General features: G+C 43.0%; 1 protein-coding gene across 1 annotated transcript; it reads right to left on the bottom strand.

The window, feature by feature from the left end:
* Positions 1–669: 669 nt before the first annotated feature.
* On the bottom strand, positions 670–33,582 carry GCHFR (GTP cyclohydrolase I feedback regulator). Its single transcript, XM_030215203.1, has 3 exons — positions 33,381–33,582; positions 25,193–25,287; positions 670–1,719 (listed from the first exon to the last, which is right to left on the bottom strand). The coding sequence occupies exons 1-3, from the start codon at positions 33,414–33,416 to the stop codon at positions 1,596–1,598; spliced, it is 255 nt and encodes an 84-aa protein (XP_030071063.1). The 5' UTR covers positions 33,417–33,582; the 3' UTR covers positions 670–1,595.
* Between the last annotated feature and the right edge of the window lie 38,507 nt (positions 33,583–72,089).

Here is a 72,089-nt window from a genome sequence, read left to right on the forward strand (position 1 = left end):
GTGTGGCTTACAATACATTGTAAATAATGGAAGTACAATCGGTTGCAGTGCAATAATGGGTTACAACGTGAAGAGTTATATAAGACAGAGTAAATGCAGGATATTATTAGGGGATGGAACAGTGGAATATAACAGTGGTGAGTTGAGAGGGGGGACAGAGCAGTATCGAGGGAACAGGGAGATCTGACAATTTTATCTGTGGGTAGGCCCCTCTATGTAACCTATGATCTAGTCAGCAAGGCTTTCTTGTTTGACCATCATTACAGCTGGTCCATTTCACCAGTACACAGTCTTCACATTACTGGGAGATCTTAGAAAAGAGGAAGATTCTGGACAGGGAGGAAATTGAAGACATTTTGGTTTACTTTACAGTTTGATATATAATCAGAGTGGTTTTAGAGTAATTTTTGGAGGCAAGTCTTGGGCACGCTTAGAAGCTTTTCCGGGGAAAACTCAGTTGTTCCTCTGAAGAAGACCATTTCACATGTGTATGAATCTACTGTGCTGCTGTTATCAGCAAGTAAATATTAGAAATAAAATTTCAAAACTGAAAGAAACCTGTATGAGTTTGTGTCTGCATGCACAGTTCTTTAGTGGATCCCACACTAGAGGCTGAACATGGAGGGTTAAGAGCATTAAAATCTCTAGGTACAAAGTAATACACCAGACTGGTTTTGAAAAGTATTTTATTCCTTTTCTTCATTTCCAGCATTATACAGTAAAAAGTCATTATTACACATGCAGCCCAAAGGCTGCAGAGGAGAACCTTTAAAAACGAACACTGCAAGATTCAGTGTTAAGAGATGGCCACTTATTCTAGTCAATTACAGATCTCATCTTAACATAAAATCATAGTGCGAGTACATTGTATTGCAACAGCAGTGCCAGAGGATGAGCCAAAATACGCTAGCAGGGATCAGTTAGTATCTTCCTGTCCTTAGGGTCTGCTCCTGAACAGCAATGCTAGGGAGGATGAACCTTTGTTAGCAGGGTACATGCTCAGAGCTACAAATGAAATAAAATTCTCTAGAAAGGAAGATGATCAACCCTAACAAGCTAATCCAGGTACACTTTGGCCTGATTTCATCATATGGACATGCTGTTCTGTCATACTCGGAGAAGCAAAAACAAAGACTGAAATCAGCCTGCCAAGGTTGATTTGCATCAAACATCCTTACTTAAGAGATTACTGCAGGCTGGGCTTGTCATGAGAAAGAAGCTGCACTATTTTACCTACTAAAATTTACACAATAATATATGTGCAAAGTGGGATAAGATACCGCTATCAAGATGGGACCATCAATATTGGGATGGGAACATGCCACTAAGAATCCCAGTTTCTTCAGAGTAGAATGTCATTACAATTACCACAGTCCCCAGCTCCCCACTGTTTATTTTAAACAGGCCAGACACAGAGCTATGGTTTCTAATGATGTGTTAAACCAATTTTTCAATCTGTAATTCCTTCTCCAGCCACTCCCCTGACACTGGCTGGAAACTGCAACAGATCAAGAATACCCAAAGCACCAAACCTGGATTTCAATCCTGGGATACGGTAAAAACTGTAATTCATCTGTGTCCTGGTAGGGGCGCCTCTACTCTTTGTGAAGGCACCAAACCAGAGTCTGTCCAACCCCAGTCATAGTAAGCACCCGATACCCCAGCTTCTCAAGTCTGTCCAAGACACAACGTGGTGGTTCATTGGTGTAGTATTCAGAACTGAGGGAAAGAAAAAAAAAAGTTAGTGTAAGACTCAAAAATATTTAAAATGCTAATCGTCTAGAGCAGAGCTTCTCAATCCAGTCCTCAGGGCACACCCAGCCAGTCAGATTTTCAGGATATCCACAATGAATATGCATGAGAGAGAGAGTTGCATACCAAACAGGCGTTGCATGCAAATCTCTCTCATGCATATTCAGTGTGGATATCCTGAAAACCCAACTTGCTGGGTGTGTCCTGAAGACTGAATTGAGAAGCTCTTGCCCATAAACCAGTGTTGCAACTATAATGTAAAAAAAAACAAAAAAGTACCAACAGTCTTCAAAAACGGGACAAGTCCTTTTATTCCACAGTGTAGATCAATCTTGTACATCAACAACTCGACATAGGCCATATTTCGGCAACAGCGCCTGCGGTCCTTTGATATCAACATATAAAACATGCCCAGCTCTCTTAACCCCACTCTGGCCCTGCTTTTTATCGCTCCTGGTTTTGGCCTCCCCTCCCCCCCCACCGTCTCACTTCCTGGGCAGGGCTAAGGGTTTTAAGGTGGCCCACAGTATCTGAGGGATCATTCTTAAGGGTGAAGGGCAGTGTTCTATATACCCCCTTCACAAGCAGTAAAAACATCCACTAGATTTAGCTTAGTCACAGATCCTGGTTTACGTGTGTCAGTTTCCGGGACAGTCTAAAGTTAGATTCCCAGTTCCTCTCCTTCTTCACCAAAATGCTTAGTACATAAGATTGTACTGGTTACAGAAATACTGAAGAAAAAGACATATAAACAGAAGGAACTAAAGAGGTCTGTTTTTACTAATGAAGCTCATCTTCAGCCACTATACCAAACCAGAAATAGACACAGATTAAACATATTTCAGATTCATACTAATTTCACAGCTCTTAACACAAAAGCCATGACAGAACTTTTTCTTCCTGATTAAGTTTAGTCCTGTCAGAATAAATGTGTTCTTTTATAAGTCTCTTATTTAAACAAAACTAGGTTGTGAACACACAAAGGTACCACAAATGGGTCTTTGAAAAGCTGCTACATCTGATGAACAATTATGGAGAGGTCAGAGAGCCTCTGAAGCAAAACTTATATTGCCTCATAAGTAAATGATCTACAAAATCTAAATGACCATAAAACGTTATATCCTCTATATGGCATCTGCATAACCCCCCCCACCCCCCCCCCCCCCCACACACACACACAACTTGACAGCTGGCCAATGGATGCCCACATACTGAGTCCTAGGGGCATCATGGTTCATTATCCTGCTCAGGAACGTTTCTTCTGCAATGTATGGAATGCCAAAACCTTGGAAACTAATAAGTGATCGATAAACCCAGTAAACAAATGCAAAACAGAACACAAGTTGCTTTAGCTCTTCCACCATCAACATGATAGTGTACAGATCTACAGCAGGTTCCCACTGGCTCCAAAAACAGAAAAATAGTACACCCCCAATCCTCCGTACCCCTAAAGAAAAGCCAAACATTGTTCTAATGAAATATAACTGACCCTGGTTGTTTTTTCCCCCCACTGTCAAACACCTAAGTGCTAGAGCAGCCCTGGAGAGGAGTCCTCTCCAGGGCAGCCCTAGCACTCTCAGAGGACCTGGTTTAGATCTTCTGGGGATGCTGCAAGAAGGGAAATAGTCAGCCATTTTGCAATGCTACTACTACTTAACATTTATAAAGCGCTACTAGGGTTACGCAGCGCTGTACAATTTAACATAGAAGGACAGTCCCTGCTCAAAGAGCTTACAATCTAAAAGACAAATGTACAGTTAATCTGATAGGTCAGACAGATTGGGGCAACCTATATGTTCGAAAGGTTAGGTTCCGAATGCAGCATTGAAGAGGTGAGCTTTAAGCAAGGATTTGAAGATGGGTAGGGAGGGGGCTTGGCGTAGGGATTGGGGAAGGTTGTTCCAGGCATAGGGTGAGGCAAGGCAAAATGAGCGGAGCCTGGAGTTGGCAGTGGTGGAGAAGGGTACTGAGAGGAGGGATTTGTCATGTGAGCGGAGGTTACGGGCAGGAACGTAGGGGGAGATGAGGGTAGAGAGGTAGTGAGGGGCAGCAGATTGAGTGCACTTGTAAGTAAGGAGGATAAGCTTGAATTGTATGCGGTATCTGACACCTAGTGGCCATATTTAGGCTAAGTTTAAAATATTTTTATTAGTTTTCATATCCACAAACTTAACAGATATCAAATTCAATGCAATTCAATAATACCCTCCCCTCCCCAACCCAAACCACCCCTAACCCTTCAGAACCCCCCCCCCCCACACACACACACACACACACTATAAATCTATCATCACCGTCAGCCTGGTTTCTTATAGCTTCCGGTGATTACGGTAGAAAAACAAAAAGTAATGAAATAGATAAGGATTAGGCCCAAATCAGATTAGAAAATATTTAAAACTGTCACATTTTGACTATAACTATTCGAAACCATCAGAAAATGTTTTTCTATGTTTGGGAAAACCACGCTCCTTCCAAACAAGGAGTTGATGCACTTGATTCCTCCATTTCCACTAAGTGTGTATGTGTGTGTGTGTGTGTGGGGGGGGGGGGGGGGGGGGGGTCTCAGTGACCATCTATGACTGCAAAATACATTTCCTGGCTACCAGACACATTTTACTAATTAGAAGTGTATCCCCCTTAGATTTCCCCCAGAAGCCTCTATTCCATCTACTACTAGATGTCCCTGTGAAATAGTGATAGTTTGGTGGAGCTGAGGAAGACAGAGAGGTACATAGACGAGACCTACAGGGATGTTGTAGAGAAGTCCCACCTCCAGTCTGGTAGCCCCTGTGCTACCGGAGGAGGGAGGTTTCCTAGAAGGAGAGCATTACTCTGGTGAAGTAGGAAGTACTCCTGTAGCCAGGACCTGCCCACCAGGGGATGTATTATCCTCTCGCACCGAGGATATGTCTCCAAGTGCTGACCAGGAGGGAAAAGTTAGGACAGCTGTTGTAGTTGGTGATTCAATCATTAGGCATATAGATAGCTGGGTGGCTGGTGGACGTGAGGATCGCCTGGTGACTTGCCTGCCTGGTGCAAAGGTGGCAGACCTCACGCGTCACCTAGATAGGATTTTAGATAGTGCTGGGGAGGAGTTGGCTGTCTTGGTACATGTGGGTACCAATGACATAGGAAAATGTGGGAGAGAGGTTCTGGAAGCCAAATTTAGGCTCTTAGGTAGAAAGCTCAAATTGAGATCTTCTAGGGTAGCATTTTCATCTCAGAGGCCTTCATCAATTATGATTTTATATTTAAATCTTTTTATTAAAGTATAAACAGGAACAATATTATGTGTAACTTGTTTATAAATCACAAAATAGAAAACAATAACAATGAGTAACTATGATAACCCCCCCCACACACACACACCACCCTTCCAACCCCAACAATAGCTGACTTTTATTGCCCCAAGGAACCCTAATCCAGCCCTGTTAAAATGTTTAGGGGTACAAAATACAACCTGCTCTGTATGCCCTACAGGGGGAGAAATATATCTTACGAAGCACCATTATGATTTTTTAATCTGTGGATAAATACTAAGTCATCAGCAAACTCAGGATTCAGTCTAGCTCTTCTGTTTTCCACAGTCCTTCCTGCAAAAGAAAATGTCTTCTCAGAATATGTGCTATTAAGCAGGAATGCACAGGATCGTCAAGCTCCATCTCTGGCCGTCTTCAAATCTAAGCTAAAAGCCCACCTTTTTTATGCTGCTTTTAACTCCTAACTCTTGTTCACTTGTTCAGAACCCTTATTTTATCATTCTCACTTTAATATTCCCTTATCTCTTGTTTGTCCTGTTTGTCCTAATTAGATTGTAAGCTCTGTCGAGCAGGGACTGTCTCTTCATGTTCAAGTGTACAGCGCTGCGTACGTCTAGTAGCGCTATAGAAATGATAAGTAGTAGTAGTAGTAGTAGTTCCACGCGCAGGGCCCAAGAGACAGGCAGAGCTCCGGAGTCTCAATGTGTGGATGAGATAATGGTGCAGGGAGGAGGGTTTTAGATTTGTTAGGAACTGGGCAACATTCTGGGGAATGGGGAGCCTATTCCGAAAGGATGGGCTCCACCCAAACCAGGGTGGGACCAGGCTGCTGGCATCGGTATTTAAAAAGGAGATAGAGCAGAGGTCACGTGATGTCGTGCTAGAGAAGCAGACGTCGGTGAGTGAGGCTCCCGGTCCCAGCCGCCAACCCCGCCTTGTATAACGATTGAAAACAAGTGCCCCACGCATAAAAAGCGAAGGGAACGATAGAGGAACACCCAGTGCGCCGGAGGGAGATCGGATCAGCGCTGATGACCACACGTGCGACTCGTAGAGATAAAGACAAGCTATCTAAGAGCGGACCCAAGATGGCGGCGGGCAATGGCGAAGGCCCGACTTCGGTTAGCTCCGCGTGGGTGGCGGAGATTGTTGCGGAGGTCACCCATGCCATAGATGCTACGCTGGATATAGAAACTGCAAACCTTGTCCGCCAAGCTTGATAATGTAGACGGCAACGTAGAGGCGCTCAAAGGAGAGTTTACGGCGTGCACGCAGCGGGTTTCAGACTTAGAAGACAAAATGAAACAGCTGGAGACGCTGACGGAGAAACTGCAAAGTAAAATGCGAGACTTAGAAGACAAAGCAGATGATATGGAAAATCGATCCCGAAGGGGAAATCTGAGACTTGTAGGTTTGCCCGAATCTCTCCCAGAAGCGGATCTGGGTAAGTTTTTGGAAGAATGGCTGACGAATACTTTAAGGCTATCTCAGAATGTGGGGCCTCTTCGAATTGAACGAGCACACAGGCTGGGGCCTCGTAGGGCACCAGAAGACAGACCCAGGGTGGTCATTTGTAAAATCTTAAACTATGCTCACAAAGTGGATATCTTGCGGGCTATCAGAACGAAGGGGCCTCTAAAATATGAAAACAAAACTATACTATGTTTTCAGGACTTTTCAACGCGAGTGTCAGGTATGCGGAAAGCATATGCGCCTATATGCACAGAGCTGCATAAGCGCCATATTCAATTTGCGTTAATGTACCCTGCCCGATTAAAGGTGTTCCAGGAGGGTAAAGCGCAGTTCCACGACACCCCAGAATCCGCCAGGTTGTTCCTTCAGGGGCTGCCGGAGAATGCTGCCAGTACAAGCCGCTTGCCATAATGCACCCAATTAAAACTGAAAGATAATAGATGGAACTTTAACTTGAGAACTGAGGATGCTGACAAGGAAGTAGAAACAAGACAGTGATGGTGTACTAGTTTTGGGAAACCATAATAATGTGCGTGGATTTTGGACTAGGAATATAGAACATGGAAGAACAGATGCCTTTTTCGGGTGGAGTATAAAGGGTTACAAAAAGCTGCAAAACAGACTCTATATATAATCCTTGGATACTCACACAAGCATGCATGGAGATACAGACTGTGGAAATACAAGTTTGCACAGAGCATCATGAAAACAGTGGTAGGAGGACTTAATTGGAGAGAGAAGGAAAAAAGAGCTATTAGGCGTGTTTTCGGGGCGCTTGGCCTCCGGGGCTCCATGGGAATCTGTGGAGCTTTGGGGGGCTGGGTGCTTTGGAGATATGCCCTTGTGTTAAAGAAAGAAATGTAATATACTGGTGATACCTGAAAAAGATAAGAAACAGGGGTGGGAGGTTCTACATAACAGACATGCATAATTCAGCTGACATGGTTTATGGTGGGAAGCACTGATATTTGGATATAAATCTGTATAGAGGGCACTCACAGATGAATCCTGCTTGCCCTTGGTGGGCGGACCGGGACTAGATAGGCAGGGTGGGGGGGGGGGGGGGGGGGAGATGGGGCTGGGAGATCATTCACACGGGCCTTGTCCATTATACACAATGGATAGATATGGGAGGGAGGGGAAGGATATAGGGGGGATCCAGGGAAGGGGAATGAGAGGGAGGGTAAAAATTGAACATGCCTCGCCTGACAGTGGAAGGGCTGGGAGGGGGAGGAGGGGAGGGAAGGAGGGGGGAGAAATAAGTCGTCCGTTTTTTTGTAATGAGGTGTTGTATGTTGTAATGTTTTGTATCTCTTGCTGCTGTGGGGGGATGGGGGGGGAGAACTTGCGGAGGAGGAAGGGGTCGGGGGCTGATGGCTGGGACAGCCCTAGACCAACCCTAATAATATGGGATGGAGACAAGCTCACAATGGATGAGATAACATGAAGCTGTTAAAGTTTGTTTCCTGGAATATTAGTGGAGTGTCCTCACCAATTAAAAGGAAAAAAATAATGCGGGATTTGAATAGACATGGGGCAGATATTGCATTTTTGCAAGAGACCCACCTATCGACGGTGGAACATCTCAAATTTGGCTGTTGGTGGGTGGGTCAGGTAGCAGAGGTGCCAGCAATAGGAAAGAAGGCGGGACTGCTGATACTAATTCGGAGGGGTGTAGATGTAGTTATACAACAGACGTGGAAAGATCCACAAGGCAGATATTTGATACTGCAAGTATTACTCAATAAATTGCCTGTATTGCTCTGCAATATATATGGACCCAATACATACAGCCAAAAATGGGTGAGAGGATTAACTGGTAAGATTACAAGTTTAGGGGAAATGCCACTGATAATGGGAGGAGATTTCAACATGGTGCACGATCCCACTCAGGATAAATCCAGGGAACCCCTAAAGGTCAGTAATAATCCAGACAAAGGTATTGCACTGTTCTGCACTAGACTAGAACTGATAGATGTATGGAGGATTTTACATCCAACTGAACGGGATTACACACATTTATCTAGAGCACATGGTACACAGTCTAGAATAGACTATTGGTTGATATCTAGAGAGATGTTCTCACGGGTAGGGGAGGCGGGGATTGGGCCATATAGCATATCGGACCATGCATTTGTATGGTATACATTAGAATTTGGAGAGAGCAAAGATCAGCAATATGTATGGCGCTTTCCGCTGAAATTATATCGAGACCCCCATTTTAGAGAGCATATTTTAAAAAAATGGGAAGAATATCAATACCACAACGAAGAACATAAACAACAACCGATACTATATTGGGAAGCAGCAAAAGCGGTATTAAGAGGGGAGACAATAGCGTACTGCTCTTTCCAAAAGAAACTGCGAGATAGGGAAATCATACGTCTAGAAAAACAGGTGAGGGCCACTAGAATTCAATATGGGAGATATCCTACCTCCGGGAATCGTGCTCTACTATTGACGCTCCAGACTAGCTTAAATGAGCTCCTTCATGAAAGGACAATGAAATCCATCAAATATTATCAATATCAGCTCTTTTTGCATAGTAATAAGGCGGGTAAACTTATGTCGAGGTTGATAAGGCAGGCAGGAGGCTCCAGGATTATTACTCACATAGAGAAAGCAAAAGGGGAACTGGTGAGAACTGACAAGGAAATAGCTGAAGTGTTCAGTAGATATTACCAACAATTGTATGGCAGGACCCTTGAGGAACCCATGGATGGAAACATGTATTTGGATAATTTAACTCTGCCAGAGTTAGGAGAGAGGGAGGCTAGCAAACTGAATGGAGAGATCACAATAGAAGAGGTAGAATTAGCCGTTAAGCAAAGTGCGCTCTACAAGGCGCCAGGGCCAGACGGTTTTAGAGCAGAATTTTATAAATTGCTATCTCCCTTGATTTTGCAGACACTACAAGCATATTTCAAGCAATTTGTGATAGACGGCAATATACCGCAATCACTTCAGTTGGCCCAGATAGTGTTGCTATTAAAATCAGGGAGAGACCCCAAAAGGCCATCATCATATAGGCCAATTTCGTTGTTAAACGTTGAAATGAAATTATATGCGAAGATTTTGGCCAACAGACTGGCTAAGGTGCTGCCTCAGCTGATCTTGGAGCAGCAAGTGGGTTTTGTGGCAGGCCGCACTGTAGCACATAATATGAGACAAATAATGCTGTCCATGGAATATGTGGAAACAGCGAAAACGCCATCTTTATTGGTCAGCTTTGACGCTGAGAAAGCGTTTGACCGTGTACATTGGGGATTTATGTTCACGGTTCTTACGAGATATGGCTTTTCGGGATTCTTTTTGGACGCCCTGAAAGTGCTATATAGATCTCCCAAAGCTAGGATTCAGGTGAATGGAATACTGTCGCCCGAATTTAATATATACCGTGGGACTAGACAGGGGTGTCCCTTGTCACCTATGCTTTTTATACTAACGATGGACCCTCTGCTTAGAGAAATTATGAGCAATGCAGAAATTAAGGGAGTGGAGATAGGGAAGCAGGTGTTCAAAATCTCTGCATTTGCTGATGACTTATTAGTGCATGTGGTGGATCCCCGGGTATCCTTTCCGGCGTTGATGGAGTGTTTCGAGGAATATGGCGAATACTCTGGATTCAAATTGAATTTAGATAAATCTATTGCCATGCCTACGGAACACGCCATGAGAGCGGGTTGGCTAGGATCTTTTCCAGTGAAGTGGGAATATAACTCGTTTAGATATCTGGGAATTCAACTATCGAGGTGCACTTGGAATTTATATAGAATAAATATAGATACCCTATTGGAACACTGCAGACGGACTTTAGCATCTTGGCAGCAGCTACCTATTTCATTATATGGCAGAGTTCAGTTGTTCAATATGGTGCTGTTTCCGAAATGGCTATACATTATACAATTGCTACCTTTTAAAATACTGAAGAAGGATCTGAAAAAATTCCAGAGGCTGATCTCGCAGTTCTGTTGGGCGGGGAAAAAACCACGCATGCAGTTTAAATATTTGATAGGAGCGTGGAAGTATGGTGGAGCAGGTATTCCAGATCTATCCTTATATAACTATGCATGCTTATTCCGACATCTAGGGGATTGGATCTTGGGAGAGGAAAAGTACACGCCTAGGGAGTTTGAGGCTGCATACTATTCCCCATGGCACTTCAACTCATTATTACACTGCCCGCAAGCATCCTTGCCGAATAGGCTAAGACAGAGTAGACTACTCAGAGCAATGAGAGAGACGTGGAAATTTCTGACAAAGTTGCTGGGGGGACGAGGAGACATATCAGACCAACTCCCGATAAGGGGAAATGTTAATTTCATACCGGGAAATGATAACGTCAGCTTTGCTCGATGGGCAGGCAAAGGACTTACCCTAGTACAACATGTGATAGATGAGGAAGGGGTGCTATGCTGGAGGCTGGAAAAGTAGAGCATAAAGATTTGATGGCATATCTGCAATTAAGACATTATATCAGGACTTTGGAGAGAGGGGCCCTGGTCCCGTCCTTGGGAACCAAAATACGGGGGTTCTTTGACAAATTTCAAGAAGGGGAACTTTCGATATCAGGGTTACATAAGGCAATACAGAGGGAGTCTAAGGAGAGGGCATTTGGGGACCTTGTCGTCAGATGGACTCCAGAAATAGCAGGGAGACTGAGCCCTTTGAAGCTAATAAAGAGAATTCCAGAGATTTCGATTAATGCAACCTTGAGGGAATGTCAATTTCGTATTATTCATAGGGCATATTTCACACAGGAGAGATTATTCAAAATAGGGGCAGTAGATTCACCCATATGCCAAAAATGTAAACAGGGGACTAATTCTTTTTTTCACTCTTTCTGGGAATGCTCTCAAACTAAGATCTTTTGGAAGGAGATATTTGGATACTTAGCAAAGTTAACTGGGTGTGTGGCTGTGCTTTCCCCAAGGGCCATATTGTTAGATTGCTATGAAGATTATCATCTCGAGAACAGAACATACACGCTACTGCTGCGGAAGGCAGGGGTTCTGGGGAAGAAAGTGATTTTAGGAGTGTGGGTGGGAGATGAACCACCGTCTTTTTGGGTGTGGAGAAATAAATTTCATGCCCTAATGGCTTTTGAACATAGATATGCTAAACGCACGCCCAAGAGGCTGAAGCAATTCCATGAAGTATGGGGAGTATATGTGGACTCCCTACCACACAGAGCGAGAAGTCTGCTGCTAAATGCGGGTTGAGGACTGTAGGATTTAAAGAGAGGACACTCCAGGGAGATCAGTGATTTATATAGGTTGGGGGGATGGGGCCCCCCATTGTTTTAGGATCGCTGTCTTCCTCTTCTCCCCCCCCCCCCCCCCCCCCCACTATGATGGATATCTGTATATATAAATACCCCCATTAATAATAAATTTTTTTTTTTTTTTTTTCTCTTTCTCGTCTGTGTGTCTTGGACTTGTATCTGTCTGTGGTTGAAGATTGTTGTTGAAAGATGGCGACTGGATGGGAGTGGGAGGGAGGGAAAGGGAATAATAGAGAATGCAAAGGAGGTTAAGTGAAAACTTCATCGGATATACCATAAAGTAGAGATGTATTGCTGGGAGCTGTAGGTACATCTCTATATGGACTAATGGTTCCTTGGAGCCCACACTATGCTCACTAATTGTTCAGCTTTTGGACGACTGATAAGGTGGGATGGGAGCTGGGAGATTGAAGATAGGACTGAGTTGAGTGCACGTGTTCTTGTATAGTTATGATTGTTGATATGGTTTGATTGATTGAATCGTTCAAAACACATTGTTTCAATGGGGAAAGGGGGAGGGTGGGGGGGGAGGAGACGGGGAGGAAAAGTTTGATGAATACAAGTAATAAGAGGTTTATTTGGATACGAATTCAAGCCTAAAGTAATGTATATTCGAAACTTGCAATATGTGATTTCTTTGGTTAGGTCATCAATCAAAGGGGGATAAGGGGGGAGGGGAAAGGGTGTAATAAATAGTTGGAAGGGGGAGGGATTTTAATATATAAATTTGATGACCATTACTGTGGATGTATACCGGTGATGTTTTTGATACAGCTGTTTTGTATGTGCCTTTGTGAAGTTGTATTTTTGAATTTTGTCATCAATAAAAACCGTTGAAATCTAAAAAGGAGATAGAGCAGCTTTTAAATTAGAAATGGGGGAAGGCCGACAATCGCTCAAAAGCGCATGGTTCGGGTTAAGTTATCAGATGTTACTCTTTCAAAGATATCACCAAAACAGGGACGATAGGGTATCCTGATAGTGAGCTTGCAAAAGAGACCGTAGAAGATCAGGTGTCCTTAAATAAAAATCAGACAAAAGATTGCAAATTAATACTGTCAAGTACTAAGCATCATGTAAACAGGAACAACAAACATACTTTGCCTTTTACTTCAGCTAGCGGGGGATCCAACCCCCGCCAGCCCAGCCGAGGTCTTGTTTAAGTTTTCTTCCTCGTGCTGTGCTGTTAAAAGCTGCATCCCTTCCCTTCCAGTTTCGGACGGAGTCTGACGTCGCAGCACATTGTACTTGCAGGACATCAACGTGCTGCGACGTCAGACTCCATCCGAAACTGGAAGGGAAGGAATGCAGCTTTTAACAGCACAGCACGAGGAAGAAAACTTAAACAAGACCTCGGCTGGGCTGGCGGGAGTTGGGGTCCCCCGCCATCTGAAGTAAAAGGCACCGGCAGGCAGGAGGAAGCGGACCCTCGGCAGGGGTAGGTGATGGCGGGGGAGGGTTGACGGCGGTAGGGGGGGGTCCAGAGCGAAATCTGCGGGGGCCCAGGCCCCTGTGGCCCCACGCAGATACGCCCCTGTCCTACCCTAGCTGAGATAGTATTTAACCATCTCTCTGACCTCACATGCAACTTTCTTCAAATCAATCACCTTACTTTCTAATTCATCTCTATGTTACAGCTTTGCCTTACCCCTCACTACCAATTATTTATTTATTTGTTATATTTGTATCCCACATTTTCCCACCTATTTGCAGGCTCAATGTGGCTTACAATAATCCGCTCTGGCATTGCCATAACAGAGTTAAGATACAATTAATAATGGGGAAATGAGCACAAGCACTCCTTAACCCAAAGGGAAGTACATATGCAGGATGTCACATTTATTCTAACTTCCTCTAAGCAATCTGTTTCCTAGGATTGAACTGTATATAACAAATGGTTCATGCATAGTGAGTGTTTAATCTATTTTACATGCAGTCTGGGTAAGAACTTAGTATCTTTACTACATTGTAATAATTAGAAGGGGTTATATGCTTGAAATATACATGCTTTACATTGTACCTAGAATTGACCTGTCAATATTGAGTGAGATTCAGCCTGACTCAGCTGTATGTACATACACTATATAAAGAAACAGAACATTTAATGTGCTATGATGGTTCCTCAGTGACATTACCGCATATTCCTTTTGGGATATAATGGTTGGAATGGGTATGAACTGAGCACATTAATATTTAAAATGTACAATATAACTTTGATTTGTTAATCTGTGTATAGAGATAATAGAAAAGGTTTATTTTTGATTCTGAGATTTAGTAGTGATAGTTAAAATTTAATGCCAAGAAGTGTAGAGTGATGCACTTGGGGTGCAGAAACCCAAAAGAGAGATACCAGATAGAAGGGGAGAGATTAGTAAGCTCGACTCAGGAGATAGACCTTAGGGTGTTGGTGTCGGAGGATCTGAAGGTGAAGAAACAATGCGAAAAGGCGACAGCCGTGGCCAGAAGGATGCTAGGCTGCATAGAGAGGGGCATAACCAGCAGAAAAAAAGTCGTTGGTGAGGCCCCACTTGGAGTATTGTGTTCAGTTTTGGAGGCCGTATCTTGCTAAAGATGTAAAAAGACTGGAAGCAGTACAAAGAAAAGCTACGAAAATGGTATGGGATTTGCGTTGCAAACTGTACGAGGAGAGACTTGCTGACCTGAACATGTATACCTTGGAGGAAAGGAGAAACAGGGGTGATATGATACAGACGTTCAAATACTTGAAAGGTATTAATCCGCAAATGAACCTTTTCCGGAGATGCGAAGGCGGTAGAACTAGAGGACATGAATTGAGGTTGAAAGGGGGCAGACTCAGGACTAATGTCAGGAAGTATATTTTCATGGAGAGGGTGGTGGATATGTGGAATGCCCTCCCGCGGGAGGTGGTGGAGATGAAAACGGTAATAGAATTCAAACATGCGTGGGATAAACACAAAGGAATCCTGTTCAGAAGGAATGGTTCCGTGGAATCTTAGTGGAGATTGGGTGGCGACGCCGGTAATTGGAAACAAAACGGGAGCTGGGCAGACTTCTATGGTCTACGCCCTGATCGTGACTAAATAGATAGGGATGGGCTGGAGTGTGAATTTTAAGGGGCTTCAATGTTAGCTTCAGAACTTAGTAAAAACAGTACTAGGCAGACTTCTACGGTCTGTGCCCTGAGAAAGGCAAGGACAAATCAAACTCGGGTATACATATAAAGTATCACAAACCATGTAAAATGAGTTTATTTTGTTGGGCAGACTGGATGGACCATACAGGTCTTTATCTGTCGTCATTTACTATGCTACTATGTAGAATAATAAGCCATTTCCAAGTCTAATGAAGTCTATCATGGACTTTGAAAGAGCCAATCCCTAATATGCCTCAACAAACATGCATTACTATATAAATGCAAATTAGGGAGATCTATTCCACCCTGCATCCAGTTGCTTAAAAGGAATGAAAATTTCAGTTTAGGTTTCTGTTTCGCCCGTCAAAATTTAAATAACAGAGTTAATGCATCTCAGATCTTTTTGATTAATCTCAGTGGCAATGTTTGCAGCATATAAAACCACTTGAGAAAGATTATCATACAATTAAGACTTATTCTGTCAATAATAGTGGCAAGCCCCCCCACCTAGTCAGTTGTCGCTCCGTAGTAGCTAATAAGTTAACAAAATTTAGACAATAGAGTTCAGTGGTGGAAGTAGTTAATTGAATGCCCAGATATTAGAACAAATGGGGTGACCATTGTAAAGGAAACATCCCGCCCCAATTTCTTTTCACCAAATCGGACGGCAAGGTTTCCAACTTCATTAAATTCAGCCCAAAACCTGCATAGTCTCCATATTCTTTAATACTTTCCAAAGGAATGTCTAGGGATCGTTGTGGGTTGGTCAAGAGCACTAGGATATCATCAGCAAAGGCTGTTATTTTAAAAATCTGGGTTCCTATATGGAAATCTTAAATTTCTGGGTTAGACTGGATCTCCTGTATTAAAGGATCCAAAGTGAGAACAAATGGGTGACAAAGGGCATCCTTGTCATGTCCCACGGCACATGGGGATAATAGCCAATCTCAGGACATTTATCATTATAATAGCCTGTGGTGAAGTGTACAGAGCTTTGACCATAGATATAACGTGATTGGTAATGCCATATTTGTCTAGAGTGGCAAACAAGTTCCCAGTGCAGCTGATTAAACGCGTAGAAGCTGATTAACAATGATGTTTGTTGAGATCAATCCCTATATTCCAGTGATGTCAGAATTGTCCTCATATTTTTACCTATTGTCCTATCCTTTACAAAACCTACTTGTAAGTCATGGACAACAGAGAGCAACACCGTGCCAATCGAATGGCTATGACTTTCACCATGAGCTTTACCTCATAATTCAAGAGGGATATTGGGCAATATGATTCTGGAATATTAGGGCCACGGACTGGCTTTGGTAGGACTATGATTTTGTGACAGATTAAGATTTTCAGACAAAGATTCCCTATCCACTACTGCATTAAATTTATTAGCAAGGGTGCCAACCTCCTCTTTGCTTAATAACTTGTAAAATTCGGCACGAAAATCATCTGGTCCAGGTGTCTTCAACAAAGAACTTTGCTGAATTGCCCATTCTACCTCCTCCGGTTTAATTGGGGAACTTAACATGGCACTATCTTCGACTGTAATAAGTGAGAGTTCTAAGCTATCTAAATAAATATGGCCTTGTAACCCTTCTTCTGTTGGGGGGGGGGGGGCATATAACTTTTTGTAATAATCACAGAAAATATTACATATCCCTTGTCCCATCTGGAGCTTTTAATGTTAAGATCTTTTTTGGCCCTGTTTTACTAGCTACCAGAAGGGCAAGAAGTTTACCCTCTTTATTTCCATGTTGTATAGGTAGAATTTATAAAAGCCTTGGGACTTAAGTGTCCTTTGGTGGATCAATTCATTTAATATGGTTTGTGTTTCTATAAGCATGATCAACAGTGTCAATCGAACCCAAGAGTTGGCACATATTAGGTAAACCTTTAGCATTCCAAGTTCCACCTCTTTCTGAAGGGAATGACTTATCCATTTCTGGGTCCCAAGCCATATTTAAACCCCCTCCCATTAAAATTGGCATATTTCCCCTATGAATAAAAAGGGATGTCAAGTTTCTGTAAAATTTGTTGTCCAATTGGTTAGGAGCATAGACACTAAACAGCAACATATCTTTACGATCTATCTGTGCTTGACACAAAACATGCCAGCCTCCTGGATCTGGGGCTAATATTTTGAGCCCACCATATTTAGGTTAACCACTGCAGGGTTACTGAAGTATGACCCCTGGCTGAAGACTGGTGTTTGCAGTGACTAGACTACATTTTGTTTTTATGTAAAAAGGGGAAAAATACCCTGGTACTTGTGAATAAGGGCTTATGGCAGCAGATTTCCATCCTGTTTCTAAAAGAGCCAAGCAACCCATATGACAACCAACTTTGGAGCATTGTGTAGGCAAATTCTCTTTGTAATCCATTAGCATTAATCTTGGGCAGGCACCTAGTATATGGCTCCGTAGATTGAGCATGCTTCCAATTAATGAAATTAGAATTTAAGCTAGCTTGGATTGCTTTTCAGAGTTTTGCACAATGACAGAGATAGAGTTTCTTTCTAATCATCAGTGAAATGGAACAGCTGCTATATTGTACTTGGTTACTTAATAGCCCAATAATGCAATAAACTTTCATTAAGAAGTCCAAGCTAGGACTGGCTCATTATTTCGGATTTCCTTTATAAAATTAGGAAATCAAACATTCAGGAAATATTAACCAAACCCGAGGCAATTGTGTAGTTTTGTTAAACATATTAAAGAGGTACGCACCTCAGATTTGTCCAGGGGCTGTTTTTTTTTTTTTGGGGGGGGGGGGGATTGGAAGGGAAACTTTGATGCAACCTTCTGGAAAGTTTGATGACGAATTTGTTTCATAATTTTCTTGCTCATTCGGTGACCGTTGATTTGTACTGTTTGTAAATTTATTATGCTTCTGTGGTTGTATGTGATATGTCATCAATAAAAACTGTTGAAACATAAAAAACATATTGAAGAGGTATAAGTGGAGGTTAGAGAAGATGCGTTCTGTGCCAACTGCACCAAGGCCTGTGGAATGAAGCAGTTTGAAATCATCATGACTGTACCCACATGCTGACATGGACATCATCCATGTGTGCCCTAGGAGCTTCATAAATCAGGGACAGCCTTGGGACGCAGCCCTGACGTGCAACCAAAGGGGCATGACCAAAGGGAAGTGTAGCTCCTTTGGAACCTGGAGGAACCACAAATCCTTTTTGAAGGAATATTTCCTGTTTGCTACTACTTTAGTCTACCTTAAAAGTTGTGACTATGTTGAGCTAGATGAAATTCTTCAGGCTATACGAGCTCTGGCACCGGCAAAGGCGCTAGGGCTGGATGGCTTCACTAACAAGTTTTATAAGGTCTTTGGTAGGTTGTTGGCCCCCGTGCTTTTGCGGGTCTTTCGTTCCTTTACTGAGGGTCAGGATATTCCTCCATCCTGGAATTTAACGACCATTACAGTTGTACTAAAACCTGGCAAAGATTCACAGTTATGTAGTTCCAATCGCCCAATCTCCCTTTTAGAGGTGGATTATAAAATTTTTACAAAGATCATAGACACTCGCTTGCAGCACTACTTACCTATGTTGATTCATGAGGATCAGGCGGGTTTTATTCATGGACGTCAAACCTTTGACAACATACGCTGAGCCTTACATCTTATGTACCATGCTGAGTCTGCACAGGTGCCTTTATGTATTTTATCATTAGATGCGGAAAAGGCGTTTGATCGCGTGCATTGGCCTTACATGTTTGCGGTGTCACAGCGGGCTAGAATAGATGGCTCCTTCTCATTTACAGACCCCCGTGTGCTTCAGTTCGTGTCACTGGTGGAAGATCGTCCTCATTCCTCTGTTTCGTGGCACGAGGCAGGGTTGTGCTCTCTCGCCCCTTCTTTTTGCCTTAGTGGTTGAGCCGTTGGCAGAGTACATTCGCACTCACTCAGACATTCAGGGTATCAGGAGCGGAGAGCTTGAAACAAAATTGCTTTTGTTTGCGGATGATCTCTTGTTAACTTTATCGGATCCGACGATCTCCTTCCCTGCTTTGACTGTAGTTCTTAGTGAATATGGCAAACTATCAGGTTTTAAAATTAATCTGAATAAGTCAGAGGCTCTGAATGTGTCGATACCAGAGGACCAGGTGGTTAACTTAAAGAGGGATTATCCATTCAAGTGGGCAACCTCAGGTATTAAATATCTTGGGGTAACTTTAACGAAAAAAACCTGTGGATCTTTATGCCACAAATTTCCCAAGGAAGCTCAGGGAGCTCTTTCTAGAACTTGAACGCTGGGAGGGCCTGACGGTTTCATGGCTGGGCCGTACTGCAGCGGTCAAAATGATTTTGCTTCCCAAGCTGTTGTACTTATTTATGGCGCTCCCGATCTTGATGCCAGCTAAGTTCTTTAGAGGATTGAGGCGGAGAGTTTTTTCCCTTTTTCTGGAAGAGGAGACCCCCGCTGGTCCGTAGAGAGGTGATGTACCAATCGCGTGCGATGGGCGGGATGGGTGTTCCCTGGTTTTGGGCTTATCATCAGGCTTCCCACCTTCGCATTTTAGTGGAATGGATGCAACAAACAGGCAAACTATGGGAACAGGTGGAACAAACTTGGTTGGATCCCCTTCCACTAGCTGCGGTTCTGTGGCTACCAGATAAACACTTGGGAACGATACTTAAAGATATGCCCCCATTGTTGCAACGGCCCTTGTCGGTTTGGAGAGATGTAAGGCGTAGGTTTTTCCCGAACCGTAAATATTTTTCGAATATGTTTATTCGCTTTGCACCGCAGTTTACACCTGGAAAGGAGTCAGGGAGGTTTAAGAGGTGGGAAAACCTGGGATTATGCGAATTGGGACAGATTTGGGAAGAGGGGGAGGTGGTTTCTTTCCAGCATATACAGGAGGAGTATGGGATTCCTGTCTCCCATTCTTTTCAGTATCACCAAATACGGGATTTTATCTTGAGAAAGGCTAGGGTGGACCTGAGTTTAAATGAAACTCTTTTAGAACAAGCCATGGCGAGTGGGGGAGGAAGAGGTGGAATATCTAGGCTATATAGAGCTCTACTCTCACACAGTAGGCCAGTTTTGTACTATTTAACTAAGTGGGAGCAAGCTATGGGAGTGTCCTATGAGTTCCCGCAATGGGAAGGGGTTTTCAAATTATTGCTTAAAGTTTCTGTTTCCAGTGCTTTAATGGAAAATGGATATAAAATCTTGTATAATTGGTATTACACCCCTCACAGGTTGCATAAAATGTTCCCTTCAGTGTCGGCTTTGTGCTGGCGCCAGTGTGAAGAAGTAGGGGATATGTATCATATCTGGTGGACATGCCCCAAGGCTCAGAAATTTTGGACTGATGTTCTGCGATTGGTACACAGTATCACCAAGCTTTCATATCCTATGAAAATGGAACATTGCCTTCTTCATGTTAAACCGAGAGGAGTCAAGCCACACACTCATCACTTGGCTACATTTGTTTTTGTGGCCAGTAAGCTGGTTCTAGCTGCGGCTTGGCGGCAGAGTACATTGCCAGGCCTTGCAGTGGTAGTCTGCAAATTAGATCACATTCATTTGATGTCTAAACTGACAGCCAAACAAACTGGTCATATCCTAGCGTATCAGCAAATATGGGACACTTATGTGACATGGTCCTCCTGTCCAGATCCCTCTCTTGGTCTGTTATAAAGGGAGGGGGGGGGATTTGGTTAGGGGGTTGAAGTTGAGGTTCGTTGTAGTATGTTTAAATTGCTCTATGGCTGTGTAGATTTGATATGTGATATCAGGCTTTCATATGTGGAAATTTTTGTTATGGTATATTTTCTAATAAAAGCTAATAAAGAAAAAAAAGTTGTGACGGTTTCTGTTTGGAATGGATAAACAGAAGATTAAAACCCCAAAACCCCATTACTGCAGTTTCTTCATAGGAGGTGGGGGGGGGGGGGGGGAAGGAATGAACAATTTTATTGTTAGCTACTCCCTCATCTTTACCATCTCTGGCTGGCTCTGGACATTCTGTTCCACCCAGTTCTGGGTCTGTCAGTATCCTTACCGCCTGAAGGGACTCTGACATTCTGTCCACCTGCAATACCTTCAAAGTAGTGGTGCCGACAGTGGAAGGTAGTCAGAACTCGTCACATTCTCCAGACTTTTGATATGTGGGGGAAGACAGGAAAATTCTGAAATTGACTCAATTACTCCTACTGAAGTTAGTATGACAATTGGGGTTGATGTTGACTGGATGGGATTCTCCTCTGGTTTTACCTGTGAAACCAATTAATTTTACTGGCTTTAGAGGGCAAAGAGATTTGCCTATTTCTCCTTCAAAGATTTCTAATTGGAACGATGGACAATGATGACCCAGATGGAGTCTACAATCATAAGATCACCAGGTATACTTTCTGGAGAGGCAGCGTACAAGAACCTCCCAGGAAAAACAGATCACTGAAATGATGAAGGAGATTGATAAGTTAGAAGTTAATTTAGTATTAATAAAAGATAATTCATCACTGTTTGCTAAAACTTTAAAATCGTAAAATATCTTCCATTTCTCTTCCAGACCTAAGGTGTATTTTTATTAATTTATTTTTTCAAATTAGTTACATCAAATTGAGGGGTCCTTTTAACAAACTGCAATAAAAAGTGGCCTTAGCATGTGCTTAAATGTATCATTCCCATATGGGTAAAAATAGCTGCACTTTCTTTTTCTTAAATTAATAGCCCCGCGGTAAGGCATTTTAAGCTGCGGTAAGTATGTGTTGGTGCTTACTGCAGCTTAAAGGATCCCTCATTTTGAAATGAAACAAACCTTATGTGATGAAATATCCAAGAAACAATCCAATAAGTATTAAAAAAGGTTGAGAAATATTCAGACCATAAACCAGAGGGGGATCTCCTCATAAACACACAAGCAAGGATGGGCAGCAAAGAGGTAGGTTTTGATATTCTATCATCCACAGGGCATTTAAATGTGATAGGTTTATTAAAGAATCCTCTGTGGAGGAAGCTCAAAGCAACTGTGTCAGTATCTTTATCACTGTTCAAGTTTAGACAGATTACTTTCTATGAGCATAAAATAAATGATTTTCCCAATGTCTTTTTCAAAGGAGGAAATTTCTAGTATTAAAAGTCCCAGGGTACTGGTGTTACATTTCCGTTTCTTTTTTAAATTTCCATGGAAATGTATTAAGAGCAGGTCAGGTCATGGTTTGGTTTTTATTACCTGCCCATCTGGAGTCATTTTTACAGAATACAGAAGATAATACTATATGAAAGAACTTCTATCCATGCCCCGAGGTTGGATTAAATAATGCTGTGGGTTTGTATGATCTTTTTGATCTACTTTCCTTAACACTGAGTTACAGTTTCTTCCACTTCTTCCAAGCTGTGGTCTGAATTAGATGGAAAAAAAAAAAAAAAAAAAAGATTCTTTTTCCTTGTATTTTCATTATTTTAATTTTATGGATCTTGGAAGACTTTTTTTTTTCATTGAATGTTTCTCATACTGAGGTTTTCTCTGACAATATGGAGAATTTTACTCTCATGTTTTACTATGCTATAATTTTGTATAGTACTTGAATCCATGAGGTATACTGAATGGTACCCTTTCATATGACAGGGGTTTTCTGTGTCTTAGATATCAAGACTAAAAGCTGTATGGTCTATGAGGAATACATGTAAGACCACACATTAACACAAAAACATTTTGGTACAATAAATGGAATATTTCCATCTAGCCCATTTAATCATGCTATATCATTATGCACTGGAATGGTCCCTCAATGAGGATATTTCTTTAAAAAAAAAAACAGGCTTAAAATAGAAAAACTTTTTAATGTGCTTTGTTTCACGTCACATTCCAACCCCCCAGCTCAAACAGCCCATTAATGGATATAATTTGATGCAGTGTTCTTCAATGCAAGGTCTGGGGGGGGGGGGGGGGGGGCTAATGGTAGCCCCTGGAGACTTCTAGGACAGCCCTCCTCATTCTGATTTTTTTCCCTACTACTCTGTCTCTCTACCCAAGTTCACAACTCAGTGGGGGAAGTGGATGAGGGGAAGAGCTGCATGCTTAAAAGGACATGGCATTTCTCAACAGATGAAGAGAATGCATTTGGAAATGAGCACTTCCTTGAGGATACACCCAATATATAGTTTAAGGAGGGGTGATAGGGAGGGTGGATGTCATTTGACACAAACTAGTCAGCAGTGTTGTAGTCTTGCATGGGAAGACATTTGGTGGCTCTCCTTCAGCTCATATGCATCCAAAGTGGCCCCAACTTAAAAATTAGAGAAGACCACTAATGTGGAGGCTCATTTTCAAAACACATAGACTTACAAGGTACATAGGTTACTATGAGGCATATTTTCAAAGCACTTAGCCTTCCAAAGTTCCACAGGTTTCTATGGCACTTTGGAAGGCTAAGTGTTTTGAAAATATGCCTCTATGGGGCTCATTTTCAAAGCACTTAGACTTACACAGTTACATAGGGCTCCTTTTACTAAGCGGCAGTAAGCCCAATGCAGGCTTACTGCTCGCTATGCAGGAAGTACCGCTGGGTTACCACAGCAGCCCGGCGGTACTTCCCACCCCTAGAACGCCGTCATTTCCGGCGCTACAAAAATGTATTTATTTTTGTAGCGCTAGCGTGTACCCAGTGGTAATCGGGCAGCGCCATGTGCTGCCCAGTTACTACCGGGTAAACGCAGGAACCCTTACTGCCACCTCAATGGGTAGCGGTAAGGGCTCGCCCCCCCCCCCCCCTGAAATGGCCGCGTGGCAGGTGCTTTACTTGCCACCTGGCCATTTTCTGTAGGAAAACAAGAGTTCCCTTTTACCAGCCAGCACCGGCCCCCTTTTGCCGCAGCTTCGTAAAAGGGGCCCATAGTAACCTATGGAACTTTGTTAAGTCTAAGTGCTTTGAAATTACGCTTCTATGTAACTTTGTAAGTCTATATGCTTTGAAAATGAGCACCTTAATGGACTAGCATAAAACAGTGTTCAGAACTAATGATTATTCAGAAAGAGAAAGCCTTCATGAATAATCTCCTAGACAGCTAAGGGTGCCTCTTGTTAAAATGGGGTGAAATTTTGCGATTACACATTAGATGCAAAAAAATGTAGGGATCATTTTACCAAGATGTGGAAGAGTAGCCAAGTGGTTAGTGCAGCAGACTTTGATCCTGGGGAACTGGGTTCGATTCCCACTGCAGCTCCTTGTGAGTCTGGGCAAGTCACTTAACCCTCCATTGCCCCAGGTGCAAAATAAGTACCTGTATATATGTAAACCGCTTTGAATGTAGTTGATATACCACCTTTCTGTGGTATTTTGCAAGTCCCATTTCCCTTCCCCCTCCCCCCTAACAGATTTAGAACACGCTAACAAACTAGTGTCCATTAAGAGCCATGCAGCCCACAGGTATACAATGAGCTGGATGACATTTAACACACGCTAATCGTTAGCACGCACTAAATCCGTAAGGTACTCCAAGTGCGGTAAGCGCAAAGGCTCTGTGAGAATTATTGAGGGCATTCCCAGCATGTTCTCAAAGAAAAAAAAAGAAGTTCTTTACTATCTGGTAAACATATTCCCGGCACAGATATCAGCTCCTACTTAGGAGGTGGTAAGGATAATTGCATCTGTGCAGTTAAGGCATGGTCACTCCATGCACATTCCCTTCCCCATTACATGCTATGATGTCAATGCAGGAATTAGCGCATGCAGTCATGCCAGCACATTAACTGTTACATGAATCAATTCACATACTTACCCCCAAATTCTATATATGGCGCCTGCAGAACTTAAACAAGCCAATCAGCATCCATAATTGGTACTTAACCAATTAATGGCACTAATGGGCTTTAATTAGAATTTACTCGCACAACTTTCTAGGCATAGTCTTTTAACATGGTGCGCATAAATTCTAATGCGCACAGTCAAAAATGGGGGGACAGAATGGGCAGGTTGTGGGAGTTTCACAAAACTATGAGCACTACTATTATAGAAAACACCTGATCTATGCCAAACTTAGGTGCAGGTATTTAGGCCTGTGTGGTCTAAATGGATGCACCCAAATTTTAGGTGCAAGAAAGACACGTGAGCATATTCTATAAAACTACACCTAAATTTTGGTGTAGTTTATAGAATCTTGTTAACCGCATGGTTTTACCGTGCTGATTTTTAAGGCACAATATATAGAATTTCCCCCGTAGTGCACGTTAGTAAAGCAGACCCCTCAGAAAGGACGAAAGAGCATAGCACTCACGTATTGCTAAGAACAGACACACACACACATAGTATACAGGTACAGGACAGCACCAGTGTACTTACAAATTGTTCCCCAGAACTTGCCTCTTCGAGGCTCCCAGTTCACACATCAACGTAGGGTCTGAGAACTCATCCCCCACCACTGTGGGCCCAGTCTCCTTAGGAAGGAAATTTGCAAGTTAGGAAATGATAAAACAGAGCTCCTGCTGTTGTTTCCTGACTCCTCACTTTTGCAAAGTCAATAAAAATATCAAGCGGTTTATGCTTCAGTACAGTATCAGGTTAAGAGACTGAAATAAAAAAATAAAAAAATAAAAAAAAAAAAGACTAGAAGAACACAAATGGTAGAAGTTATAAAAATCATTTTAATAACCTGTGCAAATTACACTAAATTAAAGGAGGGAAGGGAAACATAAAAGAAGGATGTGAAATCACAGAATAGTGGAGAGCCAGACTGCTATAAAACTAAAGAAGTCTGTCTGAACTTCTTAGTTACACTAAGCTAAATGACACTTTGTGAGAGCTCTTAACATACAGACACTTAAGTGTTGATTATACAGCACACACATCTACACACAGCTTGGATTTTGACTGAAGAGTTTTTGGGGGGAGGGGGTTTGTTAAATTTATTTCTTCTTACATTTGTATCCCACATTTTCCCACCTTTTTGCAGGCTCAATGTGGCTTACATTTTACTGTTAACCGATTCCGGTCTGAACAAATACATGGTATGAATGAATATAAAGTGATATTGTGGTATAATGAGGTACATGTATGGTAGGTAATTGGGGGGAACTTAGAGAGGAAGAGGAGAGGATGAGTCAGGTAATGTCAGTTACGGCAGGGGCGTAGCTATGGGTGGGCCTTTCACCTCAGGCCCGCCCACCCAAGCGCACACACACTGCACCAGCTTAGCGACCATGGGTCCAGGGCAGAAACAGCACCCACTCTGGCTCAGCTGATGATGAGCTCTCCAGACTCGCAGCAGCGAACTGGCGGGCGGCGGCAATAAAAGTATAAAGCAGCCAGGCTCCTCGACTCCGTCCCGTCCTTCGCTTTCACTTCCCTGCGCTCTCAGCGTCCCACCTTCCTCTGATGTCATTTCCTTTCGGGCGGGACGCTGGGAGGGCAGGGAAGTGAAAGCGAAGGACGGGACAGAGTCGAGGAGCCTGGCTGCTTTATACTTTTATTGCCGCTGCCCACCAGTTTGCCGCTGCGAGTAGAGAAGGAAGAAAGCCATTTAGAAAATCTTTTTTTCTACTCCCCCGCGCAGCCGTCGCCGTTTACTCAAAACACAGCAAGCAACCCGAGCTGCTGCCTGCATCCACGTTGTCGTTCTCTATTGTTGGTAAGCAGAGGGAAGGATGGGACTGGGAGGGGTGGTGAGTACAGAGTATGGGGGACTAATGAAGTGGGTGAAAGATGGGGGAGGAATTTAGGAGACTGGGTAAGGGAGAGACAGAGGGGGGAATGGGAGTGCTGGAGAGGGAATGAGAGGGAGATGGTCAAAGGGGAGAGAGGAGAAATTGCTGGATAGATGGATGGAGGGAGGGCAGGGGAGAGGAGAGTTGCTGGACATAGGTGGATGGAGGAGAGAGGAGAGTTGCTGGACATGGATGGAGGGGAGGGCAGTGGAGAGAGGAGGGTTCCTGGACATGGGTGGATGGAGGGTAGGGCAGGGAGATAATTGTTGGACATGGATGGAGGTGAAGGAAGGGAAGACAGGAAGGAGATGCACATGGATGGAGGGGAGAAAGAAGAAATTCTGAACATGGATGGAGGGGAGGGAAGACAGAGGAAGGAGATGCACATGGATGGAGGGGAGAAAGAAGAAATTCTGAACATGGATGGAGGGGAGGGAAGACAGAGGAAGGAGATGCACATGGATGGAGGGGAGAAAGAAGAAATTCTGAACATGGATGGAGGGGAGGGAAGACAGAGGAAGGAGATGCACATGGATGGAGGGGAGAAAGAAGAAATTCTGAACATGGATGGAGGGGAGAAAGACAGAGGAAGGAGATGCACATGGATGGAGGGGAAGGGAGAGAGAAGAAATGCTGACATGGATGGAGGGGAGGGAAGAGAGAGGAAGGAGATGCACATGGATGGAGGGGAAGGGAGAGAGAAGAAATGCTGACATGGATGGAGGGGAGGGAAGAGAGAGGAAGGAGATGATATGAGGGAAAAGGAAGATAAGAGAAAAACTGCACATGGATTGAGAAAATAGGCAGAAGCTGGATCCACTGGACAGTCAAGTCTGCGGAGGACCCAGCTTTTACTTACGGATGTAGAGCAAGAAATGAAGAAGAAAGGAGGAAAGTAAAGAAATAAGTGGAAAGGAAGCCCTGGAAACGGAGTTAAGAGGACAGATAGCAGCAGAATCAGATACTGGGCCAGCATGATCAGAAAAACAAAGTCACCAGACAACAAAGGTAGAAAAAAATCATTTTATTTTCATTATAGTGTTTGGAATATGTCCACTTTGAGAATCAAGTGCTCAACATTAAAAGTTTATATTTATTTACTTATTTATGGCATTTTATCCCACATTAAACATGAATTAGATTGGAACCTGGGATCATTTAATTTTATTTTTCCTGGAGAGAGTAATGCATTGCCTCCCCCCACCCCAGGCTCTCTCCCCGGCCATAGCCAGCTCTGCAATTTTGAGGGGGTGGGGGGCGCAGAGGTGGACCGGGCAGAGAGCCTGTTGTTAAACATTTACCAGCAAACCACTGTCTAGTGCCCACCCATCCAACCTGTTGGCCCACCCAAAAATTGACTTCTGGCTACGCCACTGCGTTACGGTCTTTGGTTATATTGTGTCACAAGTGTTCAGGTATTTTATGTTGAGTCGTTGGGGTATGCTCTTCTGAACAGGTCTGTCTTTAGTGCTTTCCAGAAATTTAGGTGGTCAGGCGTAGTTTTTACTGCTTTTGGTAGTGCGTTCCATAGCTGTGCTCTTAAGTAGGAAAAGCTGGATGCATAGGTGGATTTGTATTTGAGTCCTTTGCTGCTTGGGTAGTGGAGGTTTAGGTATGATCGTGCAGATTTTGTGGTGTTTCTGGTTGGTAGGTCGATGAGGTCTGTCATGTACAGTTTGCTCACACCTTTTTCACTAGTATTTTCAAAGTGAGTTAGTTACATGCAGATATACTAGATATTTCCCTGTCCCTGGAGGGCTCACAATCTAATTTTGGGCTATGTTTACTAAATGGGCATTAGGATTTAGAATTAGCATGGTTTTCAGCACGTTTATGCTTTTCTTTTTGAGGGCATGTTTTATGCAGATCATACGTTAACGTACTCATTAGCACGCAGTAACTGCTAGGATCCAGTGCAACTGCCTTGTTTCTTCACTGGTGAACAATAGAAATCAAACAAAATAAAACATGGAAAAGAAAATAAGATGATACCTTTTTTATTGGACATAACTTAATACATTTCTTGATTAGCTTTTGAAGGTTGCCCTTCTTCGTCAGATCGGAAATAAGCAAATGTTGTTAGATGACAGTATATATAAGTGAAACATCAAAGCATTTCACTAACAGTCTAACAGGATGGGGGTGGATAGGTAAGAGACAGGAAGAATCGGGTGGATGAGGGACAGGGAGATATGCATGGAGACAGGAGGGTGACAAAGCACTGGTGAAGACAGAATAACTCTCTGAACCATGTCAGACACATTAATGGCTCTGTTTACTAAGCCGCAATACAGGCGCGTTGACATTTTTGGCACACGCTGAGCATTGGCGCTCACTGTGTAGATGCCCATAATATTCTGCTTACAGCGATTCAGTGTTTGGGCCTGCATAGATACATATTTTTCTGCTCATCCTTTGGTTCATATTCCTTTATATGGAAAATATGTACTCTTCTTATTCCCTTTAAATTGTTTGACCTCTTGAATCTCCTACATTGAGGACTGGAGTAGTAGTTCAGATTTTTTAAATTTCTTTCTTTATGTATTTCTTGCATAAATTTGTTCTGACAACTTGATTTGTTTACTCAAGTATATATCTTGGAAGTATGTTTATTGTTAAAATTAATAAATACGAAAAAATGTTTCAATTCTGCTGTACACAGAGGACAGTGTTTTTTTTTTTACAGCAGCAACTCTGGCATATATGAAGACCACCAAATCCTAAAGAGACACTCATGTAAGACATGAATGATTAGTTTTCATAGGCATCACCCTGGGAGGATGAGGGAGAGTGGGGTAGGTTATACTTTTCCTTGGCAGGTTCTACACAGAGAGGAACAGCTCTTATTTAAGAAATATCTCTCACTAATTGTAGAAGACAAGGGCGGAGACAATCAGGGTAGGGGGTCTAAGTAAAGGGGCGTATCCACAAATGGCGGTTTACGCTGGTCAACCTGTATGCTCCTACAGGTCCCAAAGGGAATTTTTAGCAGAAGGCATTGAAAGCAATTAGTGGGAAAGCGGAGGGGGATCTTATAGTGGGCCAGGATATGAATTGCACCTTGGGTAAAGGGGATAGGTCTTCCAGAGGGGGGGGAAGGGAAGAGAGCAAGGAGGGTAAAAACTTAGGTTCCATCCTAAAAAAAAACAAAAACCACTGCCTGGACTATCTTTGGTGAGTGTTTCATCCAGTAGATAAGGAATTTACATATTACTCTGGAAAATAATCACTCATACTCAAGAATAGATTAACTGTTTACAGATTTAACAAAATAAATAAATCACTGGGTAGATGGAGCGGGATCACTCTCCTATCCATAGTGATCTCAAATTTGAATTTGCAGACTAATCCAAAGGTGCAGGCTCAGCTCAGGGAGAAATGGCTAGAATATCTTTCTTCCAATGATAACAGTATGGTGAATGATGGAATTTTGTGGGAAGTGGGGAAAGCCTTTAAGAGAAGCATTCTTATTCAGCTAGTGGCAAAAGGTAAAAGGGAAAGGGCTAAATCCCGCCAATGCCTCTTGGAGCAAATTGCTCAGAGATTACACGAGGAACAACCAACCAAAGATAAGACAAGTTAAAAAGATCTTAAACATAAATTAGACTTGCTGGATGTGGGTAAAATAGAATTTTTGATTAAAACAACTAGAAGGGAGTTTTTAAGAATTTGGGAATAGGATGGGGAAGCTGTTAGCTTGGCAATTAAGACAACAGCAGAATGAGAGGTGGATTGGTAAGGTTGTGGGGGCGGATGGGAGTATTAAGACTTTCCATGCAGTCACTGCAAAAGAGTTTTGTTCATTTTACAAACAATTATATTCATCAGAATGTCACTTCCCACTGTGAATTTAGCGGACCAGCAACATTTAAACTCCCATCAGGAAGTAGAACAAGTACTACAACACCTCCCCAGGGGAAGATGGGTTGCCATGTGAATATTGTATTATTTTAGGAAGTGAGGTTTCTGACGTACTGGCGAAGATGTTTAATGTAGTGTCACATGGCTCTCCCCTTCTATGAACAAGGCAAATGTAGCAGCTGTCCTTCACAAGCCAGGGACAAACCCCTTCAAATGCGCCAGTTGCCCTGCTCAATAATGACATGAAAATGTTTGTGAAGATTTTAACTAACAGATTACAAAACATTTTACCACAGACAATTCATCATGATCAAACAGGTTTTGAGAAGGGACATCATCTCGGAGATAACATTTATAGTAGTAAGAATCCTGCTGTTATATGTAAACCATCGACATGGAGAAGGCATTTGATAGAGCTGAGTGAAATTTTTATTTGAGGTTCTAAATCAGGTGGTGTTGGGGAGGAGACAATTTTGGGACTTGAGTCAAAGCACTTTATGTTCATCCCTCCAGCTCTATAGTGGTTAATGGGATTAAATCAGAATAATTTGTGTTGGGATGAAGAACAAGGCAGGGGTGTCCCATGTTTCCCCTACTCTTTGCACTGGCCATAGAACCATTTGCGGATAGGGTTAGAGGCTATTTCCCTGATAGAGGTGTGTGTGTGTGTGTGTGGGGGGGGGGGGGGGTGATGATGATCATAAAGTGTTATTATACGCAGACAATACTTTAATATTTATGAGGGATCCCACTAGCTCTGCTCCTGCACTACTACTGGAGATGGATAAGTATGGAAAGGTTTCAAGATTCAAGGTGAATATAGATAAAAACAAAACGCTAGGTTTTAATGCCTCCTTGGGAGTACTTCAACACCTGCCCATAAGGGATTCTGATACCTAAGTATACACATTACAGCTCAGTTAAAAGATCTTTTTTAGTTGAACTATAGTAAACTCACAGAACAAATAAGAGGGGACCTGGCGAGGTGGCTCTCTGCCTCTGTCCTGATGGGGAAAGGTGGCAGTCCTTCAAATGATGGTTCTCCCTAAATTTTTATTCCTTTTCTCCCAGCTTCCTATTCAGTTACCTAAGGGGCAATTTTGAATTTGGGAGGGAATGTTTAGAGACTTTATTTGGCAAAGAGAAAAAGGGCAAAGATAAGGCTGGCTTCTTTACAAAGACCTAAAGGGGACTGGGAATCCTGAATTTGTATCAACATTACCAGGTGGCAGGTCTTAAAGGCTATGAGAGAACATTATGGAGAGGATCCATTGATTCACTGGGTTCGCTTGAAAAAGGCCTGGTTGAATCCCTATTCAATCTCTGAAAAAGTGTGGGGGGGGGGGGGGGGACTGGAGAGAGTTCCCTTATCAACTTAGGTTCAAGGCACATATGTCTGGTTCCACTGAAGGCTATCTGGAACTCAGTATTTAATATGCAGGGGTTATCAGGAGTCAAATTCCCACTTTTCTTGCTTAGGCATTACCATCCCTGCTCCACCTTCTACTTTAAAGACCTGCAAAAGGATTTACAAATTATAGAATTTGTTTACCGTAAAGATCTTTTTACAGGTAACATACTACTATCACAGGGGATATTACAAGAGCTTCTGGGTAGGAAAATCCCCTTTTTTGTTTTTTTCAACTTAAGAGGTCTTTTATTGGGTTCCGATACAAAAAATAACTTGTATTGCAAGCCTTCCAAATTAGAAGGGATCCTATTCAAATCAAACTCATGGGTCCAGAGGTAAGGGCCCAAACCATATACCAGTCACTCTGGAAATTAAATACACTGTCAACCAGCTGACACACAGTGGAGGCATGATTTTTATAGATTCCATGAAAGCACTCCAAGTTCTTCCTTAGACCTACATTCAAGGCTTCTGTCATAACTTCTAGAATATTCAAGTGGCTACAAATGCCCATGGAGCCTCTTGCAGATGCTTTAGATGGATGCCTTACATCAGAGAAATCAAATAGATGATAATTAAGGAAATAATTAATTCAAGAGAAGTGGGATGACAGTCTCCTTGGGACCTAGGGCAAGTTATTTCACCCTCCGATACCCCATGTTAATTATCTAAAATATTAGATGCCAGCTCTGTGGCTGCTCAGGGTGCTTACACATCCCCAAAACCTCAATGGTCAATCTATATTGAACCCATGTAAACTGTGGATACTTCAAGCATAGAAAATACCTACTCTCTCCAAGTGTAATTTGCCTCAAACTACAACTAAGAAGGCATACATTGTCATTTCTCATATCAAATTCGAGCATGAAGGGGATAATGTGGGGTATAAATGTTAAAATTAATACATACAATTAAATAACAAACTCCCCAAAACTATAAATTACTATGCCTACTCCTGTGCATTACGGTTTCTTCCACGAACAAGATACTAGAAATGTGGTTTGCTTTGAAAGAACTGGCAAGCAAGACGTCTACATAACCTAACACAAAATCTAAGGCTTTCCTTCCTTACCACCAGTTAGAGGCTTTTTATCACCTACTCTTATTCCAGAGAAAAACTGAAAGCAATACACTTCTCTTCTCTATTATAAGCCTTTCAAATTCAGCATGACTTCATAAGTTGTGTACAGCTAACAATACAGCTCCTGAATTTCTGCATTCCAATGGGCAATGTAATGCAGTATGGCAATTTTCTTGAATAGCAAAACAAGAATAACATTAAGTAACAGATGTTTAATTGATTTTTTTTCTCATGTGTGTATGAGAAATTATTAGAGAAACTGTATTCACATTTGGCTTATTTTTAGCATTTCTATACAATGCTTTTTCAATCCATCCTACACCCAATCATGCGAAGCGCAGTCAATATAACCAGAAAATAAATTTAAAAAAACCCTGGAGACAGCATGCACAAAAACATGAGACAGTCACAGACAGCATCACGCATCAGAGACATATAACCTGACTTCACAGCAAAAAGAAATGTCCCACTCACCATACGGATCTGCGTGCTTATCAGGAGATAGGGCATGTCGGTCTCTGTTGTAGGAAGCGATTACAACAAAGGCAATGGTGTACCACGCTCCGATCCACTACTACTACAGCACCAGAAAACAGCACAAATCAGGCTAAATAATCAGCCCGAGCAACCACTGTGTTCCGATCAGACACGTGACATCCTGCCACCTTGGGGAACGCCCTCTGACAATAGCCAATCAGAAAGTCAGGAGCCGATTATGTTTTCTCTGGAACCAATAGGGTAAGTGATGGCACGAAACGCAACTCTTTGATAACAGAGTGTGTGCTTTTGCACAGGACAGGGGGCGGGTCAGAGGTAGCCAACGTTCTCTCTATCTTTCAATGCTGTTGGAGATCAGCGAGTAACACTGGCTGCTGGTTATTCCCTGCCTCTCACACCTGATTGGTTGTACTCTAGTGGCAGAGCCAATTAGCGGTGGAAGGCAGCAGATAACAGCCATGTGCTCACCTTTTTACTGCTGCTTGAACACGAGGGAGGGGCTGGTATATAGGAGAAGAGTAAGAGTGCAGTGAAGGAAGTGGGACAGGTGGAAAGAGGAGGAATAGCAGGACAATATAGACAAGGAAAAAAGATGGCGAGGAGCAGCGTAGTCCTTTTTCGATAAACTACCAGCAGGACTATGCTAAGCTAAAGTTGCACACTGAGCAGCTCACCAACTAGCGTCCTACTCCACCTGCCAGCGAGAGTAGTCTACAGGAGTCTAGCCAGAACTTTTTTTTTTTTGGGGGGGGGGGGGGGGGGGGGGGGGCAACATTGAGACGTACGTTTTTTTTTTTTTTTGGGGGGGGGGGGGTGGCGGCAACATTGAGGCATACTTTTTCTAGCAGCCTTTAATGGGCAGGGAGTGATTTGTGCACTTCTCCGTATTTGCTCCTGGTGCACGGCAACGCTACAAAGCCTTGGTAGGGTCCTGGCCATTAGATTAGAACCATTTTCCATTCTATCATCACTTCCAGCTTTGATTATTGCTCCTTACAGCATCTGTCATTCCTGTCAAAAATTAAGCTACCTTTCACCTGTGTTGCTACGATCACATAACCCCCTCTTCATTTTCATTCTGCTAGACCAGTCCAGAACAGTGGAGATAGAGAGGGTGAACTCTTCCAATTGCATCACTGGAAGAGTGGAAGGGCTAGTGAAGCCTAGAACCCTTCAGTATTTCTCTACCTCTAGCAGCAGTAGTGATCTGTTCAGCTGGGTGGTGAATTATGCCAAGAGACCGCAGATGCCCTTTCAGAACCTGGAGAACTTTGGAGTGCGCTTCAACACCTGACAGGGGGCCATGTTTTTTCCCATGGAATGCATGCTTAAACTGCAGTTCCAGCACTGTGTGCACATGAGGCCCCTTGGGCCTGGGTCTACCTTTATCAGCTCGGGTCCATGGCTGTAACCCTGGAGGTGATACCTTGGGGAAGGGCCCTCGTGTTCACTTCACTCAATCCCAGGAGTTTAATACTTATCTTCCACTTTCTGGGACTCTTCAAAGGAGTCTTAGCAAGATATTCATTTAGCATTGCAATGGTTCCGTCCCCTATTGAGGTAGAAGGCAGCTCAGGTGGTAACAATGCCACTGGCAGTGGCTTACATCAACAAGCAAAGGGGAAGCCAGAGTGTAGTGGTGGCACTGGCAACCAGCTGGCTTTGCAGATGGGTGGAGGTTCATCTTTCAGCTATTTCGGTGATGCACATTGCTGGGATGGAGAATGTGCAGATGAATTTTCTCATTCAGAATGCCTTGGACTCAGAGGAGTGGATGTTGAGCTGCTCAGCCTTCTAGCTCCTGGATCCCCGGGCCCCTCCATGCTTTAACCTGATGTTGTGCTGGAATGCATAGTGTTCCCTATTCTTCAGTTGCCAGAAGGAGTTTGGTTCAGCAGGAATCAATGCAGTAGTGCAATCCTGCTGCAAGAACCTCTTTATGTGTTTCCCACAACAGGATATTCTGGAGTGCAGTCATAATTACATAAGAACATAAGTATTGCCATACTGGGACAGACCGAAGGTCCATCAAGCCCAGCATCCTGTTTCTAACGGTGGCCAATCCAGGTCACAAGTACCTGCCAAGATCCCAAAAAAGTACAATACATTTTATGCTGCTTGAGATAAGCAGTGAATTTCGCCCAAGTCCATTTTAATAATAGTCTATGGACTTTTCCTTTAGGAAGACAGCCAAACTTTTTTCAAACCCCGCTAAGCTAACTGCTTTTACTACATTCTCTGGCAACGAATTCCAGAGTTTAATTACATGTTGAATGAAGAAAACTTTCCTCAAATTTGTTTTAAATTTACTTTGTAGCATCATCGCGTGTCCCCTAGTCCTAGTATTTTTGGAAAGAGTAAACAAGCAATTCACATCTACCTGTTCCACTCCACTCATTACTTTATAGACCTCTATCATATCTCCCCTCAGCTGTCTTTTCTGCAAGCTGAAGAGCCCTAACTGCTTCAGCCTTTCCTCATAAGGAAATCTTCCCATCCCCTTTATCATTTTCGTCTCCCTTCTCTGTACCTTTTCTAATTCCACTATAATCTGTTTTGAGATGTGGCGACCAGAATTGAACACAATATTCGAGATGCGGTTGCACCATGGAGCGATACAAAGACATTATAATGTCCTCATTTTTGTTTTCCATTCCTTTTCTAATAATACCTAGCATTCTATTTGCTTTCTTAGCCGCCGCTGCACACTGAGCAGAGGGTTTCAACGTATCATCAACGACGACACCTAGAGCCCTTTTGTGGTCGGTGACTCCTAACGTGGAACTTTGCATTACATAGCTATAATTCGGGTTCCTCTTTCCCACCTGCATCATTTTGCACTTGCTCACATTAAATGTCATCTACCATTTAGACACCCAGTCTCCCAGTCTTGTAAGGTCCTCTTGTAATTTTTCACAATCCTCTCTCAATTTAACGACTTTGAATAACTTTGTGTTGTCAGCAAATTTAATTACCTCACTAGTTACTCTCATCTCTAGATCATTTATGAATATGTTAAAAAGCAGCAGTCCCAGCACAGACCCCTGGGGAACCCTACTATCTACCCTTCGCCATTAAGAATACTGACCATTTAACCTTACTCTCTGTTTCTATCTTTTAACCAGTTTTTAATCCACAATAGGACACTACCTCATATGCCATAACTTTCCAGTTTCCTCTAGAGTCTTTCATGAGGTGCTTTGTCAAACACCTTTTGAAAATCCAGATACACAATAAACCAGCTCGCCTATATCCACATGCTTATTCACCACTTCAAAGAAATGTAATAGATTGGTGAGACAAGATTTTCCTTCACTAAATCCATGTTGGCTTTGTCTCATTAATCCATGCTTTTGAATATGCTCTGTAATTTTGTTCTTTATAATAGTCTCTACCTTTTTGCCAGGGACCGACATCAGGCTCGCCGGTCTATAATTTCCCGGATCTCCTCTGGAACCTTTTTTAAAAATCGGCGTTACATTGGCCACCCTCAAATCTTCCAGTTCCAGGCTCGATTTTAAAGATAAATTACATATTACTAACAATAGTTACGCAAGTTCATTTTTATTCTGTCAGTACTCTGGGATGAATACCATCCAGACCAGGAGATTCCTTCTGGCCTGGCCCTTGAAAAGGGGTTGTTTGAGGAACAAGGGCTACTCTGCTTTGGTCATTTCAAGTCTGTTTAAGGCTCGGAGACAGTCTGTGTCCATGGCGTATGTCCAAGTCTGGCATGTTTTTGAGTTCTGGTGCATGGAGCATGAGGTTTACTCCTGGCAGGCAGAGGTACCTGTTATTTTGTTGTTTTTGCAGAGGGGCCTGGAACAGGGCTTGGCACTAACTTTCCTGAAGGTCTGAATGAAAGCTCTTTCATCTTTCCAGGGCAAAGTCCATGGGTTCTTCTGGTGGTGCGGGTGAATATTGTGCATTTTTTGTGCGGTATTAAGTACATTTGGCGTCCACTCTGCTGCAGTAGGATCTTAACCTGGTCACCTTGATGGCCATTTGTTCTGCCAGAAGTGTGTCTGAATTACAAATTTTTACCTGTCCTTTTTGGTTGATGCTGTCCCTCTTCACACTATTCTATTATTCCTGATGAAAGTGGTCTCTCCCTTTCATGTGAATCAAGCGGTCTCTCTCCTGACCATTCGAGCACTGCAATTTTCTCTTTTTCATTTGGGGGCTCATATGGTTGTATCTAAGTCCAGCTCAATGCACTAACCTCCTGCAGCACAGGAGGTGGTGGTGGAACTCGCAACTTTAATTATATTGTTAGACATAACTTGGTTGGGATTCTTTAGCAGAGGAACCTAAGAGCAGTGTTTTGGGCACCCAGAAGTCATGAGTTCCACCACTGCAGAAAGGGAGTGAGTTGAGCTGGACTTTTAAGCACCACTATTTGGGCATCCAAAAGTCCTGCCTCCATACATTTTACCTTTTCAAATGACTGCACTGCCTCCTTATCTTTTTCCACATACTGTTCATTCTGAAGCTCCCCACTATCTCCTCTCTTCTATCTTTCTATACAACCCTCCTTGTGAACTTTGCTCATCGTGCAAGTCACTCTTATCTATGCCCTTTCTCTTCTACTGTCAACACCCAGCGCCATGCTTTTGACATTTGTTGCACTGTATACTTGGAATAGACTGTGAGTTAATATGTCATGCTCCCTCTTTGATCTTATTCAAGTTCAGGTTTATTTCAAAAACCTACCTTTTGAGGTTACCTTTAAATCTTTACCCTTGACTCTCTCACTCAAAAGCTCTACAGGAAAGAGACTGTCTCATGTCAAATTGTACATCACTGTGCAGGGCTGGCCCAACCAACTAGGCAGTGACCTAGGACAGCAGCTTCTGAGGTGGGGAGTGGGCAACAAAAAGCAGTTGCAGTCATAGCAAAATAGATTGCGACAGCCAAACTCAAAGAAACATCAATATGTATTTTTCCTGTAGGAAGGATGGGCAATTATCAAATAGCTCATTTACTCATTTATTTAAAAGCATGAAGTCTTGAGGGAGATTAGGGGTCTGAAAGTTAATTGGGGAGGGTGCATAAGGCTGATGGGTACCCTAGGGTGCCCACTACTCATGCACGGGCCCTGTTACTATGTAAATCAAGTAGCACTAAAGTGATGAAATAGTGGTGGAGTGGAGAAGAGAGGAGGAAAGAGGAGATGGAAAAGAAGCAGGAGAAAGGGAGTTAGAAGAGTCAGGGAATATAGTAAAGAGAGGAGAGGAGAAGCAAGAGCAGCAGACGAGGAATTTAGGGAAGGAAGAAGATGAGAGGCAGCAGCGGGGGGGGGGGGGGCAGGTATAGGAAGAGGAGCGTGTAAGTGCTAATTCAAGACCACCAACAGTTATCAGATGTAAATAGGCTACTCATTCTTCTGTGAATTAATATAGCCTATGTTAATATATTTATAAATGACCTAGAGATGGGAGTGACCAGCGAGGTAATTACATTTGCGGATGACACAAAGTTATTCAAAGTCGTTAACTCGCGACAGGATTGTGAAAAATTACAGAAGGACCTTACGAGACTGGGCGGCTAAATGGCAGATGACGTTTAATGTGAGCAAGTGCAAGGTGATGCATGTGGGAAAAAAGAACCCGAATTATAGCTACGTCATGCAAGGTTCCACGTTAGGAGTTACGGACCAAGAAAGGGATCTGGGTGTCGTCGTCGATAACACGCTGAAACCTTCTGCTCAGTGTGCTGCTGCGGCTAGGAAAGCGAATAGAATGTTGGGTATTATTAGGCAAGGTATGGAAAACAGGTGTGAGGATGTTATAATGCCGTTATATCGCTCCATGGTGCGACCGCACCTTGAGTATTGTGTTCAATTCTGGTCGCCGCATCTCAAGAAAGATATAGTGGAATTGGAAAAGGTGCAGCGAAGGGCGACTAAAATGATAGCGGTGATGGGACGACTTCCCTATGAAGAAAGACTAAGGAGGCTAGGGCTTTTCAGCTTGGAGAGGAGACGGCTGAGGGGAGACATGATAGAGGTATATAAAATAATGAATGGAATGGAACAGGTGGATGTGAAGCGTCTGTTCACGCTTTCCAAAAATACTAGGACTAGGGAGCATGCGATGAAACTACATTGTAGTAAATTTAAAACAAATCGGAGGAAATGTTTCTTCACCCAACGTGTAATTAAGCTCTGGAATTCGTTGCCGGAGAACGTGGTGAAGGCGGTTAGCTTGGCAGTTTAAAAAGGGGTTAGACGGTTTCCTAAAGGACAAGTCCATAAACCGCTACTAAATGGACTTGGGAAAAATCCACAATTCCAGAAATAACATGTTTAGAATGTACGTTTGGGAAGCTTGCCAGGTGCCCTTGGCCTGGATTGGCCGCTGACGTGGACAGGATGCTGGGCTCGATGGACCATTGGTCTTTTCCCAGTATGGCATTAGTTATATGTATTTCTAAAGAACAGAAAAAGGGCTAGATTTACTAAAGGCACTACTGCATTACCACACACTAACACATTCATGTTCATTAATTACCATAGGCCCCATTTTATGCAATGGGATTTATTTACTACGATTGTTTGTTAGCAGTGTTAGCACTTTCTATCATGGTAGTGAGCTTTAGTAAATGTAGCCCAAAGTCTTTGAGAACAAGCCCTTGTGAAACTGTTTCATTACCATAAATAAAGGGATTAAAGATATATTGTTTTCTCCCCCAGAAGGCCTTGCTTGAAAATCCCTGAGTCTGTTTGAATATTTTAGTGCAGAGGACTACAAAAGGTCAAGACAGTGCACAAGTAGAACAGAGAACTGTGTTTGAATAAAATACATATTTATGTTGCAACAATTTTATTGATGACTCAAAATAAATGCCAAAGACAAGCACCAGAAACTGCAAAAAATGAAAAAGTACAAAATCTCTAACATATACAATGGTGCCCATAAGAAATATAAGCTTATATCCTCAAAACATTTTTTTTAATATTCACCCTTGATCCCATTACCTAGAGCTGAAGCATGACATTGAAAGCATTAAATAAAAAAATTTTACATAGTAAAAACTCCACCAGAAGCAAAAGTCGAAATCCCCCCTCTACCCATATTTGATATAAGACCCATCAAGGTTAAAATTAGTAAATTAGGAAACCCCCTCCCTCTCCCAACTACCCTCCATAAGCCAACAAAGTGGATACCAAAAGCTATGGAGGGTCTGTGGTCTTATGGTTACATTCACAATGTACAAAAAAAGAACTGAAAAGGTCTTTGGAGTTCCATTATTGCTCTTTGTGCTTGTTGCCTATGAAGTACTACTAGAATGTCACAAAAGTTATTTGCATATCTGCAACTAGCGCATTATGTTAGGTCTCTAAACATAGAACAGTTGAATAGTGGGCATGGGAGGAAGATAAGGGAGTTTTTTACGGCGATCCCTGGGAAACAGCTCTCAATATCAAGCCTGCACAAACTATTAGGGGTAGTGGGCCCGCAGCAACATAAAGCAGTAATCACTGCCCGCTGGGCACGAGATATGCAGAGACCCAGTTTGGTTTTAGATTATACAAAGTTAGTGTCCCATATACCTGAGATCTCTGTGAACGCAAGTCTGCGGGAATGTCAATTTCGAATTTTACACAGAGCTTACATGACCAAAGGTGTTCAAGATGGGAGGGGTACCTGACCCGCTCTGTTCCAAGTGCCGGCAGCGGGCGGGCACACTCTATCACTGTTTATGGGAGTGCCCTGTCATACAAAGATATTGGCATATGATCCTAAAGTACTTTGAAGGCCTAGTACAATCTCGAATTAGCTGTACTCCCTTGGGGATTATATTTGACAAATATGAGCTTTTTGCCTTCTGCCTGAAATTTGAGACATTTCTGAGTAGTTTATTATTCAACAAGATGGAGCTCCAGCACATCAAGCTCGGAAAACAGTTGAGCTTTAAATGAAACCCCAGAATTCATTGAGCCAGCAACTCAGTGGTGTCAAAGACTTCATGAATGTGTCAAGGCTGAAGGAGGACACTTTGAACACAAACTATGAATCAACTAATAAAAAAAAAACAAAACATCATACTAATGTATTTTCAAAGGTCATACCAAACAGTTGCAAAGTATTTTGAAACTATGTAGGACCCATTTTTTCTGGACCCCCAGTACTTCTTGGTACATATGATAGTGAAGGCCTCAACAAATTTTCTTTGAATTAAGGAGCCATCCCCCAAATTTCAGAGCCAGCAACTGAGACCTTTCACACCCCCTTTTCCCCACTGAAGTTGCAGAGCAGGATGGGGAAGAGAAAGAGATCTTGTCCAAGGTCAACTGTAGCTCGTTTAAGGGCTTCATTGTAATATAGTAAATGATAGCAGATAAAGACCAGCATGGACCATCTAGTCTGCCCCCCTGCCCCTATCTTTGTCTTTAGGTTGTAAATGATGCCTGGTGCAGTCTACTCCCTCTTCTTACATTTATCCAGATAATCCAAACAAATAGTCTTGTAGTACCATCAGTGGTGTGCTGGTAAATGTTTAACAACAGACTCTCTCCCCGCCTTACAATTGGAGAGGGGGGTAGGGGCGCAGAGGTGGACTGGGGGGGGGGGGGGGGACATTGCATTACTTTCTCTTTCCTTCCGCCCCTCATGTCAGAGCTCCCATTAAACCATAAGACCCCCATTAAACAACAAATCTTTATAGCCCAAATCAAATGCTATGTTCATAGCCATATATATATCATGGTGCATGATTAAAAGCTTTCACAAACTACTGCCCAGCTGTTCAGCTTGCACTTTGGAATTTCTCTCTGAGGCTTCTCATCCTGAGACCCATCCAAAAAAATCTTTAGGATCTAGACCTTCAGTTTGAGAACTCATTCCTGCCTGAGTAAATAGCTTGGATCAAAGAAACCAAAGAAGGTCGTCAAGCTGAAGTTCAAATTTTGATAATGAAACAGTGATTGAATATTCACATAGCAAACACCCTGAGCCAACAGATTTATTTTCCACTGAACATAATTAACTTTGCATGAACTTGGCTACTAGTAGTGTGCTGAACTGGACAATGCTGGCACATTTAGACTGACTCGGACAGTTCTGCTGAAGGAAACCCTTTACTCATTAATCAATACCTTCTCTGTGAAATAGTAGTAATAAAAAAAAGGCAAGTGCATTTTTATGATATACCATTACAACTACATTCCACAAAGCAAAAGGAGCAAGTTCTCACACACCATCTTTTTTTTTTCTTTCTGTAGGCACAGGAAACAAAAAGATTTTAAATGCTCCCAGGTTCCAATCTAATTAATGTTTAATGTGGAATAAAATGCCATAAATAAGTAAATAGATAGATAGAAACTCTGAATGTTGAGCACCTGATTATCATAACATGATGTCTGTTTTAGTGGCCCTTTACCAGGAGAAAAAAAAATAGTGTCTGCACAAATATAACACGTGCTAGGGTATCCCTATAACCAGCCCCTCCAAATGACACACTGATTATGATTTATAACAAGTTACTATTCTATCTATGAAAAGTTATTCCGTTATTATACTTCCTCTGTGTATATCCCTATGCACAAGCCGGTATGTTTGAAAATCTAAGTGAGATTAAATAAAAATTCAACAATAAAGACCTACCTATTCCAGACCTCCCGGTCCCCAGAGCCGCAGGGTGCCCTCCTGGCACATACCTGAAGCCACCCTGGTGGTCTAGTGGAGTCTTCTGGGCAGGAAAGATACCCAGACTTTCCTGCCAGCTGCCGGTGCTGACCATCTTGCTGTCGCATCTTCTTTAAAATGGCTGCCGAGACTGACAATGGCAGCCTCACAAGACTTCAGTGGAAGTCTCGCGAGACCGCCGCTGGAAGTCTCAGCAGACATTTTTAAACAGCGATGCAGCAGCAAGAGGGTCAGTGCCGGCAGCAGGCAGGAAAGACTGGGGATCTTTTCTGCCCTGAAGAATCCACTAGACCACCAGGATGATTTAAGCCAGGTATGTGCCGGGGCCCTGAGGCTCGGAGGAGGAGAGGCAAACAGGGAGCAGGAGGGAGCCCTGCATTTAACAACCGGCTTGCAAAATCTGTGAAAAATTAACAACCAGGTCTTGCAAGCCAGTGCGAGCCAGCTCCAGCACACCACTGCGTACCACCCTCCCTCTGCCCCTTCACTATACTTATAGTATCGGGCTGGTGAACACAGCTTCCTTTGAATATCAGCCTGCATGTTAAGGAAGTTATCCTACAAGGAGCTGCCTAGTTGTAGGTAGCAAGAAGACATATTACCCCACCTGTCTATTACAACAATGGCTTTCCATAGTAGCTAATTGGCTTTTAAAACACAATTTAGTGCTCAATACTGAAAAGACAATAGAATACTGGATCTCCAGCAAACTTTCACAACCACAGTCACCGCTCCATCTTTTTGATATCCCAGTAACTCCAGTGACCTCTTTCAGCTACTTAGGTGTGCTTGATTCCAGCCTCACATTTCAGAAGCAACATTTCTAAAGTTTCTTTGTTGTATTAATTCGCTTCAGAACATTCTTGATTTTTCCTCTCTTCACACTCTTGTGATGTCTCACATTGATTACTGTAATACTGTTCATGCAGGTTTTCCACAATCCCTGCTCAAACATTTAGGCACTACAGAACGCAGTAGAATGGGAAAATTAGGTTCTTACCATGATAATTTTCTTTCCTTTAGTCATAGCAGATGAAGCCATTACGTATGGGTTGTGTCCATCAACCAGCAGGGGGAGATAGAGAGCACTCAACTTTTCACAGTGCCTCATGGCCAGCTAGCTCCACTACCTCTTCAGTATTCTCTATCTCCCCAAGCAGGGTGGCTGCAGCTTCTTCGAGCTCCATCAAAAATCTGCCTGGGGGTGGCTCCTGGCTTGCCAGTTGTTAGCCGGGGTGTTAGAGGCTACAGCAGCTTCACTTTGAAGGCACATAGGTCAGCCCTTTCCCTGCCTTACCCATGCCCCCGTGGATGTGGACATATTAGCTTGCTTTTCCCTGTCCTTTCCCACTCAGTGGATGCAGGCACATTGGTTCGCCTTTCCCTGCCTTTCCCACTTATCTGAGCCTCCGGAGTGTTTTTATTTACCTCTTTTGCCTCTGCTTTCCTCACAGCGTTAAAAATAAATAAATAATTAATTAAAGTTGTGTCGCGCTTTAGCGCAGCGATCTTGGAAAAGAGATTTTTTTCTGGAGATTCTTCTGCAGGACCGGATTGGCCGCTGTCGGGGACAGGATGCTGGGCTCGATGGACCTTTGGTCTTTTCCCAGTATGGCATTACTTATGTACTTATGATTTGATGGTATGTGCTTTGCCGGTGGGCGTGTGTGTGGGCAGAGTTTGGGCATATGGTTGGCTCACTCAAGTATGCACATAATTTATAGAATGCTATAATTAATGCATGTTCAAGTTCACAGCTATAGGGCTGGTATAAGTGCTCACATCTTAGTTGTAAGTCTGCATTAGTATTCTATAAAGAAAAGTAGGTGCATAAATTACTAGAATATCACATGCATGTGTTCACATATGTGCGTGTATGCAAAATTTCTACCTGAAAATATGAACGGTTCTTACATAGTGCGTAGTTAACAGTAGGCCATACATATGGAAAGTATCTGGGCAGAACATAGGTGGGATGTTCACTTTTACACGTGTTACATACAGAATATTGTCAGTTACATGCATGTTACCAAACACAGGTGCACACACCAGCTCTATGAGTGACATAACTGAGCACCTAAACGTATGCACACATATCTACCCAGCTATGCTAGTATTCTATAAAGGAAAGTAGGTGCCTATTTTCCTCTATAAAATGGGCACCTAAATATAATTACCCTCAGATGCCCAATGTACTGTTGAATCCAGAGAATGCCAGTACACGTTTGTTGCTGGTAACATCAGACCTGTTTAGGGCTGTGAAGTCCCTTCCCACCCCCATTACTGGAGCAGAATGAAGGTTCCCACTTGGCAGATGCAGCGGCAATTCCCTTTGGTCAGTCCTGCCTCTTGCCCTCCCTGAGTACAGCAGTGCCCCCTACCTTAGTGGTCAGCTGGCTGTCTGCTAATATTTAGCAGCAGTGCTGAACATTGACTTTGACTGCCCCAGCACAATCCGGGCGGTGCCGGGGTGAAATCTGGACAGAGCAAGAAGTTCTGCAGGCACCAGCAATATTCTGTGCTAACTGGACAAGTGCCAAGCAGGACCCTTAAATAGCAGTCCTAGCTTTGGTTAGTTATGCAGGTACAATGCTGAATACCTCTGTAACTGCATAACTTCTGGCCATTGCCTATGACACAGCTATTCAGTGACAGTAGCCAGATATGAACCAGCAATGAATATCCAGATCTAATCAAGCTTATGGCAATCAGCATTAAAAAAAAAATACTCATCACTGCTGGCTGAATATTGACCTGAGATTTTGAGAGACCTTTTTCTCATATTTTTATAAGGGTCAGACCAATGGTCCATCTAGCCCAGTATCCTGTTTTCCAAACAGTGGCCAAGCCAAGTCACAAATACCTGGCAGAAACCCAACACTCCATACTACAAGTCCCAGGGCAAGCAGTTGCTTCCCATGTCTGTCTCAATAGCAGACTACGGACTTTTCCTCCAGGAATTTGTCCAAACCTTTTTTAAACCCAGATACACTAACCACTGTTACCACATCCTCTGGCAAAGAGTTCCAGAGCTTAACTATTTGTCAAGTGAAAAAATATTTCCTCCTATTTGTTTTAAAAGTATTTCCATGTAACTTCCTCAAGCATCCCCTAGTCTTTGTACTTTTGGTACGAGTAAAAAAATCAATTTACTTCTACTTGTTCTACACCACTCAGGGTTTTGTAGACCTCAATCCTATCTCCTCCCATCCGTCTCTTTTCCAAGCTGAAGAGCCCTAACCTCTTTAGCCTTTCTTCTGTCTACTTGGACAGTCTGCTTCACATTTATCTGGTCATCCACCATTACTCTTATAACTGAGCAACTCTGAAGAATAAGAATTTACACAGAAAAAAATCCAGGGCTTTGAAATTTGTTCACAGATATACAATTGCAAGTGAATCAGGGCGCCTCTAGTCCTCAACGTTAGAGTGAAATAAGTACAGTAAAACTAAAATATTAGCAGGGATTATGGCAACGCGCCATGCTGCAACCAGATAAACTGGCTGCAATAATAATCTTAAAACAAGAAGCCAAAAGGAGAAGAAAAAAAAAGCAGAGCCCGCACTGCACACTGTGGTCTGGTAGATTGCTTCACTTTCAGATGCTGTTTCTTCCAGAGACCTTGTGTGTATCTGCGTGCAAGCAGACTATAAAATTCTGGCCAGTATATCTCAGAGGTGCAATTCATCACAGAAAACAACTTATTACCACTTGGCATTAACTCCAATATATCTACTTTGAGCTGATGCGAGACAAATAACTACAGCCTCCAACAGAAACAGAGCCCATTAGGGGCTGTTTGCATTGGGCTGCTTCATATCATTTCTTTCTCAGGGAAAGGTTATTTGGATTGGCTTTGCCTTTCCCTTCCCCCTTCATTCCCCCTCCCTCCCTCAGTAATACATGGGGACAAATGGCACAGGATTCAAAATGTGTTTTGTTTCCTTATATTTTACCTCAGCTTTGTGGGTTAGAAGGTTACTGATTAGATACAGTATAGTATAGCATCTATAACTTATTTCAGGACCTTAAAGGGAAGGCTCCACAGGTTAAATCTTCTTTAAATACAGTATTTGGAGAACCTAATGTTTATTGCTCATACCACAATATCCAAAATAATGTTCCTTGCAGTGTACACTATGGGTTAAAATCATAATACAAATGTATAAAAACACAAATACCATAAACCCACTCCTCACATAAATAAGTATTAAAATTATTTTTTAACTGCCTCAGATCTTGTTCTGCCTGTAACTCACCAGGCAAAGGAGTATGGAATTGCAGTCTTTACAGAAAATGCTCTGTCATGATACGTAGCACGATAAACATCTTTTATCCCAGGAACCTTTGTTAACACTCTTGGATCATATGTTCTAACCTGGAACACTATCCTGCAGTTTCATCTGCAAATGGAGCCTATGAGGTATGGAAATTTGAAACAAGGCAAAAGAGTTTGGGCTAATATTTGAAATGATTTAACTGAGCAGGAGATGTTTATGCCTAGTTAAATCTTAATATTTGCTACCCACCCTATGGAAGCCTGGCTGGCCCTATTCAGAGGTACTATCTGGTTAAGTGCAACTGAATATCTGCTCTGATCGCCCTTGCACTATTCAGATAGTGATAGGGTGGTCCAGGGTAGGGTTACCATATGTCTTCTTTTTGGACATCTTCAGATATGTCCTACAGGATTTTTTATTTTTAGGGAAATGTCCTCTTTTTCTTTTATGTACCTATGACCAACACACCTACCCACATAATGAGAGAAACCATCTCTGGCTTATTAGTCAGTGTGCAAATTCAATAATCCTCTTCTCAACTTATCGGTTTATAACAGTTGACTTCAAATCATATCTTTTGCATCTAGCAATTCACCAGAAGCAAAGGGGAGGAACATTGGAGGAAAATACCTCAAAAGAGCACCCTCTAATGTGGCACTGCCTACTTTATCCGGGAGCATTCACTCTTATCATCGTCTCAAATCCTCCACCTCCTTGTGATTTTTCTATATTTTCAATAATACAGGTTTTCTCTTTGGTTTTTTTTTTTCTTATTCTAGAGAGATGCAGAAAATATGCTGTTGGACGCCAAAACACTGAATGAGACCCGCCATGGACCCTGAAGAGGGTTCGAAACGCTGGCCATAGTCGACTGTGGTGCTTGGATAACACTGGCATCACACACAGATATAAGTTCAGCTTATAATAATAATAATAAAGAGAAAACCTGTATTATTGAAAATATAGAAAAATCACAAGGAGGTGGAGGATTTGAGATGATGATGAGAGTGAAGGGAGAGTAGCAGTGAGTGACTGATGAGATCAAAGGTTGCACTAAGGTCAAGGGAGAAAGCCAGAACTATTCTGTTGATCAAAGTAGCTGTAAATCTCACTAAGCATTGCTGTCATTACAGTTTCAGTACTGTAAAGCCAGATTGCTTAGGATGTAAGGTAAAGATCTTATCTGTGTAGGAGGTGAGTTGATGAAATACAACTTTTTGTAAGACTTTTGACACAGGACAATAATGATTTGGACAATAGGGTCTAAATTGGGCTTTTCTAGGAATGGGCAAACCAATGCATTTTTCTAGCATTCGGAAAATTGTCCAGCAAAATGGCTACTGCTGCATGTAGCTGTCCTATACATGTCCATTCCTGCATGTAGATTAGAAAAGGCTCTATGGCAGCAGATCCTTTTCTAAAATACTAGTGGAAATTGACAAGTCCTGACCTAAAATGCGTCAATTTGGATTCGTACATTTTTTCTAGAGAGGTGTGGTAGCCGTGTTAGTCCACTCTTAAGGTTATCAATAGAAATCAAACAAAATAAAACATGGAAAAGAAAATAAGATGATACCTTTTTTATTGGACATAACTTAATACATTTCTTGATTAGCTTTCGAAGGTTGCCCTTCTTCATCAGATCGGAAATAAGCAAATATGGTAGCAGATAGTATATAGATAGTATATATATATCACTTATATATACTATCTGCTACCACATTTGCTTATTTCCGATCTGATGAAGAAGGGCAACCTTTGAAAGCTAATCAAGAAATGTATTAAGTTATGTCCAATAAAAAAGGTATCATCTTATTTTCTTTTCCATGTTTTATTTTGTTTGATTTCTATTGATACATTTTTTCTAAAATCTGCCCTCATATGAATAAATAAAAGATGAAAACTAGGAAGAGAAGTAGATGCACAGACAGAATTAGCAACTGATATATCCATGGGCTACATGTATACAAAGACACAAAGGTTTGCTTTTACTGCTTTCATACAGACCATTGCAACTGACGCACTCGAAAATGATACAGAGCAAGCTGTACTGAATTTAGGATAACAGTCGTACTGATAAAACTTCCAATAAAAGAGAAACTATGGCACAGTCTTCAGATACCATCTTTAATATCCGTAAGCATATGAAGTCATTTTCACGCTGCTCCCACTTTCCTTATTCTCTTATTGATAAACATAGCAAATGATGGCAGATAAAGACCATACCGCCTATATAGTCTTCCCATCCATACAACTACCAGGCTCTGCAAATGATAATTATATGGTCCAATACATGCAACTATTATAAGCAGGATATAAATGCAGAGAATAGAATAGAATTTCTTTTAAGCAAAGCCATCCAATTACTTATATTAAATCTCTGTTTGCCATCACTGCAAAATGATAAGTAGAGAAAGGTTACAGTCGCAGTAATGAACAAAGCTATTATGTTCTTCAACTCACTGACTCTCTTTACCATGAGCTTTTAAAACATTTGGGAGTAAAATGTTTCTGTTCTAGGCCAGCACCAGTACCTTTGCACAAAGTAGCTAAAGAGTTTAGGACATGGGAATTTCCATCTCTCTAAACATCACTTTCCAATCAACTTAAGAGTTGGCAGAGACTTTTTTTTAAGACAGAAAGATTTAAGTTATAGGAGCTAATTTATCTAAAAAAATGTAATTCCTAGAGATGCATGGAATCCAGTCTGACAGAGTTGTTCTGTTATTGGCTCAGTTAGCGTTCACGGTGTCAATATTCTGGCAGTGGCAGTCATCGTTTTTTTAAACAAGGACCACTGCAGAAAAAATTATGCCTAGATCTCAATGCCAGGCCTTAGCCGGGTACTGGCATTAATTATCTGGGTATATGTGGGGGCAGCAAGCACTTAAATGAATAAGTACCGATATTCAGTCCTTATCCGGTTAAACTGGCCAAAGATAGAACCATTATTTATTTATTCTCAGAGGTTTCTGATGAGGGGCTTTGTCAAAAGCTTTCTGAAAATGTAGACACACTATAACAACTGGCTCACCTTTTATCCACATATTTATTCGTGCCTTCAAAGAAATTAAGGGGGTCTTCACTAGGGTGCATTAGTGTTTTTAGCATGCGTTAAAAATAGGCGCATGCTAAATGCTAGACATGCCCATAGGAATACATTGGCGTCTCTAGCGTTTAGTGCACGCCTATTGTTAGTGTGTGCTAAAAACTCTAGTGTGCCTTAGTAAAAAAAAAAAACCCTAAGTAAATTGGTGAGGATCGATTTTCCTTGTCTAAATTCATGCTGATTCTCTCCTATTACTATGTGCTCAGTAATTTTATTATTTATAATAGTTTCTATGATTCTGTGGTAGCGGTGGGGGCTGTTTTTCCTGCATGACAGGGCCCTTTTTACTGCAGCAGGTAAAAAGCCCCCCCCCCCAAAAAAAAAGAATGGCCATGCGGCAGGGAGCACTTACCATCATCAACTGAGGTGGTGGTAAGGGCTCCTGTGGTAACCCAGTGGTAACTGGGCAGTGCGCAGCGATGCCCGATTACTGCTAGGTTAGCACCACACTAGAAACCCTTTTTTTTCGGTGCACACACTGAAAAAAAAAACGGCACACACTGGAGCTGGAACTACCGCTGGTGGCCACACTGGGCAAGCAGTAGTTCTGGATTAGTGAGCGGTAACTCCACTGTAGGCTTATCGCCGCTTTGTAAAAGAACCCCTAAATTAATATATGAAGTGTTTATTTCCTCCTTGCCATAGAGCAATTGTGCATAATTAGTTATAACACTAAAGGCACTGTTTACTAAGCCGCATTACAGGCGTGTTAGCATTTTTAACGTGCGTTAACCATATACGCGTGTTAACAATGTACGCGCCTACAATAGTCCTATAGGCGCCTACGCTAATTGTAGGCATGTTAAAAACGCTAATGTGCCTTAGTAAACAGGGCCCCAAATTATGGCACATAAAGACCAAAATAGTTTATCCAGTCAGCTCAGAAAATGATTTAGGGTTATAACTGTTATCTCCCCCATACCTTCCAGAAGCATACTATAATCATTTCACTGCTGTTTTGGGCTAAATCACTGTTCATACAAGTTACCTCAATGCTTTGTTGCCATCTTCTTGCCATTAAGGGATCCTCTTTGTTTATCCCAAAACTTTGTTGAATTCTATTACCATTTTTGTCTGTGTGTGGAATTTATATATTGTGCTAACTCCACTAAAGTACCAAGAGTGTTAAGAAAGTCCACATTTTTTGAAGGGGAAGCCTCCTCAGCTTTTTCAGAATGACCAACATAGCTTTGGATTTTGATGTTTTGGAAAGGGAAGAGAACTGCTTATTTTCAGGCTACAATCCTCTTTAAATGTCTGGGAAAATACTTGAATTATCTTTGGTGTATACTTGCTGATGTTATTTTTCTTGTATTACTGTAATCCGCTTTGTACCCTATTTGTTGGGGATAAAGCGGTCTAAATGCTGAGATTAGTCTGATTAGATTAGATAGGCTAAGGGCAGGAAAAGCAAAAACTAGGGGAACCTTTTGGAAAGCAGGAAAAAATAGTAAAATTAGAGGATCATGGTATGGAAAGGAGGAACCTTTTTAGTGAGTGCCAGAGAATGTGGTAAAGGCGGTTCGCTTAGCAGGGTTTAAAAAAGGTCTGGACAGCTTCCTAAAGAAAAAGTCCATAGACCATTATTAAATTGACTTGAGAAAATCCACTGCTTATTTCTGGGATAAACAGCATAAAATGTATTGAACTTTTTCAGGATCTTGCCAGGTATTTGTGACCTGGATTGGCCACTGTTGTAAACAGGATGCTGGGCTTGATGGACCTTTGGTCTGTCCCAGTGTGTCAATACTTATGTACTTATGTGGTACAACATAATTTACATTACAAGACGTATGAAGAGAGACTTGCTGACCTGGACATGTATACCCTGGAGGAAAGGAGAAACACGGGTGATATGATACAGACGTTCAAATATTTGAAAGGTATTAATCCGCAAAACGAACCTTTTCCGGAGATGGGAAGGCGGGTAGAACGAGAGGGCATGAAATGAGATTGAAGGGGGGCAGACTTAAGAAAAATGTCAGGAAGTATTTTTTCACGGAGAGGGTGGTGGATGCTTGGAATGCCCTCCCGCGGGAGGTGGTGGACAGGAAAACGGTAACGGAATTCAAACATGCGTGGCATAAACATAAAGGAATCCTGTTTAGAATGAAGGGATCCTCAGGAGCTTAGCCTTGAATGGGTGGCAGAGACGGTTGGGAGGCGGGGCTAGTGCTGGCAGACTTATTCGGTCTGTGCCAGGGCTGGTGGTTGGGAGGCGGGGATAGTGCTGGGTAGACTTATACGGTCTGTGCCAGAGTTGGTGGTGGGAGGCGGGGCTGGTGGTTGGCAGGCGGGGATAGTACTGGGCGGACTTATACGGTCTGTGCCCTGAAAAAGACAGGTACAAATTAAGGTAAGGTATACACAAAAAACTAGCACATATGAGTTTATCTTGTTGGGCAGACTGGATGGACCGTGCAGGTCTTTTTCTGCCGTCATCTACTATGTTACTATGTTACTATGTAACAGAGGTTAGTCTGAGCCTGGCTTTCCCTTCACTTCCCCTCCCTCTAGGACTGAGTGAGGCTAGGAGAAGGCAGAAGGACAAGGACTCAATTTGGATATTCAGGAGAGGAAGAGAGAAAGACAGCGATGTAGTAAAAGAAGTAAACAGAGGAGGGAGCAGGGCCAGTGTTGAACATGCAGGGGACCAGGGCAGAAGTTTGGGAGGGGGCCCCAAAGTTCAATAGATGATGAAAAAACTGTGCAGGAAACTGTAATGATCCAAATGATCCAAAACCAAATCAGACATGAACAAAACCACATGGAGGAAAGCCCTAAACAAGTACAAACACACCACATAAGTCAAAGTGGAACATTACAGCACATATATGTGCCAAGAAGAGATAAACACGAAAAAAATATGAAATAATGAAAAATGTACTGAACACACAAGCTCTGCTAACGTCAAATGAAAAACCAACAGCAGACAAGCTCGCACAACATTTTGAAGAAAGAATTATAAAAATAAGAGCAAACCTAGCTGCAACACAAACATCACTCATAGATTTCCCACATGAATGTGAAATCAATGAGGACCACATCAAGGCAGACAGAATCTGGTCTTCATTTAAGATACCAACAACCAGCTCAGTTACAGCACTACTGACAAAATATGCACATGCCAATTGCCTACTAGACAGCTGCCCAAACTACATGATGGAAAACCCACCAGATTGGTTCATCAAACGCTTAACTGAACACATAGAACCAGGGGCGTAGCAAGACTTCGGCGGGAGGGGGGTCCAGAGCCCAAGGTGAGGGGTACATTTTACTACTACTACTACTACTACTACTTAGCATTTCTATAGCGCTGCCAGGGTTACGCAGCGCTGTACAAGTTAAGATGGGGAAGGACAGTCCCTGCTCAAGAGAGCTTACAATCTAAAGGTTACAAACTATGTAGTCAGTGTAGGTATCAAGGATAGGGAAGGTGGTTAGGTGCCAAAAGCAAGGGAGAAGAGATGGGCTTTGAGTAGGGAGCAAGGGAGAAGAGATGGGCTTTTAGCCCCCCCCCCCACCATTGCCAACCCTCCCCCCACTGCCACCACCAACTTTGACCCCCCTCTTGCCGTCAACCCTCCCCCGCCGCCGCCTACCTTTGCTAGCGGGGGACCCCAACCCCCGCCAGCCAAGGCCCTCTTCTTCCAGCGCAAGGCTTCATTCTGTTTCTGAGTCTGACGTGCAGGATGTCAGATTCAGAAACAGAATGAAGCCTTGCGCCGGAAGAAGAGGACCTCGGCTGGCGGGGGTTGGGGTCCCCCACCAGCAAAGGTAGGCAACGGCTGGGGAGGGTTGGCGGCGGGAGGGGAATCGAGAGGGTTGTCGGCAGGGGTGTCCAGGGCCAAATCTACGGGGGCCAAGGCCCCCCATGTAGCTACGCCACTGAATAGAACACATGTTCTCAAAAGGCCATTTCCCTTCTGACAAGGGCAACATCATACTCACTCCAATCCCTAAAAACGCCACCAGAAGATCAGTGAACTCACTAATTACAGACCAGTGGCATCAATACCACTGCTGACCAAAACAATGGAGGGACTAGTAGCACAACAATTAATGGAATACCTAACGCACTACTTAATCCTCCACAGCTCTCAATCAGGCATTAGACCATGCTATAGCACTGAAACAGTCATAACCACCCTGATCACAAAACGTGGGTTAAGTGACTTGCCCAAGATCACAAGCAGCAGCAGTGGGAATTGAACTGGGCATCTCTGGATGTAAAGACCAGTGCTCTGACCACTAGGCCACTCCTCCTTGGTGGAGGATGGGGACAAGATGAGAAGTACTCCTCTGCCTTCTGCATCCAGGATCAAGATTTGGCAGAATCAGGGAGGGGGAAGAAGATCATAGGTATAGTTTAGAGGGCAGATGCCCTTTAAATGATTTGGGTATTGGTGCAGAATTAGACTCCCTCTGTCCTCCCAATATGACAGGGGCCTATTCTGAGCAGGCATACTATGCCTATGGAGCGGACCCAAAATTGAGAGGGTGGGGGAGAAAAAAGGACCTAGAATCAGCTAGATGATAATCAGCAAAGATACACGATCCTTATTTTTGGCCCTGGACTCATAGAAGACAGCTCTGTGGATGTTGTGGGTGCTTCAGCACCCCCCGTATTGAACAAATTCCTTGCCTGTGTCCAGGAAGAGATAATTTCCATTCGGTTTAGCATCCCAATAATTCTGAAAAGTCGGCTCCTAAGCCTGGACCATTGCTACCAAGTGGGAAACTTTTTTGACTGGTCCTGGACTACAAATACTACAGTGCTTAGGGGTGTAAGTTTAAAACTAGGTCGTGCCAAAAAGTCTCCCTCTTAGAATGGGTAACTTGGCAGCTCTGCTGGACTCTATTTACTTCTTAAGCACAGGAAAAAGAAAGTTTGAATAAAGATCATGTAAAAGCATAGGTGCCAGTTCTGTGGGTGCAGTATGTGCTTGAGCACTCCTCTACTGCATCCAGGGAGAGATAAGTTGTATTGAGTTTAGCCAGTGAATTATTTCTAGCAAAAAAAAGTGCTAGTACTCAAATGCCAGGACAGGGATGGGGTGATCACTGAGGGACCTACCCCACAGTAGCCAGACCCTCCTGGAAACAGCCACAGACTCTTTGAAAAGATGAAAAGGCAGAATTGCTGTGCAGAGTGTGAGCTCTTTCATTAATACTTGGGGACAATGGGTCAATGTTAGTAATGTATTCAGTAAACCCCCCCCCAAGGACCCCCTGAAAAAAGACCTGAGTTTAGCACCCCTAATAAATTTATAAAATGAAGCTCCCCGAGGCTTAATTACAAGGGAATGAGATAGTTTTATATCTCCTCTACCCCTTCTTCATCTCCCTAAAACCCAAATAAAAGTATAAGACAAAGATTATCAGAGATTCCAAGTTACCCAGGTCCAGGCTGGAGATTTTGGGACAGTCTTGGATTCCTAACTACCCAATCATGGTGCATTCTGGGACTTGCAGCACAGATCTCAATGGGCAGGATAAGGCAATACAACTCCCACACTGCTTTGGTATGTAAATTCAAAGCCAGGACTAGCCAAAATGTCTCCAGCCTGGAACGCGGTAACTTGGCATCTCTGGATTACAATCTTGGCTAAAATAATGAAATATGGAAAGACTAACAGGAGAGTGAACCAGGAAGCAGAACAAATGTCTTTAAGACTCTGTGGCCAACAAGGAGGTTTGACTGAGAACAGGAGACAACATGATATCAGAAATCTGAAGCCAATTAGGTTACACTCTGTTTTCTCTTCCCTGCACAGCCGTCTTTCCATTACACTCAAAACAAAGCAAACAAACCTATGAGCTGCTGCATCCACATTGTTCTTCTACATTGTTGGTAGCATTTTTATTTAACCTCATATTTTCAAACATGCCAGCTTGTGCAGCACAGGGATGTACACAGAGGAAATATAATAACAGAATAACTTTTCATAGGTAAAGTTGCAATAAATAATAAAATTGGAGGCTCTGGTTATAGGGATACCTTAGCATGTGTTATATTCGTGCAGAGATTTTTTTTCTCCTGGTACAGGGCGACTAAAACAGACATCATGTTATGAGAATCAGGTGCTCAACATTCAGAGTTTCTATTTATTTATTTATGAATGGGATTTATATCCCATATTAAACATAAATTAAGTTGAAACCTGGGAGCATTTAAAATCTATTTTTTCCTGTGCCTAGATCAAAAGAGAAAGATGGTTTGACGGAACTTGCTTCTATTGTTTTGTGGAATGCAGTGGTATATTGTAAAAATGCAAACTGTAGATACATTTGTTAATGTTGATACTAATTTGGCTTTTCTTGAAAAACATTTTTCAGGGGTAGAAGCGCAGGTGTCTACTCTTAAAGCTACTCCATCTCAGCAATTAAGGACTCTCATGTTATTCATGTTAAAATGGAAAATGCTAAGAGGGTATATACCTTACATTTTTTTAAATTTTCCCTCAATATATTTGCTTTCTCCAGAAATCCTTTTGAGGAAGTACCTCAAGAAAATTCTGGGTCTCTCCACTGCAGAAACAATCCACTAGTTAATTGTTATTATTTGCCAGATAAGAAGAAACTCTACAATGGTCAAGAAGGGATAGATAGTGGAGGAGTGGCCTAGTGGTTAGGGTGGTGGACTCTGGTCCTGGGGAACTGAGTTCAATTCCCACTTCAGGCACAGCTCCTTATGACTCTGGGCAAGTCACTTAACCCTCCATTGTCCCAGGTACAAATAAGTACCTGTATATGTAAGCTGCATTGAGCCTGCCATGAGTGGGAAAGCACGGGGTACAAATGTAACTAAAAAAAATAAATAATACTTGACGTGGATCTGTGTTTTTGGAAGATTCACAGGATATTATAAATACTAGATCCACTAGATCACCCAACACGCAATTAAACTCTGGAATTTGTTGCCGGTGAAGGCGGTTAGCTTGGCAGAGTTTAAAAAGGGTTTGGACGGTTTCCTAAAGGATAAGTCCATAGACCGCTACTAAATGGACTTGGCAAAAATCCACAATTTTGGGAATAACATGTATAGAATGTTTGTACATTTGGGAAGCTGCCAGGTGTCCTTGACCTGGATTGGCCGCTGTCGGGGACAGGATGCTGGGCTTGATGGGCCTTTGGTCTTTTCCCAGTATGGCATTACTTATCCTATATAATAAAACTCACCCTCAACGTTCTGAGGACACTGACGTCACTGTCAGTTCCTGTGGGCACTTCCTTCCGGTTCGAAGGGTTTGTGGTGGTGAAGCCACCGAAATCGCTGTCTAGGCCCCGCCCACGTGTCAAACATGATGACGGCGAGGGCGGAGCAATGGCATCAGTGGCTTTACAACCAACAAGGACTCGGGAGATGAAGGTGACGTGCGTTGACAAGGTCCGGAACAATGGCGGTCAGTGGCTTCACAACGCCGAAGGGGTGGGTACGGGGGGGGGGGGGGGGTTCGGGAGGAAAACCTTGCTAGCGCCCATTTCATTTGCTCCAGAAATGGGCATGTTTTACTAGTGTACTTATATTGCTTGTAACTTTTCTTTATGAGAAAGATAAAATCTTGATTATGAAAACATACTTTAGGAAAAACGATTGGAGTTTCTGTGGAGCAAAAGTTAACTTTTTTTTTCTGGATGTCTCCAGAGCCACTCAGCTTAAAAGGAATGCCTTTTTGACTCTGAAAGCTAGAGTGTTGGCTCTGGGGGCAACCTTTTTCCTTATATAGCCATGTAAATGTCTAATCGTTTATCAGGGAAAGCAATTTTTTTTTTTAATTAAATTCAGCTTGATTCTTTTCTTAAAGGACATGAGAAATGATGTACTTTTTTTGTTTGGGGGGGGGGGGGGGTTAGAGTTAGATTTATTTATTTATTTAAAGCATTTATATCCCACATTTTCCCACTGGTTATAGGCTCAATGTGGCTTACAAAGCAATATCAGGACTACAGTACAATAGTACATTAAAACAATACAAACAGTAAATTAAAGCTTGGCACTATATTAAACAGCATAATGTTATTCAGCATCTTGAAATGGAGTTAATATCCTTATTCATTTTCTTTGTTATTTGGAAATGTGATTTCTCCTTCCATGATGTAGGCTTATTGACATTATTTTATTTTTATTATTATGACTATTTTGTATTTTTGCCATTTATTGATTTTCTGAAATTGTATTGGAAAATTTGAAAATAAAGTAAAAAAAAAAAAAGTCTGGTTGTAAAAAGCATTTTTGGGGGGGAGGGGTGAGGGTTTTGGCTCACGGATGTGTTTTTGTATATAGATGAGTCCTGGGAATAATGATAGCCAAGGGAAAGCAGCAGTAGAACTGATGGAGCTGAATGACATTTATGTTTTCTAAATGGTGATGCACAGCTTGATGGGATGTCCTTGTTGTAAGACCAGAGTAAATAATTTCTTAAGCTTCTTATTTAAAATTAACCAAGGAAGAACAAATCTGGTGGAGGGGAAATGAGTCAGCGTGAGTTCAGCAAACAAAATCTAGCCTTAAAACTATTAGCTGGTTGATATTCAGCAGAAGTTAACCAAGTAGACTTTAATTCCTTTTTACAGCAATTAACCTTTTGGTTACGTGATCCTCAACCTACGCATAAACGTTGACATCAGCTAGATGTGGTTGCATTCTCAAATGCTTCATGTGAGAATTTGAGTATCTATCTTTCAGATAGGATATGAGCAGAGTCTCTATGTTCAGATAATTTGTTATACAATGTAATTCTTAACTGGAGAAAAGCTCAGAAGCATACTACTTGAATTCAGCAGTCCTGTTCTACTAGAGGATAGATAATGTGGCTTTTTGATCCAGTTATGATCATCAGGATATGTTAGATCACTGGCAGAGGGGTAAGTGTTGAAATTCTGGATCAAATAGCGCTGGTCTGTAACAAATAAAGGTGATTTTGCATGTCTGACAAGTGGTTTCTTGGGGAACTACTAGAACTGAAACGGTGTTGTCACTGGATAGAGAGACGATGGAATAGATCAGAAGTGACACATGGTGAATGGAGTTTATAAACTGGCACTAAGAAATAAGAGAAAGTATTATTATTATTATAAGTTATTGGGAAGATGTTATCAATGTGAAAGCTTTATTTATTTTGGCATATAACCTTACATGCACAATTATCTGGGTCACTATCAGAAGGATAGGCCATTTGTTGAACAGTTGTCACATATTTTTTCATCAAAACTTATCTTGTAGGCAATCTTTAGCAGGACCGTTAGGTGTGGTTGTAGTTGATTTTATACCTGTTAGACATTTGATTCAGTTTTTTCCTTTAGAGGGAAAATTGTTAGATGTACTGCTGGTTAGACAGCTATCCTCCAAAATTAATGCAATCAGCTTCACTAAAATTTAAACAACTTTTTGGTTGGATAGAACATTGTCTAACAATAGGCTGATTTCCCTCAGAGTTAGGGGATATAATTATAACCCCTATTTTGGAAAACAGCAAGGACCCAGTGGGGTCAGTTTCAAATTACAAGCCTATTTCTTCAATATCACTATTGATTAAATTCATGGAGGAGAGATTGTTGCTACTCAATTAGGTCATTTGTTTTGGAACAGCACCATATCCTTAATTGTTCTCAATCAGGATTCCATTCAAATTTTGGTATGGAAACTGTTATGGGCGCACTACTTGATACGGTTTGTGTATGATTAAGTGAGGGAAAGAAAATTTTGCTCCTTCAGTTTGACTTAACCAGTGCTTTTGACTTGATAGATTTTGAAGTTCTCCTACAGATACTAGATGCAGTGGGATTTACAGGAACTGTTAAACCTTGGTTCCAAGGTTTTCTTTTTCATAGGAGATATAGAGTTAAAATGCCAACTAATTTGTTTGATAGTGTAATGTTTGTGGTGTTCCTCAAGGTTCTCCATTATCCCCACAATTGTTTAATTTATATGTGCATTCTTTGGGATTTGCTTTGTACAGTTTTGGGATTATGTCTTTCAGTTATGCAGATGATATTACTGTTCTTCTTCCAATTCACTCACAAGTTTGTAAGGAGTTGTGTTTAGTACTGTCGAATGTTGGATGATGGCCCATAGATTGAAATTAAATACTGAAAAAACGAAGTTGTTGATTACAGGCTCAGGGGGTACTGTGGAATCCAATATTGTTATTAACCATCTGTAAGGATTTTGGGAGTGTATTTGGATTCAACAGGCACCATGGAGCTCCATGTCAATAAGGTAGTATAGAAAACTTATGCGTAAACTGCGTTGTCTTTTTAAATATTTTGAAGTTCATCAGTTTTGGTTGTTGGTTCAAGTATTGTTACTTAGTTCTTTAACTATTGTAATATAATCTATTTAGGATGTTCTCAAGCATTAATGTGGAAATTAGAGACTCTTCAAATTACCACACTGCGGTTGATTTATTCTTTAAAACGCTCTGATCATTTAACAATGTATTATTCCAAGGTTCATTGGTTGCAGGTGGCAGCCCGTGTGGTTTTTAAATTAGCCTATTTGATGTAGGAAGCTCATTCATATCTAACACATTGTTTTGTTTTGTATTAGACCCGATTATTTAATCTGTTTTTTTGTCTTTAAAGGGAAAAATAAGGAAGAAAACTATAAATTCTTAGTATCTTGCCAGGCTGTCAAACTGGGTAAAGATATTTCTTCATTAATAGTACAGGCATCAAGCTATGGATATTTTAGATGTTTGCTTAAGACACACTTGTTTTTGAATTTTAATAGGAAATAACATACGTGGAGGGGCATAATCGAATGCGAACGCCCATCTCCATGGGCGTCTGTGTCCGAAAATGGGTACGTGAAGAAGCGGGACAGACTGTATTTTTGAAAAAAAATGGGCGTCCATCTTTTCTTTCGAAAATACGGTTTGGACGGACCAAATGCCCATGGATTTGGTCCTTTCTGAGCTGGGCGGTTTGTTTTTTTTGCGATAATGGAAAATAAAAACGCCCAGCTCAGAAACGTCCTAATCCAAGCCATTTGGTCGTGGAAGGGACAAATGTACAACACTGCCATAGCACTTAGGGATGAAGGGGGCAACTACATGTGGGTACAGTGGGTTTCAGAGGCCTCCTATTTACCACAAGTGGTACAGGTGGGGGGGGGGGGATGGGCCTGGGTCTGCCTGCCTGAAGTGCACTGCAGTACCCACTAAAAGTGCTCCAGGGACAGGACTTGTTGCTGGTGTATAACCTTGGCACAGCAGTGGACACCTGAAGACTAATCTCGCTGAAAACGTCCTTTATTTGAATAAGCACCTTTACTCACAGTTAACTGCAGATCACAGGTTGTGCCCCACTGGCAATGAGTCTCGCTAGTACTGAGATTAGCAGTAGGTCCCAGCTGGCAGAATGGTGTACAATGCCCTCTTTCAGCAACATTCAAGGTAAGAACTAAGTGCTGTAACGTGGCTAACACATGACGGGGATCTAAAACTGGCTTACAAACATGGCCACTACCTCATGGACTACCGGAAACACAACAGGGCACACTCTGACCCAGTAAGCAGAGGGAAAAGCACCATGGGAGTAGAGCCTACCAACTACCAACATCGTGAGCATGTAACACAAGCTAGTGGAATCACGGAGCCCAATACCCTACACCCACCATAATGCATTGCTGATGTGACTCTGCAGTGCCCTTAACAGAAAAGGTGTCACACTCACCCGACACCCACATCAGAACCAGGGAAAGGCTGTCAGAGGATAGAACACATTCTGCTGTCATGGAGGTGGGTACGGAATTTGAGGCTGTCATACAGGCTGGCAAAAAAGGTTTGTAAAGTGGGTTTCTTTTGGTGGGAGGGGGTTAGTGACCACTAGGGGAGTCTGGGCAGGTGATCCCCGATTCCCTCCAGTGGTCATCTGGTCAGTTGGGGCAGTTTTTTGGGGCTTGTTCGTGAAAAAAATGGTCCAAAAAAGTGACCAAAAATCGCGGTAAAAACGCCTTTTTTCGATTATCACCTAAAGACGCCCATCTCTGCTCAGCCGATAACCATGCCCCAGTCCCGCCTTCACCACGCCTCCGACACCCCCCCATTAATTTTATTCGTTCCCGCGATGGAGTGCAGTTGAAGATGCCCAAAATCGGCTTTCAATTACACCGATTTGAGCACTCGCGAGAGAAAGACGTCCATCTCCTGATTTAGGTTGGAATATAGGCGTTTTTCTCTTTCGATTATAAGGTAGATAGTAACATAGTAGATGACGGCAGAAAAAGACCTGCAGGGTCCATCCAGTCTGCTCAACAAGATAAACTCATATGACTGTTAGCTTTTGTTATCTGTGTAGCTTTGTATTTCTGGATTGTCCAGATTTTTTGTTTGCTACCCACATTGGACCATGAGGCATTGCGGGCTATAAAAATAAACTGTTATGTTATATAATCTAAATTTCCTAATATGATTTGATAACAGCATTTTCTCAGTTATTACCCAGATGCGAACACAATTATAATGTTAATTCATATGTTTTGGATGTTATTGAATTCTATTATTCTGTCTCACTGTATTTCCAATTTTGGCACAGTGTAAGTCATCACAATAACAAAACATAAGAAAACCAATGGACTGCATTAGGAGCTTATAGCCCATTTAGTTATGTTTAAACAAATGGGAGATCTGCATGAAAGAAAATATTTATTTTTATTATTTTGACTTATAAAAACCACTTCTCCCTGAAACATGGCCAAAACAGAATAATCCAGTTGTACAAAAAAGATGAGGTGAAGATGTGATTCCATGTACCCCAATGAAAGAAGAGTTTAATTTTACTTCCAATCTTTATAACACCAGGATTCCCAAGGCAGATTACAACAGTTAAGATGAACCCATCAGTAAACAGGATATCCTCACTGAAATCTGGCCATGTATTACTGTACTGTATAGAACACTGTAGACAAATGAGCACAAAATACAGCCTTTATTAGTGCTGTTTCTACCAACTACAATAATTTTTGAAGCTGTTTTAGTGATAATCAGTTTTTATTTCATGATATTTATATCTACACTAGTAAAAAAAAGCCCCGTTTCTGATGCAAATGAAACGGGGGCTAGCAAGGTTTTCTTCAGAGTGTGCATGTGGGAGTGTGTGTGTCCCTGCCCGCTGCCCTTTCTCCCTTCCCCTGTGCTGTCTGTCCCCTCTGCTCTCTGTCCGCTCCCCCCTCTGAGTCCTTCAGTGCTAAGTTTCCTGCTGTTTGTTTGTGTTACAGAGAGAGTGAGGGCATCTGCCCTCTCTCCCCTCCCTCCTCAGAGTCCTTTCAGTGTTACAGAGAGCGCGATTTCGTGCTGTGCTGTGTTTTCCTTCACTGTTTGTGTTACAGAGAGCGAGGGCGGGGCAGACACTCATGGGGAAACCAGATATCTCTACCGCTTCACACTTCTGGCTGGAGGCTTCATTTAGAACCTTGGTGGTGCCTTTTATATATAGAGGTATGGGAAGCTTTCAAAAAGCTATCAAACAAGTAAAAAAAAATATATTTTGTCCTCTACTTTTTAAGGCACTGCCTATCCAATTGGAACAGCTTTTGACTGTTTTACAGATGGACCATGCATAGGTAGTCCATTATCTACTATAATAATTTGCACCTCCAACGTTCTGAAGCTGACTCCATGGCAGACTGCAGTGAAGGGTTCGTAACTCTGTAACCATCTCTCTCTGTCCCGCCCTCACGTCAAAACGTGATGACGTCAAGGGCGGAACAGTGAGAGGGAAGGGAACACTGCAGAGTTGCTAGACAAAGGAACGCGACGTCACCAGCATGAAGGGAATGCTGCAGAGTTGCCAGGCAAAGGTACGCGACGTCGAGGGAACTCTGTATAGTTGCCAGCCCCCGCGCCTCCCTCCCTCTCTCTCTCTGCCCTCCAAGCACGACCTGTCCTCTGGCAGCCCCTCACCTTCCTAAGTGCTGGCTGTATTTTAAAAATTCTTACCTTGGTGTGCGGCGTCCACAGTGAAGGCGAGCGCGCTTTACACTGCCTTCGCATGTGTCTCAGCTCTGCTTGTGGTCCCGCCCTTCCGGAAACAGGAAATGAGGGCGGGACCAGAGGCAGAGCTGAGACACATGCGAAGGGCAGTGTGAAGCACCACTCCCCAAGGTAAGAATGTTTAAAATACAGCCAGCACTTACGAAGGCGAGGGGCTGCCGGAGGACAGGTCATGCTTGGAGGGCAGAGAGAGAGAAGGAGGGAGGCGCAGAGGCATGGAAGTCTGAGGGGGGGGGGGGCGTGGACCTCAGAGGGAGGGAGGGGGTCCTAGAACTCAAAGGGGAGGGGGGAGGGGGGTCCTGGAACTCGGAGTGCAAACAGAGACAGAGGTAGGGAGGGGGCCTGGAACTCAGAGGGGAGAGAGATGGAGGGAGGGGGGCCATGGATATGGGTGGATGGAGGAGAGGCCAGGGGAGTGCAGATTTGATGCACATGTAGGGGGGGAGGGCAAGGGACAGAGGAGAATTGCTGCACCACGATGGATGAAGGGGGCAGGGGAGAGATGCTGCACATGGATGGATGGAGGGGGCAGGACACAGAGGAGGTTTGCTGCATATGGATGAATGCAGGGGAGAGAGCATAATTGGTGCACACGGGACACACACTACACTCTCTCATTCACACAGACACACACATTCGGTCTCTCTCTCAATCACACACTCTCAATCTCTGACACACACTCTTTCTCTCTCACACATACTCTCTCCTAACAGTTCCCTTAAAAACATAATTGCCATTAGAGGACAACCTTGCTAGTGCCCGTTTCATTTCTTTCAGAAACGGGCTTTTTTTTACTAGTGTCTAATAATCTTTTGCTATTGTTTTGGGTGAACCAGTGCGACAGCAATCTCTACCTACTGCCAGCAAGCTCTGCCTGATGGCTTCAACCCATATAGTAGGCTCAAGGAAGTTAGATTTAAAAGCCTTCCAATCACAACATGACCGCTGCCTTAAGCAAGCAAGAAACATATTAGCTTTAATTTCCCTTGTCTGTTGTCAACCAGGCTCATTTTCGAAAGAGAAAAACATCCAAAAAGTGGCATGTCTGCATTTGGACGTTTTTCTCACACAAACATGCAAATCAGTATATTCAAAACCTGTTTTTAGAAGTTTTTCTCTGAAGTCCGCCAGAAGAGCATCCAAATCTAAAGGGGGAATGCCAGGGGCACGTTCAGGGCTGAACTTGAGCGTTCGTTTTTCAGCCATAATGGAACAAAACAAAACCGTCCAGGACTAAAACTTGGACTTTTTGAGCTAGACCTGTTTTTATTATGAATAAGGCACAAAAAGATGCCCTAAATAACCAGATGACCACTGGAGGGAATCAGGAATGACCTCCCCTTATTCCCCCAGTGGTCACTAACCCCCTCCCACCCCCCAAAAAATATAACAAACATTATTTATCAACCTCTATGCCAGCCTCAGCTGTTATAATCAAGTCCATTAGAACAGCATGCAGGTTCCTGAAGTAGTCTAGTGTTGGGTGCAGTGCACTGCAGACAGGTGGACCCAAGCTCCTAACTCCCCCTACCTGTTACACTTGTGGAGGAAACTGTGAGCCCTCCAAAACTTACCAGAAACTCACTGTACCCACATATAGGTGCCCCCTTCACTTGTAAGGGCTATGGTAGTGGTGTACAGTTGGGGTTAGTGGGGGCTCAGCATACAAGGTAAGGGAGCAATGGTGAGATGTGTACCTGGGAGCAGTTTATGAAGTCCACTGCAGTGCTCCCTAGGGTGCCCTATTGCTGTCCTGGGATGTCAGGGGGACCAGTGTACTAAAAATGCTGGCTCCTCCTACATCCCAATGGCTTGATTTTGTGCGTTTTGCAATTGGACTGTTTTGTTTTTTGGAAACGGACCAAAAAACCCCCCATCCAAATCACAAAACATCCAAAACACAAAACGCCCATAGTATTTTTGAAAAAAAAAAAAAAAGATAGACGATGACCTCCTTCCCTATTCGGATTTTGGACATTTATTTTGCAAAATGTCCAAAGTCAGACTTAGATGCCATATCAAAAATGCCCCTCCATGTCTTCTAGGAATGCCAGAATGTGTTACAGTAGGACGGGGTACTGTAGGGAGACTACTTGCTAGTAACAGTAACATGTTTCATCTTGCTTTGGGCTTTCACTTTTATAATGAAAGGAACCTTCATCAGCACAGGTGGCTTTTAAGCAATAAAGGGGGAACCCAGACCAAGCGCCCTTTCTGCCCGCCTTGTTAACAAGAGCTGGCGGTGGTTGTTGCTTTGAGCTGAGCGTATTGGAAGATATAGCGTCCCCAGCTCCTGTGTCAATGACCGAAAGACACAGCACGTGGGACTTGCACATGCGGTAGGTTGCGGATAGTGGCCCAAGGAAGTGCGAGAAGGCCGGTTGACAGGCACTATCGGGTTAACTGAGGGGCCACCACTGCCACAAGGGAGAAGCACAAGCTGGAGCAATGTTGCTGGCTGAGAAGGAAGGGCTGCCGGCGTCAGTGGCGCACTGTTCCAAGGACAGTCAACCCAGCCTGCGGGCAGCCTCCTGAAATGCCATGAGACTGACTGAAAGACGGACACATGCTTGGCTGGTGTGTTGGGTCGGAGCAAGATGTACAAGCTGAGGCTAGTTATTTGGAAGTTCAAGCTTTTAGCAATTTGCTGTCACATGATATGTATACAAGCGCAAGAAGTGTCCTCTTTTGCTTGCTCCAATTACTTTCTTAGTCTGTGCCAGATGTTTTATGCTAGCACAGCTGAACATTTTGGATAACAATATGTATTTTTTGCTTCTCAGAATCGTTAACATTCAGTCTTTGGCAACTAGTGGGCTGCTTTAATATTGCCAAATCTAAGTCATAGTGACTGTTTTACTGTAGTTTTTGTGTATCTGGTTATATGTTGCACAATTTAAAGGATGACTAGGTGTCCAAGAGTAGAGATGCCAAGGGTGGCCCATCCTGAAGCTGGAGATTTACCACCACAATGCTGGAAATTTAAAGCCGAGTGAGATTTCTCTCATGGGCTCCTGCCATGTCTTAAACCAGCTCTAGCATATGTATGTTCCAAAAACTGACATTCTAATCATTAAATAGAAGGTTCCAGTCTCAGGTTTCTGCTTTCTTCTCTTAACTGTCTTATCAGGGTCTCCTTGTCCATTTGGCACGTCTTTTCTCTCCATGTCCACCTATCCACCCTACCTAGCATCACCTCCGTGTCCTTGCCTCTATCTTGCCGCCATGTTAAGCATCTCCCCCTCTGTGTTCCTATTCTTGACCTGTCAAACGTAACTCATCTTGTGTCCCTATGCCCCCCAACATACCAGCATCTCTCTCTCCTGTCCCCCATCAGACCAGCATCTCTCCCTCTCTCTCCCCTCCTTATACCCCCCCCCAAACGGGCCCAGTGTTCTCTCTCTTTCCTCACTGCTGTTCCATCTCTTCTTTGGAGGTCCTGCACTTCTACTATCTTGGCATCTTCTTCTCTCTCTCTCTCACCCCCCCCCCCCCCCACTACCATCCTGGCACCTTTCTCCCTCCCACCACATCTTTTCTTCTCCCCCCTCCCCACATCACTATCTTGGCATTCATTCCTCTCATCTCCCTCAACACTCTCCCTTTCATTACCCTGCTCCCCAGTGGCCCAGCCAGCATCTCCCACTTGCCTGCTCCCCAGTGGCCCAGCTGGCATCTCCCACTTGCCTGCTCTCCAGTGGCCCAGCCGGCATCTCCCACTTGTATGGCTCAAATGAGTTTGCCAAACTTCCTTGAAGCTGCCGCCGCTGGTAGCACTAAACAGATGCTGCTTCCAGCCAAAGCAGGGCCTTTCTTCTGCTACTCCCACCTCCAAAAATAGCATCAGAGGAGGTGGGAGCAGCAGAAGAAGGGCCCATGCGTGGCTGGAAGCAGCGTTTGTTCAGCGCTACCAGCAGTGGCGATCTCAAACGAGTTTGGCGGATTGCGGGAGCCAGGCAAGTGAGAGATGCCGACTGAGCCACTGGGGAGCAGGAGAATGAAAGGAGAGTGTCAGGGGGATGTGAGAAGAAAGAATGCCAAGATAGTGATTTTGGGGGGGGGGGGGGGGAGGAAAAGATGCCAGGCTGGTGGTGGTGATGGGAGGGAGAAAGAGATGCTAGGATGGTAGGTGCGAGAGAGAAAAAGATGCCAGGATGTGGGTGAGGGGTGGGAGACAGAAAAAAAAGATGTCAGGATGGTGGGAAAAGAAGGAAGAGGGAGAAGTGTGGGATGGGAGAGAGAAAAAGATACCAGGATGGTGGGGAAAGAAGAGGGAGAAGTAATGAGCCTCAAAGGGGGAGATGGGGGGGGGGCAGGAGATAAGAGGGAGAGATGCTGGTATATTTGGGGGGGGGGGCATAGGAACACTGAAGAGTTATGCTTGACAGAACAAGAATAGGGACACAGAGGGGGAGAAAATGCTCAACATAGTGTCAAAATATGAGCAAGGATACAGAGATGATACTGGGTAGAATTGATAAGGACACAGAGAGAACAGAACAAACAAACACATAAGGAAACCCTGACAAGACAGTTAAAGAAAACAGAAAAAAAGCAGAAACCATAAATTAGAACCAACATGATTAGAAAAGTAAAAATGCTAGACAACAAAGACAGAAAACATTTTTTTGTACTTTCTTATGACAGGATATATACATCCAGTCATGGGAAAAGGGGAACCCCCCCTATCCCAAGTAAACCTTCTCAAGGGCTGCTATAAGCTGATTACTTGGGTGTACGTCACCCTAGGTTGCTCAGGGTGAGCGACAAAGACCAGCTTTGGTGGTTGTAGCCCATCAGGGAGGGTTACATGGGTGGTGGCTGGTCTCGACAAACCCATTTGGTGAAATTGTCCTTGAACTTTTGAGCTTGGAAGAAAAACGGAAGAAGATAATTTGCATACAATTATGCATAGCCCAAAGAACTTAATTTAGGCAGACTGAATAGTATCCAGGGGAGGAGAGAAATGAGGACTCCCATAAGTTCACCCTGAGGCTCATTGGAGGATGTGACCAGGACTTCACAGGCAGGGAACACAGAATGTTATTGACCTTTGTTGTGTGTGTGTGAGTGAGAGAGAGAAAAAGAAAGAAATCTATTGGGATGCCAAAGGACCCTTAGAGGCTCACTTTCTTGTAAACTGTCAACATACATTGTCAGTAGGCAGCGGAATCGCTAGAGGACTTCTCAGCCTACAGTGTCAATAGGCAGGTGAATCAATAAAGAAATCTTGCCCTAAGGTGTCGGTACACTTCAAGCCCAGAGTTAACAAGTGGTTCAATCAAACACAACCATATGGTGTAAGGGGAAAGTCTCATAAAGCCACCTGGACTCAATATCTGTGTGATGTCCTTTATGTAAAGAAGGGGAAAAAAAAACCCAACACTGGGCCTTCAGGATTGAGATGATCAAAGTCTCTTGTTTATTAATTGAAGGACAGACCCGACACGGGCCGTGTATCAGCGCACTGGCGCCTGCCTCAGAGGTCAGCTAATCCTGATCAAAAATTGTAGGTGGTACTGTCACAGTGTAGCACCTTTGATAATGAATAGAGTCTCAATTGCTCCAAGAGCGTAATCAGCATGGACAACACTGTCAGTCTAAAAAAAATGCCAAATAGTCTTTTTTAGACTGACAGCGTTGTCCAACGTTCTGAAGCCATCAGCACAGTCCCTGAAGGGTTTATTAGTTCATGGTGGTGAAGCCATCCAACTCACCATGTCTCTGTGCACCGCCCTAGTGTCAAACGTGATGACGTCGAGGGCGGAACACAGACGGTCATCCACACACCCGCCCCCACCCGTCACTCCCTTCCTCCATCCCTCCCACTTCAAGGCCCGTCATGCCCCTACCAACGAGCACACCCCCTCCGCATTACTGCCCCCTGGACCCCCCTGCCGCGACCCTCTGCACACCACCCTTTCCTCTGAGAAACCTCCCCCGAAGCCTTCGCCTACCTCTGCTAACGGAGACGAACTTCTCTTCTCGCCTGCGGGGCGTGGCTTGATGGAGTACCTGTCGAAGTGTCTGTGCGTGCATCTGACATCAGACGCACGCACAGAAACTTCAACAGATGCTCAATCAACAAGGAACGCCCCGCAGCCCAGAAGAGAAGTTCGCCTACGCAGAGGCTTCGGGACAGGTCTTGCAGAGGAAAGGGTGGTGTCCACAGGGTCGCACCACAGGGGGGGGGGGGGGCCAGGCAGTAACACGAATGGGGGGGGGTCTAATCGGAGGGAGGGGGGAGTCTGCAACGGTGGGAGGGGCGTGAAGGGGGCCTTGAACTACGAAGGAGGGGGTCTGCAACTTGGGAGGGAGAGACGGAGGGATGGAGTGGGGGTATGGAACTCACCAGGGAGGGAGGATGGGTGGGAATTTACCTTGCTAGCGCCCATTTCATTCCATTTCGAAACGGGCCTTTCTTACTAGTTTATTAATATTTTCCTGTTTTAATTATGTCTTGAAGTGTATTTCTCTTATTTGGCCAGCAGGTGGTGTTTCTTTGCTATAAAGCTGTTATAGGGAACTTACTGTTCTTTTTCTTTAACACAAGGAGGAAGAAAGCAGCAGTATACTTTTAAAACTTGATGATTGGGCTCTGATTGGCATGGAGTTTGAAAAATTACCCAATAGTACTGAATGTTGCTTCAGTCTTAGCCTGGGAAAAGAGAGAGACAGATCTCTTTCTTCCCAGGTACTGTTGAGATAGTATATAAATGTCTAGTTAATGTTATAATTGATCCATATTTCAGTTACCTGTTATTGCTTGCTGACTGCATGCACTATTTTGTTCCACTGTTCGATTTTTAAAAGACAATAAAGCAATTTGTTCCAATAGAGGACCCAGTTTCTGAAAAAAATGCCACCATCTGACAAAGTTACCCCTAAAGGGGCAGGTCATGCTCCTTCAATGTGCCCCTTTGGTGGCGTGCCCGAGGTAGTGTACTTCATTCTTGGTGCGCTTTTCAGCTTGAACAGGTGGGAACTGAAGACACAGAGAGGGTGGGTCCAAGCCACGCTGCCGGAGATGCTGCTGTGCTAACTACAAAAGCCTCCTACAAGCTGGTAAAGCTGCATGGTGAGTGGCTGTAGGTGGAGAGCCAGCGTGTCCTTAATCAGTCTCCTTACTATAGTGGTGACAGAAGTACCATGTGAATCTGTAACTTAGAAACATGACGGCAGATAAATGGCCCATCCACTGTAACTCCTAACTCTTCCTTTTCCTAAGCAATCCCACGTGCTTATCCCATGCCTTTTTAAATTCTGACACTGTCCTCAACTCCACGGGGAGGCCATTCCATGCTTCCACCACCCTTTCCGTGAAATAATACTTTCTTAGATTATTCTTAAGCCTATTTCCCCTTTAACGTCATTGTATGTCCCCTTGTTCCATCCAGAGTTTTCCTTCAGTTGAAAAAGGCTCACTTTCTGTACATTAATGCCCTTGAGATATTTAAATGTCTCTATCATATCTCCTCTCTTCCAGCTTATACATGTTGAGGTTCATAAGCCTGTCCCTATATTTTTTGTGTTCCAGACTGCTTACTAATTTTGTAGCTGCCCTCTGAACTGACTCCATCCTGTTTATATCTTTTCATAGGTGTGGTCTCCAGAACTGCACACAGTACTCCAAATGGGACCTCACCAG

This window comes from Microcaecilia unicolor, chromosome 9 (genome assembly GCF_901765095.1).
Source record: "Microcaecilia unicolor chromosome 9, aMicUni1.1, whole genome shotgun sequence".
Lineage (NCBI taxonomy): Eukaryota > Metazoa > Chordata > Amphibia > Gymnophiona > Siphonopidae > Microcaecilia > Microcaecilia unicolor.

Coding starts and splice junctions, on each gene's coding strand:
- GCHFR (XM_030215203.1), bottom strand. CDS start 33,416: ATGCCCTATCTCCTGATAAGCACGCAGATCCGTATG. Junction 25,288..33,380: donor TAAGCACGCAGATCCGTATG/GTGAGTGGGACA, acceptor TTCCTTCCTAAG/GAGACTGGGCCCACAGTGGT. Junction 1,720..25,192: donor CAAGTTCTGGGGAACAATTT/GTAAGTACACTG, acceptor TCTTTCCCTCAG/TTCTGAATACTACACCAATG.